Raw genomic sequence first — 72,089 nt, 5'->3', positions numbered from 1 at the left:
GCTATCTGGTAGAATGGAGATAAATGCCCTGACACACAAACTGGAAAACAACATTATCTGTCCCCTGTGAAAGCCCATCATAAAGCTGCTGGAAGTCTGGATTGAAATAAATCTTGCAGTCCTGGACAGCAGAGCAGCTCCTCAGGAGCTTCTGTGCCCTGCACAAGCCTGGCTCCAGCAAATGAGCACCTGGGGAACCTTGCTGGGGTAACTTAAGGTGGTGCTATCTGCCCTTCCCCTCAGTGGGAGGGATGCATTGGACAGGTGACAATGCCAAAGAGGCCACCACATGAGTCACAAGCATCTCAGTCTGCACCAGAGGTAAAAAAAAAAAAAAAGATATTCAAACAGAAGCAACAAATTTTGCATGGCAGTAGCAGATGAAAACACAGACGTATTTCAGTAACTGTCTGCTACTCTGCACTGGGGCCAATAGCTCTGACAGGAGGCAGAGGGGCAGAAGAAACTTATACTGCTATTGCCAGATACACAATGTCCATAAAAGGTTTAAAGAAGCCCTGGGCAAGATTTTGGTCTTCTATGGCTCCCCAGACACTTGATCTTCCAAATTCACTAGACATCACTGTGACTCAATTAGCAATTTAGCCCATAAAATGCAAGAGATCTTTCTACCTGCAGCATGACTGTGCAGGGCAATAGATCTACTCCTTCTGACTCCAAGCAATGGTAATAAAATTAAGATTTTTATTTGCTTTTTTTCTTTTTTCCCCTTTATGAGGAAAAGAGAAAAAGGGAAAAAGCAGTGATTAGCATCAGAGAGTACATCAGATCATGCAGCTTCTGAGAAAGACAGAATGACAGCTGAGATTATTCCCTCACTTTACACTGTTCTCACAGTGTTTCATGTTTATTTTCATACATTCAGGAAATGCAGACCTCTACAGTTGACATGAATTTTAGTTATGGAAGAAATCCTATTTTTGAAAAGACAACAACACAGCCTGTACTGTTCACAGGGTTTGGGCACTTAAAAGGAAACTGTACTCCTCAGGCATGTTAAGTAGTAGGGCTGGGCAAAAAAACACAACAAAGTGATGGGTTTATAAGACTCTGGCAAGTCGAAGTACTAGCAAGCAAAGGGAGCCTGTGGGAAAATCTTCTGACGGGTACTTTTGAAAGCTGGTTACAAGCCAAAAGGGATCATACTATATATGGAGTTAAGATGGAGTTAGCTTGATTAATATCTTGCCAAACCAATTTAAAATTAACCAGTTATTATTAGCTATTAGGACAACTGCAATAATACTGACACTCATAGCCCACAATAATTCGGGAAAACATCATATATTTCAAATTGTTACATACACAAGAAATCCTCTTAGTGATACCTATTATCTGCATCTTTTCTATGGTATTGTATTCACCTTTCCAGTGTCCTTCTGCTTCATGGCTTCATTTTTTCTCAAGCAGAGTGAGGGTACAGCTGACAAATCATCTGCATCCTGAGGCCTTCACTAGAAGGAGCTCAGTGTTCATGGTGCCAATCCCTTCTTCCTCCTCAGTCCTCAAATCCACTAAGGGTCATTTTCATGTTTTCTTGATAGAGTTGGTTTATATAATCTTTCTTTCCTTTGATTCCCAAGTATTTGTTGGTTGGGTTGTTTTGTTGTTCTCCGTTAACCTCTACTCTGGCTTTACCCAATGACAAGGCAGCTCTCCTGCAGTGACTCCTAAGTCACCGGCACCTCCAACACCAGCAACTTGCATTTTCACTCTGCCACACAATATTTTATTTGTACAGATGGTTGCTTGCTACTACTATGAAATAAAGCTAAACTGAAGCCAAGCAATGCCACAATCACCTGACTGCTGGACAATCACAGCTGAAATCAGCCTGGCTGAGGCAAGCCCAGAGAGGCCTTTGCACCATTGTGCCAGTGACTAAAATCCTATTCACAGGGCCGTGACTGTTCTGATCTGTTGGATGTAAAGCTTTACAAGCTGGGAGACAACAGGTTCTTTTACAAAAAGTGCCAAAATATGTTACAGTCTATGCTTTAATGGACTTTAGGGTAGGTGGGCCTATCTGCTCTGCAGTAGCAGCTGCTGTTCTCAGTGGGTTATTAAGATAACCTCACTGAAAGACAAGCTCTCAGATAACTTACTGCAGATCAAACTTAATTTTTAGCATCTACTCAGGGCAGCTGTAGACAAGTGACGTGTACCAGGGTGAAGGTCTGGATTAAGGCCACCTTTGCAATCCCAAATTCCACTCACATCCTGAGGGGAGGAAGAGTTTTCCCCTACTTTGCCACTTCATACTGATTGGGCAACCCACCAGCAAACTGTAGGAAAAAGTACTTCTGCTTACTGGAAAGTATAAGAGACTTCCCCAGGATATGGAACAAGTTGGTCCTACCTAAAGGAATTAGTAACAGCTGGAGAGCAGATGAGGAGACCTGGCTCCAGTTAGAATATGTAGTCACTTCTATTTATCAGCATGGCTTGGTACAGTACACCTTTGTGTCCTAGGCATTAAAGATTTTCTGAAGTGATCAGAACTCCCCCCTCACCCCAGTAAGTGCGAGGCTAGGATTTAAGCACTATGAAGTTTGAACATTGTACTTTCACAGAGAACGTGGTTTGCTGTTGGACAAATGCCCCATCTTGGCATCCCTGTACTGTGTCTTTATATCCCATTCTCTTTTAATTAAGCTATAAAAGCTTGTTGAAAGCTTAGATCTAGGTGAATCACAGTTTCCAGGGTAAACTTGGGTTGAAAAAATCCCAGTTGCCAGGCTGTAAATTGATCTCCAGTGATAGGAACGACTGTGACCCAAGTTCTCCCAGGTAATTCTGAGCCTCACTCAGATTTTAAGCCTTCCTGTTCCCCACCAGCTTTTGCAGATAATTATAAGGCCCTGTTATAGTCATAGCATTTTTTTTTTACTTTGCTAATCCACAATAAAGGAGAAAGAAAAGGTTGTATTTTTTTAAAGTGTTCAACACATAGAATTAAGTGCACAGTTAATTTAACAATGTCCTTCTAAGTTCCCCTGATAAAACATGACTGAAATCTAACAAAAAATTTACTCTTTATTAAGGAAATGTCCCTTGTCCTTCACCACAGGATTAGTCTAACTCATCTGTCTCCTCAGGATCTTACAGCTGTCTCTGATACAGAGACCTTTTAACTTGGTAGGCACTGTAATATCTAAACCTCTTTCCTAGAAAATGGCCTAAATAATTCTATTCTGTAAGTTATGAAAGCCTAACTCATCTGCTTACAACTTTAAAGTGTTTGAAACCTTAATAAATAAGCCTTCTCTGATTCCCCTGCATGCACTACATTAACACGAGTGCCTCAATGATCAGGTCTGCAGTGAGCTCCCACAGTCTCAGAAGGGATGCACATTCACTCTATTTTCCTGCTCTTGCTGCAGCACTGAAGGTATCAAAGCAACATCCTTCACTGCTCATAAGCACCCTGACTGCAAGACCTTGAAAAAGGGAAAACCTACATCACTTCCAAGTGAAATAACTAGGGACCTTTCTCTGTCATATCAGCTCAGTGTCACCTCCCTGGAAAGTCCAACATCTCAACAAAATTTCTTTCTTAGTTTAGTGTTACGTATTTCATTTTGAAAGTTTTTTAGTTTGAAGTTTTTCTAAATTATCTTTACTGGATGATATGCATTGGGATCCTACAGCATATCCAAAGGTAAAAACAACAAAGAGATCAAGGTTTAAGTGTGTGTCGATAGAAGGCACCTCGTTATTTTTAAAATAACTGTTGTCCTTCTTGATGAGGACTTCTGGCAGTACTGTTTCTCTGAGCATTTACACAGAACAGCAAAACTAACCCAAATCCTTTTGCTCTGCGATAATCTAGCTCCCATTCAGTTCCAAAAAATGGAGGATCAAACCTGCATTATCTCCTTTCTCCTCAGAGTAGGTAATACACCCTGAAATTCTTTCGGAAGTATCAGTCTTCACTGCCTGAAAGAACTAAAATCTCCTATAGCGAGGGAGTTGGTGGCAGGCACTATCCAACACAGAATGAACTAACAGAGCCATTCCTCAGGCTTACCTCCTTCAGGTGCATCATCTGCTCCCCATGAAAATGGAACACATCTGGCACAACAATTTATTGGCCTTTCATATCCTACAGAGTCAGCAAAACCTTCTCCAAAACGTAAGGAAAAATCATGCAATGCAATTAAGAAAAAATCCCAAATGAATCCCAGAAGGAACTGAATACATTCATTTCCACTCATCTACTGATAAATCATAGTAATATTGAAGAGGCACAGCATACAGATATTTTATTTAAGCCATTATTTGAACTGGAAGTTATAGTGATTATTTTGTTTCCAAGGATTAGTGACTGGCTTACAGACCAAATTGCCATACTGACAGCTTCGGCAGCCTAAAAATTTAACCTGTGTTGGAATGGTGATTTTCAGAAGCCAAAAAGCTAAATTTACTGCTAAATTACCTGCTAGTTACAACAGCAAGGAATGCAGCACCAAAACTCAATGAACACAATTTGGCTTGAGGCACAAGGCTGACAGCCTCGGTCTCTCAAATCACCTTTCAGCAGATCAGTGTAAAGGCAATGACAGGGCCCAGCAGTGTCCCAGCTCTCCTGTGCCAGAAGGGAAGGAGCACCAAGAAGGAAATGAGGATATGAAAACCTCTCAGAGCTGACCTTTCCAGAGAGCCACAAGAAATAAAGCTCGGCCTCATGTGTTTGGCATCACAGATGTCTTATTATTTGATAAATCAGAAATAGGTACTTGCTCTTGATCACCAGTCCACTTGCATGATCACCATGATTGTCTCCTCCCTATCTCAGAATTAGACAAAGTCAAGCTGCTTCTTACAAAGCAAGAAAAACCATAAAATCTTATTTATTTCCACAGTATAATTGTCAGGGGGCAGCTCCCTAAGAAGGTGGTGAGCCAAGAGCTAGCAGTGGCCACAACACAGGCTGGGCAGTGAGGCCACTGACAGGGTTCAGCACCACAGCACCAGAGCTGGGCAAGCAGAGTGGGGTGGTGATAGAAGCATGTCCTATCAATTGTCCAGTGATCATCAGGCAGATGTAAAGGACCAAGTCAGGTCCAAGGTCAGTTCAGGAAACCTGAACAATGATCCAGGAAATGGTACTCTACAATATAGTAAAAGACTGGGTCTCTAAGGCTGAGTTTAAATGAAGCCCCTAGACCCACAGGCCAGGAGTCCCAGATGCAGAGGGGCAGAGCCATTAAGGCCTCTTGGTGACCAGGTATGAGGGCCAACAGGAATTCCAGGAACACGTTTTCAGCAAAGCAAAACTTTTCCCACAAGAACTCTGGGCTTCTTTCACATGACTCCAGTCCGGACAGTGTTATGCGGGAAAGGCTTATCTTGCAGAGGCAAAAGGATGCTGGGGCAGGAATTAGCTGGGCTCATTTGGAGAGCTTTAAACTAGGCTCGAAGGGGGATGGGGTTGTAGTTGGGCTTGCCCCAGTGGGGCAGCGTTCTAAAAGAGATGAGGACCGGGTGGCCTCCTGTGCCCCTAGGGAGAAATTGGTGTGCTCTGCTCGCTCCCTGAAATGCCTGTACACCAATGCGCGCAGCATGGGGAATAAGCAGGAGGAGTTAGAATCCTATGTTCGGTCAGGAGATTATGATCTGGTGGCAATTACAGAAGCGTGGTGGGACAGTTCACATGACTGGAATGTGGTCATGGATGGCTACACCCTTTTCAGGAAAGACAGGCCAGCCAGGCGTGGTGGTGGAGTTGCTCTCTATGTGAGAGAGCAACTGCAATGTACTAAATTCTGCCCAGGAGCGGATGAGGAACGAGTTGAGAGTGTATGGGTCAGGATCAAGGGACAGGCTGGCAGGGGTGATACGGTTGTAGGTGTCTATTACAGGCCACCAGATCAGACTGAGGAAGTTGATGAGGCCTTCTATGCGCAGCTGAGAGTGGCCTCACAGTCACAGGCCCTGGTTGTTGTGGGTGATTTTAACTTCCCTGATGTTTGCTGGAAGGACCATTCAGCCAGCCAGCCACAGTCCAGGAGGTTCCTCCAGTGCATTGATGATAACTTCCTCATGCAGATGGTGGAGGAGCCGACTAGGAGAGGTACACTGCTGGATCTCATCCTCACTAACAAAGAGGGTCTGGTCGAAGCAGTAAAGGTTGAGGGCTGCCTGGGTTGCAGTGACCACGAGATGGTGGAGTTCAGCATCTCGTGTGGCAGGAACAGAATAGCAAGTAGAATTGCAGCCCTGGACTTTGGCAGGGCTAATTTCGGCCTTTTCAAGCAATTGCTGGGGGAAATCCCATGGGCAAGACTGCTTGAAGGAAAAGGGGCCCAAGAGAGCTGGGTTGCATTCAGAGATTGTTTCTTCCATGCTCAGGATCAGAGCATCCCCACACGTAGGAAGTCGAGGAAGGGAGCCAGAAGGCCTGCGTGGTTGAATAGGGATCTGTTGGATATGCTCAAGCAGAAGAGGCGAGTTTACAGGTCATGGAAGCAGGGACTGGCCAGTTGGGAGGAATATAAGGCTGCTGTTAGAGGATGTAGGAAGGCAGCTAGGGTAGCCAAGGCCTCCTTAGAATTACAGCTGGCGAGAGGGGTCAAGGACAGCAAGAAGAACTTTTTCAAATACATAGCAGATAAAACTAATACCAGAGGCAATGTAGGCCCACTGATGAATGAGGTGGGTGCCCTGGTGGCAGAAGACACAGAGAAGGCAGAATTGCTGAATGCCGCCTTTGTCTCTGTCTACTCCGCTGGAGGCTGTCCTGGGGAACCCTGTACCCCTGAGACCCCGGATGAAGCCAGGTTAATGGAGGAGTTTGCTTTAGTCGATGAGGACTGGGTTAGGGAACAATTAAATAGTCTGGACATCCATAAATCCATGGGTCCAGATGGGATGCATCCGCGGGTGCTGAGGGAGCTGGCTGAAGTCATTGCTGGACCGCTCTCCATCATTTTTGCCAAGTCTTGGGAAACGGGAGAGGTGCCCGAGGACTGGAGGAAAGCAAATGTCACTCCAGTCTTCAAAAAGGGCAAGAAGGAGGACCCGGGTAATTATAGACCGGTCAGCCTCACCTCTGTCCCTGGGAAAGTAATGGAACAGCTTATCCTTGGTGTCATCTCAAGGCACATCAGGGATAAGAGGGTCATTAGGGGCAGTCAGCATGGCTTTACCAAGGGTAAGTCATGCTTGACCAACCTCATAGCCTTTTATGAGAATGTAACAAGGTGGATGGATGATGGCAGGGCGGTGGATGTGGTCTACCTTGACTTCAGTAAAGCCTTTGACACAGTCCCTCACAGCATCCTCACAGCTAAATTGAGGAGGTGTGGTCTAGACAATAGAGTAGTGAGGTGGGTTGCAAACTGGCTTAAAGAGAGAAGCCAGAGAGTGGTGGTCAATGGTGCGGAGTCCAGTTGGAGGCCAGTATCTAGTGGAGTGCCTCAGGGGTCAGTACTGGGGCCAATATTATTCAATATATTCATTAACGATTTAGACGAGGGAATTGAGTGTACTATCAGCAAGTTTGCTGATGACACTAAGCTGGGAGGAGTGGCTGACATGCCAGAAGGCTGTGCTGCCATCCAGCGGGACCTGGACAGGCTGGAGAGTTGGGCGGGGGATAACCTGATGGAATTTAACAAGGGAAAGTGTAGAGTCCTGCATCTGGGCAGGAACAACCCCAGGTTCCAGTATAGGTTGGGGAATGACCTATTAGAGAGCAGTGTAGGGGAAAGGGACCTGGGGGTCCTGGTGGACAACAGGATGACCATGAGCCAGCACTGTGCCCTTGTGGCCAGGAAGGCCAATTGCATCCTTGGGTGTATTAGAATGGGGGTGGTCAGTAGATCGAGAGAGGTCCTCCTTCCCCTCTACTCCGCCCTGGTGAGACCCCATCTGGAATATTGTGTCCAGTTCTGGGCCCCTCAGTTCAAGAAGGACAGGGAACTGCTGGAGAGGGTCCAGCGCAGGGCAACAAAGATGATTAAGGGAGTGGAGCATCTCCCTTATGAAGAAAGGCTGAGGGAGCTGGATCTCTTTAGTTTGGAGAAGAGGAGACTGAGGGGTAACCTTATTAATGTTTATAAATATATAAAGGGTGAGTGCCACGAGGATGGAGTCAGGCTCTTCTCAGTGGCAAACAATGATAGGACAAGGGGCAATGGGATCAAGCTGGAACACAAGAGGTTCCACTTAAATTTGATAAAGAACTTATTCTCAGTGAGGGTAACAGAGCACTGGAACAGGCTACCCAGGGAGGTTGTGGAGTCTCCTTCCCTGGAGACATTCAAAGCCCGCCTGGACACATTCCTGTGCGACCTCACCTAGGCGTTCCTGCTCCAGCAGGGGGATTGGACTAGATGATCTTTTGAGATGATCTTTTTCCAATCCGAAACATACTGTGATACTGTGATACTGTGACCAAGCTGAAACAAATTGCCAATTGATACAGAAATTCCTGAGAAAAGTTTTCTGTTTAAAGTTTGATTCTTGCAGGTGTTATCAACTAAGAAAGGACTGAACTCAATTATTCGGTGCAAATTGCAGACCAGACAAGTCTATATTGGTATGCTGCTCATGAAGCCAGTCGGCCATTGCAGTCCTGCTCATATAGATTGACTAGATCTGGTTCCAGGATCTTCAGGATGGACCTGCACATCCTAGAGACAGAAGCACAGGGTCAGCACCAACGTGGAGCAGCATTGCCCCTGAGAGAGCAGGAGGAGCCATATTTGGCCCTCCAGCCTGCAGGAAAATTTCACATAAATATTGCAGAATATCCCCAGGCTGTACAGTTTTCTCCATCACCTCTGCCAATCCACAAAAATAATCAGTGCAACAGACACATCTTTGCCTCTCACAAATGTCATTTGCAGTGTATTGTGCTCCAGAGCAGATGAGAAGAATGTCACAGTGTTAACCTCAGCTCAGGCTGGGGTCATTACTGCTCAGCTATTCCACTTTTCATTCAAAGGATAATTAAGATGTCCACCTGCCACCAGTGACTGCACCTTCACTATGCACCACCAAGGAGTTAGAGACTGTTACCACCTGCACCATTGCTGGGGTAAATCGCATGAGTTCTCCCTCCTCTGCATTAGGCAAAATTCTAAAATACCAGCCCAAATCCTTCAGACTGTTTGAAATAACTTGAAAAACTCTGCCTGCAATGATTTAGGGAACACTTGCACAACGTGCTCTGCTGGCTGGACTCTGGAGACAGTAACCTCTGATGGAAAGAGGCTTATAAACAGTAGGGGCACAAATCTAAACTTGCTTCCCGCAAACTTCAGAAGAAGCTCTTTGCCTCTAAGCTCTGAAAGGAGAGATGAATTTCATTTCTGATTGAAGACTGCCGTTATGCTTTAGCACCTAGTGATCTCTGAGCAAGACAAAAAACTGATTAGACATCAAGAGTTGGGCATTGCCTTGAAGTTAATGAAGTTAATTTATCATAGATCCTGCTTCAAGTAAAAATAACAGACTGCGTCTCATGAAAGTCTGGGATAATGGTTGCTCTGGCCCCAGTCAGCACTTCTAGAGAGAACAGCAAAATTAGTGGTCAAATAAATGAAATGTACATTGTGATTTATATACAGCCCTGGGTAATATCATTGAAATTAGCTCCAGATATTATTTCTGCTCCTTAGGTAAATTATTTGAAATAAATTTCAGGCAAAACCTAATTCTTATATTAACTGAAATTGACCTGAGTGAGAATTCATTTCCGTGGCTGTAAACCTGGTAGGAGAAAAAAAAAAAAAAAGGACTGCAAAGAGAGGTTAATGCATCATAATGCACAAGGTAAGGGAAAAACTCGAAACAACACAAAAGTTATCATCGTTAAGAATTTGAAGAATTTGTAAGGGAATAAACTAGATGGCTTACTGACCACATTAAAGTGCCAGAGCCTACTGAGGGTGGAGTTTTGCTCTATCAAAGTCAATGCGACACTCACTGATCCATTTCCCCCAAAACACACATTATGAATGTCCACATCCTGTCACAATGCACTACAGAAAGAATCCAAATGTACGAATTCAAAACGAAGTCAAGAAAATATTTAAGGTTCCAATGTTTCTTTGGATGTGAAAGTAAGACTTGGAGTATCTACTAAAATAGGCAGATAAGCAGTTTGTGTGGTTTATTAATATTCATTAGCTTGTCTACATAATAAAACAATGTCTCCAAAGTGAAAGTAACCAACAAATTATACTTTTTACTTTGCTAATCTAACAGAACAATAAGGGGAATGATGGTAAGAGATCATACTGAGCCCACAGGGAGATGTTATCTAATATTTAGCTCTCAGAGATATTAAGAACTGAAGCAAGAACACAAAGGATGTTGACATTTTGAAGCTTAACTTTGAGCTAATGTAAAACAATCAAGGAAGTACAATTCTGCCTCACTAATATATTGAAAAGCCCACTACAGAAAGAAGAAATACTTAAGAGACAGAGGGTGTATAACTGAAATAAATCCTGGGCAAGTTTAAGGGCAGCAAAAGTTGTTGCAGTTTAATAGAAATGTAAAATCTACAAGCAAACATCTTCTAACAATACAACTACTCTCATAGGTAGGATTGAGAGCTCTCAAATAAAAATAAGAAAAATAATTATGAAGTGAAACATGGAATTTCAAATTACAGGAATTGATCCAATTAACTGTTGAGGTATCTTAAGAACTACAGTCACCTCAGACAAAAGAGAGTACAAAAAATTAAATCCCTGAAGGAAACAGTGTAGTACTGAAGTGGAGCAAGGAAAAAATAAAATACAAAGAATGCATATAGAGATGATAAAAACCTCTAAGCCAGACAAGTGACTTGCAAGTGCTATACAGAAGTGGCTTTACTCTTTTCCAGGTGGAAGTAGTTGTGAGTAGAATATGGTTAATCAATGTGGGGCAGTGGAGAAAAACAGGAGTGGGGAGCATCAACTGAGTTAACTTCTTTCTGTTATTTTCCCATACCAACCTTTATTTTGTTTTGATTCTCATCCAGCCATGGTTCCAAACAATCATCCTAAACAAGTTTGCTTTCTAAGACATTTAAGCACTAAAACCATAGCCATTTACTCCAATAGCAGTAGGATGTCTTCAGCGGCAGCTGTACAACTGAATGCTCTGCATCCAGTTGCTGCATTAAGGATGAATTTTTGTATTTCATAAGTAACAACAGAATGTCCTGGCCCTCACATCTCAAAAGTGCTGCTCTATTAAAAACAAGATTGTCCTCCTAACTCCTTGGATGAGTCATGAAAATTGCACTCTGTATGAACCAGAAAAGTATACTTAGAGATTTTGACATTCATATACATTCTGACATGAGGACTTAGACCTTGTCTTAGTCAGCTGTGAGAAACTCCTTGGTTTTTCCTTTTGTGCCTTACTCAAAGCAAAGCGCTCATCATCATGGCTCATCATCATGCAAAACCCAAACGTTTTTATGCCAAGAAGCACCACATATCAGTACTGCTGGCTGTGTTCTGGAGGTTCACAACAACTTGCATAAGGCAGACAAAGGGTGGCGAGATCGCTAGGAACAGGCTGACAGCACGCTCAGCATTCCCAGCTGGTTCTGGAGCCACCAGGTACATGTCTGTCCATTAAAATGAAGGCTTCCTAAACAGAATCAAACTTTATTTCAATGGCAGAGACCCTTGTGCAGCAAGTCTGAGAAACAGCACAGCTCGCCACAGACTGATATTCCTGATAGGCAAGAGTGTGTGATGACTGTCATGGGCTCCAGTCATGCTGGAAAAGGAAAACTAAACTCAGGAGCTCCAGCTCTGATGAGACAAAACAGCCTCTTGTAACAAGAATCAGCAGGCACCTGTGAGAGCCACTCACACATCCTTTCTTATGCCTCATGTCAAGCAAAAGGCTAGGCAGAGCACCATCAGTGAAAAGAAGGAAAATAATATATATATTAAAAAAATCTAATTTCACTGGCTTAGATGATTGAAACAAGCTTCCTGTATGGGAAGGAGAGCAAACAAAATGAAGGGGCTGAAGAGGAAGACAAGCCATATTGTTTATTTTGCCCTCATACTTGTTCTATCACATGCTTCTTCATTGCTTCTGTCATGATATTACCCACCAGAACTCAGACGAATGAAAGATCCAGCAAGAAGCTTAGGAAAAAGAGCATAGAGTAGTCAATGGCAGAGGTAAAGCAAGCAGATGACAAGGAGCTCCCTGAACTTTGGATAAGAGTCTGTTCACAGGAGAGGTCTCCAACATGAAAACGATTCAGATAAAGGAGGGGGGACAGTACTTCGTCTCTAATAGTAAAGTATAAAAAGCAAAAGCATGCTATTTTTTCAGAGTTTAAAGATTGGTTGTAAAATAAAAGGTCATTAAAAAAAAAAAAAATCAACAGCCAGAAAGCAGACTTCTCCTTGCTCTACAGAGATATTAGGGCTGGAATTCAAAGTCAATACTCAAGTTGATAGCATCTGCTCAGACCCCTGCATCCAGTATATTGGTGAAAGGTTCTTGCTGACGCTTACACAGCTCTAGCCCAGGGTTGTTCCTGCTGCAATACTGCCTCTCTCCAGCAATCAATTTTCTACTCATCACCTTGTCTTTCCTGCCTTGTGGGCCTGGACTGTACTCTGTGCATTTGAACATCTCTTCCAAGGTCCATCACAGATCACATTTTGTGACAGATGGTCCACGTTAACACTCCTCTCCCAGTACTCCTTTGGAAAGACTGACTCGTTTTGGAAGATTGTCAGATTTTTTGTATTATCTAGCTTGTCTTTCCCACAACTGCATCATTGCCTCTGGAAGTAACACTTTCAATACCTCTAAGCCTTCCCCTTCTGTCGCACAACAGCTTTTTATAGAAGTCCAAAAACACCACTTCCCCATAACTCATACTGCAATAGCTACTTTCTATAGATATGGACAATATCCGAAAGAAACCACATTGTCACAAATTTACTTGTATTTTGCTGTGGTATAAATAATCACTCTGGCATCACTTGCAGCACTAAGAATCTAATTTTCAAGTCTGAAACACTTCAGTTTAGCAATGTAAGGCTCAAGAATATGTAGTCATTCTGCAGAACTGCAGTTTCAAATGGCTTTCTGTGAATACAGCAAAGTCACTAATATTCAGTGTCATTTGCTGAAAGTGTAAGGCAACTGAAGCATGGCCATCGGTAATTATAAAGATTGTCCTGTCAGTGAGAAGAAAAACATTTGATTCATACATCACCAGCTTCTTACAAAAATTATAACCCATTCATCCATGAATGAAATGGGAATTTTGCCTCAGCCAATAGTCCCCAATTCATAAGCCAGAAAGTACTTCCTATCTCTCTACCATTTAAAAGTGCATCCTTCAGGACATGCTGTATCCACTTGTAGAAATATGTTCTTATCTGTACAGTATTAAACCTCCAATACTAGTGTGCGGATGTATCGTAAAGGAATAGCTACCTAATAGCTGCTTCTCCTCTGTCTGGAACAAAAATTTCAACTTGCTCGTATCATGGAAACTTATGGACAACAGAACACCAAGGTCCTATTCCAAGTAGACAAAATTGTCTGAATTTGTAAAACCCCTTCTACAGGAAGGAACATTGTTTCCTAGAAGCTGTTTATAACCATCTGGGTTATCAACATATCTGAGCACTCAAGTTTTGTGTGCTACAGGGCCAAACGCCACAGCCATCCTGGCAGTGCTCATTTATCAAGGCTCTAGAAAAATATGCTCAGTGTTCCTGTGTCCACACCCCTATGATTCCTAATTTAAGATACTTACCAGTGTGATATTTTTGGACCCTTTTTCAAATGTGAATTTTTGGGGCAAATCTTGAATGGTACATTTCTAGGAAACAAATTATTCAGGTTGAGAGTCCTTTTTGGGGAACAAGGTTATCAGCATGAGGCAGAAAAGTAGTTGCACTCCACTGGAATAGGAGCTAAAAAAGCTTAAGGTTGGACTATTTGGACTATTTGGGGCAGGCAATTCTCAGCTTGTAACTCGAGATATAATATGTTACCAGAAAGGCTGAAATGAGTGAAATAATGTCCCCTCTAAAAATACGTTATGCCAGTGTCCAGGATTTTGAGCTGGAACAATGCAGCACAGATGACACCCACATGTTCATAAAATATTCCCCCATTGGAGCACATTGTCACCAGCAGCATGCAAAGAAAAGTCTTTCTGAGAAAAATACAGAACCATGGAGAGCTGAAGCCAGAAAAAAAGCATAGACCACCAACTCAAAAGAAGCAGATGATAAATGCCTTGCATTTCACATAAACACTGGAGGAAATAGTAACCAATGAAAAGGAACCAGGAGATTATGTTAATGTATTGCCACAGTTCCTACAGTGCACAGAGATTCCTACTCTGAAATTTCAGGTTTGAACATTGTTTGCTTCTCCACCTCAAAACACACACACACATTTCCCAAGTTTCTGACCTTCTTCAAGCCATTTCCAGAGAGTGGTTGAACCAACAGCTCTAATCAACGTTTAGATGCACAATCCTGCACTCTTGAGCTTCAGAAGCTTCCTAACTGCTCAGGAGATACTGTCCTCTGTCCCCACTCAAACTAATGTTACATCCAGTGCTTCCAAAGGAAACTTTCACTTTAGGTTCCAACATATCTCTGGCACAGATTAAAGCCTGCAAATCCATTCAGCAGATCTGAGTGTAGCAAGAGAATGAATTGGTTGAAAACTTATTACCTTGCTTCTAGAATACAAGCAAGCTTACAGAAGCAAGGAGCAGGATGCTGCATCCTCCCTGGAACACCAAATCCCACAGCATCAACAGAAGTGTTCATTACTGCAAGTTCAGAAGAAATGAGGACCACAAGGTAGAGGAGAACAGTTCAACCAAACTTCATGTCCCCTTACCACATGAGTAAAGCTCTTCTCACCTCTGCTACAAAAACACAGTTAATATCCATTTCTTTGCCACTTGGATAATAATTAGGCAAAGGGAATGCCTGTTGGTCCAAGAGCTCTCACACTTTTGTGCCTCCTGCATTTCTTTTTAAGACAGACTGGCTCATCTGTTAATACTAAAGACTGACAAGGGTTCCTGAGTGATGGTGGATAGAGGCAATTTTTCCTTTAATTAAAAGATACCTCTACTGGAGTATCATTCCAAAGAGGCATTCGTGGTTGTGGATCCATTTGCATTAGTAAAAAAATCAAAATGGCAAAGATTGCATTTCAGATACTAAATCCCTCCCCTTCTGTCCTGACTAATTTAAAACCATAATAGCAAAATAAAACAGAATAATAAGAAGATAAGTGTGTGTGTACTGAGCAATGAAGCAAAAAAGTAGCTCAGAAAGGACTCACCAGAATCTTATCTGCCCTTCAAGATGGGTATAAAACTTTGACACCAAGGTGTGCAATTTCTGTATGACACATATTGCAGCTTAAAGATATCTTACGAAAGTGTGCACTGTGGCAGAGGCTTCATTGTACAAGAGACAGGATCTCAGACTCAAAAAGCAGTAACTCTTCAAATTGAAATCACAGCTCTTTGTTCCACTTTCATTGACACAAATAGAAAATAAAGTTGCTGCACTTTTGTTAAACCTACCAAAAGAATGTGGTGTCTTTCTGTCAACAATGCTCTGTCCTGAAAGGCAAAGACAATCAGGGCTTTTCCTCCCTGAAAAAAAAATAGAACCAGAAACAGCTCTCTTTCTTTTACTCATTCATGAACTGTGTCTGATCATCCAAACCTTTTGACTTCTCATTTTCAAGATTCTCGAAATCACAATACTTTGGTAAAAATCACCATCAGGTTCTGTCTTCTCCAGGATGGAGGATTGTGTTTATATGTTTATAATTTGCTCCTCAACTCTTCAATACTTCTATTGCATTTCAAAGCAGTGAGTCTTTACACGTAGCTATACCTCATGCCCTGTTTGATTATTTACTAATAATGCCCTGTTTGATTATTTACTAATACTTCTCATTTAACTCCATTGTTGGATTAGTCAAGACTGAGTTAAGGCAAAACATTCTCAGTTAAAGGCCCTGATTATGAAATTCCGGCAAAGAGCACAGTACGCAGTCCCTGGGACTTGCCTCAGCAAGTTATTTTTGAAAGCTTTATTCTTAATGGTTTTATGGGAGATATTCACTCTTCTCTTTATTTCATTTTACAGGTTGTGAGTTTCTCATAGGGGTCTTCCAAATGTTTTTGAAAATACCTTGTCCCCATACTTTTATTTAGTTATAGCACAGTTTGCTAATTTGTCTGTTCTTTTTTGGAAGTTAGTTCTTCGTTGTGGGAGCAGTTGATTCTGGAATTAATCCTATGTGTCTATGGCACTGAATGACACACTGACACCTACAAACCAGGGACATACTATGTAAACAATGTATATTAATCAAAGGTGATAGCAAGATAGAGGAAGCTGAAGGTAGAAGGGATCTGCGTCACTATTGTGTGACTTAGGAAAAGATTCCACAAACCACCATTAATTCAACAGGGTGGAAAAAGAATAGAGACAGATACGTGCATAAAGACAAAATGTTCTGATACGGAGGTCTAAGGTTTGTCTAATAAAAGTGGGTGTACATACACAGGCACACACACATATACAGACATTCTAGGAAATCAGTTTTGACTGTAAAAAAATGTAAATGGCAAACATGCTAGTGTGGATACATGGCTGCTTGATGTACATTGGCTCCTACAGTGCTATAAGCACCTCTGTTTTAATATCTCCAGACAACTCTGAATCTAGCCTCATATGAAGGTGGAAAGTGGATTTGATTTGGAACATGAACAGAAAGCTTGAGTTTTTTGGCTGCAGAATTTTCTTCACCACAGACAGAAGTGATCTGTTCAATTCCCATTTTCCCTCACAACATCTTAGCTAAACTTATTTTTTTTTCAGCTGGTTGTATAGAGCTTCTTACAAATCAGTGCCTTCCAGAAATAGATATACATATCTCCTGGAAAATAAAATACACACACATATATATATATATATATGCCATTTTTATGAAGAGAGAGAAGTGCAAGAGAAAGAACTGTGCTTAGGTAATTTAAAATGCTTGGAAATATGACCTGAAATCTCAGTAGTTACAAATATATACTCCATTAACCCAATCACTATTAAAGATTTCAAGTCCATATCATAAGTCACTAAGCATGTCTCCTTCTTTTAAATTACACTAAAGTGGAAGTTTACTAGGGATGAAACTCTTATCTCTCTTGCCTCTTCTTCAGTAATACCTTGGCCAAGCTTTTCTTATTTACACAGAACTAAATAGTTTCTTCTCAGCTAAACTGTCATGGGAGTAGCTGACAACTTCAGAGGGGTTTTCCTCAGTTCCTACTTGGTCAGAGCTTCATCAAGTTTATTTTGAGGAGTAGGGGGACTGTGCAAAATGTGGCTGATTGCCAACCAGCCAAAGGGATCTCCTCTGGAAAGCTAGGGTAGCCTTGTGGCAAACAGTCACTTACTGCTCCAGGTCTCTTGCCACCTGCCAACTCTGACATTACTGCTGCAGAAACTCCAGCTTTGTCTCCAGCCACCTCAGAGACTTCCTGGGCTGCCCAGAAGACCTGGCAAGCCTTTGTAAGGACAGAAGGTAAAATGAGCTTGCCTTGGCTAAAATCAGGAGTGACTGATTGTGGCTTTCTCTAACTCGTACCACTGTGAGATCGAATGGCTTGCAGGCTCTCCCCAGAATGAGGAAAACAGAAGAAACCGCAAGAGGAGAAAGGCCTGGGAAGAGGAGAGTGAGAGCCACACAGAAAAGGAGGAAGGGAAGCAGTGTTTTGGGGGATAAAAATACTGAAAAGATGCGAGAAGGTCCAGAGGGTCAGGAAGTTCAGATTTGTACTAGACTCTGCTGCCCATCTTTCCCAACTCTCAGCGCTGCTCCAAGTCAGTCCAACTCACTGGCAAGGGACAGCGAGGGATGGTGCTGCATGCGGTTGTGAAATAGCTGTGTGGCAGCTCCCTAAGGGGTCCGGATGGAGCCCTGCTGTGTGGCACAGGGGCACTGGGCATCTCTGCACAGGCACAGGTCTCTCAGATCACCACCCATGGGGATAAGGCGCCAGGGCCATTCCAGAGCCAATGCCAGCCATAGCTCTCTCTTCTGGGTTATCAACAATTTCTTGTAAAAGCTGTTCCCCAAAGAAAGGGGAACCAAGTCATGCCTATTGCTGCCTTTGTGGGCTTACCAGAGCTTTCTGACTCTCTCGTTGCAGGTGCTGTTTTCCTGTTACAAGCTGAACCCCTGTGACTCTTGGGCACCCCCACACAGTTGATGTTAATAATAACATGGGGTTTTTTCTGACTATGTCTGCTGCATATTTTGGACTGTGGAGATGTTATTTCATGATGAATCCTTGCGGAGGAGTATGGGATCACCCCTTGTCCCAGGATCCTTGCCAGGGGACATCAGGACTGAGTTCAAGTGCTTTAGTAGTTAAACCATAACACAGTCACACAGGAGAGGAGAGGCCAGACAGGACCTCCAGACATGAGTGTACACTCAGCTTCTGCTGGAATTTTGGTCAACACACAGCTCCTGCTAAGTCCTGATGTGTGCTGGGAGCCCCAGGCACGAGGAAAGCCACACACACTCCTGACCCAGGCACGGTGGCTTAGAGACCTGCTTGATAAGCAGATGGCAACACTGCATTCCTGCTCATTGGAAACCTAGGTCATGAGTGCTTCCCCATGAAATCGCTGACCAGGATCACTGCCAAGACCAACACTGTTGAGCACCGGAAGGCAGGACCAAGCACAGGACAAGAAAACAGTCACAATGCCCGGTTCCCCATAGCCACAAGTACTCATCGCATGGTCACATGTTGGGACTGATTTTTCTCCCTCTTCAAGCTCTCCTGGCCTCCACAAGGCTGTGCCAATACATCAGGTTGGTCTAGGTTCTGCCACTCCCCCTGCGGCATCATAGTCCTAGCAAGGCCAGCCTTCAGCCATCCCAGGCCCTGGAGACCTGTGGAGAGGCTGGAGTGAAGTATAGATACCCTTAGTGCAAGGCAATCTGGTCAGATCAGGTGGAAGAGGGTGAGATCAGAGAAAACCAAAATGGAGATGCACAAGTCCCTTATGGGCCCTGCTGGGGTGCACGCTCAAGTGCTGAGGGAGCTGGCAGATGGGCTTGCGAGGCCACTGCAGAAAGGGAGATGTGCCTGCAGACTAGAAGAAAGCAAACACCACATGGGCTGATGAGCAGTGCAAAGGACTGAAAACTGTCAGAGTGGCTGGGCACAGAGTGTGGTGATCAGTGGCACCCTGTGTAACTGGAGGTCAGGGATGAGCAGTGAACCCCAAGACAAGGGGCACTGGCAGCAGGTGGAGGGAGTTGGTCCTTCCCTTGTAACACTGAGAATCTCATGGGCTGGAAAATGGATGCTCTGCACAGAGTGAATCTCTGGAGAAGACCTTCTCCTCCCACCTCTGCCAGGGCCTTTCTCAGCTCTGGGGCCCTTCCCAAGGACAGCCCCAGCAGGTGGGTGCAGGCAACATCACAGGACAGAACAGGCAGCAGCCACAACAGGCAGCACTGCAGGAAAGCTGGGACCCTGGAGACCGTCCCAGGCTCTCCAGTCCCAGCCTGACCCAATGCATGGGACTTGCTGCCCAGAAGAGTGGTTTTAGGTTCCTTTTCCCAAAGGATTAAGAGAATCAAACACTGGACCTCACACTGTTGCTCCCTGGAGTGTAAAATAGCCAGAAGATACTTTTGGAAATGTCCCTGATTTTCCTGTATTTTTCCTGAAAAGGGTGGGGTTTTAATTCTCTTAATGGCTTCTGTTTGAATCAAGGCATTGCTCAGTATATACGGTGTAACCAGACACATGCCATCCACGTTGGATCCTTTCTTTGCCATCAGGAGGGCCTTGCACACAGATTTCTCTCTGGCTGTGTCAGCTACTTGCTGGGTGAAGGTCACAGGTACCAGGGCAGGACTCTTCTCTAGTGCTCCTCCAGCCACCTACACCAAGGATCAGGCCTTTACACCCAAGCATGATAAAGCCTTAACACCCAAGTATGTTGTTCCACGGACATGAGTATTCCTCCCTCAGCTCACCACACGTTTCATATCCACGTGGCTCTCAGCAGGATGCAAAGGGCTCTTCAGCACTGGAGGTTCCTCCCTTCTTTAAGGAAAAATGGCAGATTTTCTTCCTGTTGGACCACTCTTAATTCCAGCACCTTGGGGATTAAAAAACTGGCACAGCATGCGTGCCAGAGACACTCCCCCGACTTGGCTGGTGTCTACCAAAAGGTGTGTGTCTTTCGCTACAATGGCCATTTCCAAGGAAAACAGCTTATTTATTGATCAGGACCATACAGGGAGAACAGAAGTGCAGGGATGCAGACCACATTTGCCACAAGGCCAGCAGAGCAGCTTGCTGATTCTGCAAACTGTCAATCCAGGACACGGAAAGCTTTCAGCAACTGTGACTCTTCTGGAACAGACTGTGCCTTGCACATCCATGTCTATGAACAACCCTTCTCCTAGAGCTGAAAAGGACTTTGAGATCTTGCTCATGGCTAAAGGAGGGTGGTGGCCTCGGGTGTTGGCTAAGGCTTGGGGTTGCATTATCTATGAGCAGTTATGCTCACAGGGTGACAGAGGGAGGACTTCCCTAAGGAAGAGGCAGCAGTGACTGGTTGAGATGGAGGACAACTTCACCACAGCTTTGGCTATAGGTGGAAAGTTCTGGGTCAGAGAGGAATTCTACATCTTCCATAGCACAAGACAGGTAAATGGCAGTACAGCAAAGTTTTTTCTTAGTTTAATTTTTCCTGGAAGAATCTTATGTTGGTAGAGAGTGGAGGCAGAATGTCAAAGTGAGTCATTGAATGGGAATGATACAGGGAAATTCGCTTGGTTATTAAAAGCCTGACTGTTCTAGAAGTTGCATCTTTTTTTCTCTAGTCATTTATGGCTCTTTTTCTTTTTCTTTAAGGAAGGGGTCATGGGGAGGGGTATCGGTGATTTATCTTCATAGGTCCTAAAACATACATTGTAGCAGTCAAGATCGAATATGCCTTTCTCAGGTACCTTTTCATTTTTGAACATGGTGAATTCAATTGCTGATCCATAGCCCACAGAGTTCAATAGACACCTTTGACTTTTCTCCTTCGGCTCAAGAGCCAGATGCAACCTCCTGTCACTGGTGTTAGCACATTTAATACAGATAATCTGCTCTCTACCATCTAATAATCTAGGCTTGCCAACTATTTAATGATCTATGCGAGAGTACAACCCAATCACATGTTACACAGAACATCAGCACAATGAAGAGATATGATGTTCAAATGAAAAATGAGACAGTTTGAATGTCTTTTAATAGCTTGGAGGAATAAAAAGAGGAAGCACTGTCTATATGACACAGAAAATAATATGGAATTTCCCCTTAGATTTCTGAACTTCCATGGCAATTCATGTCACATCAAAGCACACATCTGTAATGTCCTGCGCTGCACTCTGCGGGTCCTGTTCACATTCAGTGGGCTGGATGCTGGGGCAAAGTGTCCCCTCATACAGCTGGCAGGTGGCACGCAAGTGGGAGAAGAGGGTCGTGCTGCCAAGCAGAAGGACCTGGACAGGCTGGAGAAAGGGGCTGACAGGAATGTCCTGCAGTTCAACAAGAGGAAGAGCAAAGCTCTGCACCCAGGGAGAAAAAGCCCTTGTCCCAGGATATGGTAGAAAGCAGCTGTGCAGAGAGCTGGGGTCATAGTGGACTACCAGTTGACCAGTTTGGAGCTGGAAAAGTGCCCTTGGGGCAAATAAGGCTACTGAAGTGCAGTAGGCAAAGCATGGGCAGCAGGTGGAGGAAGGTGGTCCTTCCCCTGGGCTGTGTCCTGCTCTGGGCTCCCCAGTGCAAGGCAGACATGGCCATACTGGAGAAAACCCCCAGCTCAGTGCCCCCCGAGGCCCCTCCCACTTTCCACTGGGCTGGGACTGTTGGTCAGTTGGAGTCACCAGAGACAGCAGGATGGAGCTGTGCTGGCACCCAGCAGAGCCAGGAGGAGGCAGGATCTAGCCCAGCAGCACTACCGCAGCACTGGCACCAGCACCAGTGTCCCATCCTCTCTGTGGCGAGCTGTGAGGTACGCAGCAAGGGTCCTCCTGTCCTGGGGAGGGTGGGCCAGGCCAACTGCTGCTGTGGCCTCAGGTGGGCTCCCCCCGCAGCTCGGGGACATATGGGCACAGCTGGGCCCTGCAGCAGCAGCATTTCTCATGCCTGCTGCTCTGTGGTCTGCAGGGAGGCTCTCACCAATGCAAGCCCATGCTGCACATGGACATGTGGCTGACCTGAGGCTGCAAGAGGAGTGAGAGCCACCTTCTTCTCCTCTAGGAGGAACTGGTCATTGCCAAGTTGCAGTAAGAGCCTCAGAGCCCAACTGTCTCTGCTCCATCCCTGGCCATGGGACCCAGATAGGGACAGCCTGGCACCAGCCACAGACCCTAGGACCTTGTTGCTGGATGCACCAATATCCATGCCAAGGACAGGTGGGGGACAGGGTTCTGCCTGGGGGGACCCCAGCTCACTGCCTGCATCTCCTCTCTGCAGACGTGGCACCACCCTGTGCTCACAGCTCTGCCTGGCCCTGGACCAGCTGTGGGTGCCGAGTGAAGGGAAGGAGGTGGTGAAGGTGTTAGAAGAGGAGGAAGAGGATGACAGCAGCAATGAGGATGGGACCTGCCTCATTTTCAGCTGGCCCACCAGCTCCTGCATTGCCCATTTCAGGTGAGTCATGGTGCCCATGCCAGCCTGGGAATGGCCTCTGCCCTCTGCATCAGTCACAGTCTTTTGGGGAAGTACTCTTGCTCAGTTACCACACCAGAATGACTTGGACAAATTCACACAGTTCTTTTACCAGCTGTGCGGAAGTATCTTTTGAAGACATTTTACACATAGCTTAGATGCACAAAGACATACTAAAACCTTTTTGTTTCAATCCCAGTGCTCTGGTGCCAGAAGCACCTATACCATTAGCAAACTAAGTGGCTTCAAGATCAGCTGTAGGACAAGAAGCATTTAATCCTAAATTTATTATTTTTATATGCATTTATGGATAAACTGAACTGTGCTTGGTTGAACTGTAATTTTTTAAACTATAACACCTAATTTTTCTAGCACCATAATGATATATCATTCTACTCTAACAACTTGTATTAGACAAAAAGCTTATGTCTACATAATTCATTTAATAATGCAGAAATTTGACTGCATACATAGTAAGCCAGTGTAATGAATAACTGTATTTTTCTAATACTTCTTACAATCTAAACCTCAAAGTATTCTATAAAACTTCTAGAGTCTCTCAACATCTATACAATGAAGACAACTAAAATACATAGGAGTTAAGGGATTCACATGATCTCACAGTAAAATAGCTGGGCCTGGTGCCCAATTCAAATGGAGACTAGTTAGCAAACCACAGAGGCACTCAGCATTAACTCCACCTGGCATGCGTCAGCAAGAAGGACAGACAGGCACAGCTGGGGTCTCTGCACTCCTGCCATCAGCAAGGGGAAAACTGTGCCATTGGTGTTAGTATTACCTGCCCCTTCTCTAATTTCTGAGACTTCTTTCCCACCCAAATGTTCTAAACACATGTACTATTGCTGCTTCCAAATGCAACCACTGGTAACAAACAGAAGAAAACCCTTTTAGAACCAATTCACTTCACTTCTGCACGTCATCTTGGCATCAGAAGCCCACATACACAAGTACATTATTCCAAACTCTTCATTATTTAGTTTAGCTCTATATTTTGCATTTTGGGTTTACTCTTCCCTCTCCCCCCTCTTCTCTCTTTCTTTTTGTTTCATCCCACTCCTGCGTATCCTGGATCAAGAATCCTCACATCTACATGCAGATCTGCCTTCCTCCTGTTCATTATTCTTTAACAGCACACATTACTGTGCCTTTTGACTCCTAGGTTTTGAGTTTCTTTTTTTTGAAGCCCTGTTTTGTGAAACACAAAGTCTAGAATGAAAAGGATTCATCAAAGTCACCATTATTCTACATTTATCTTCATTGAACTATCTTTCTCATGTATTATCCCTCAAATGATGTAAAGCCTCCTATCTGCTGTGTTCCCCTTTATTATCTGCAGTTCCCCTCTCATTCATTTCTCACCAGAACTGTCTTTCTTCTCTGCCTTTAAATTTCTGCACCACATATCAATACTGCTTGCTGTGATCTAGAGGTTCACAACAAGGAGTCACACAAACAATTTAAGTATGATGCAGATCACAAAAAAGAAAAAAAAAAAAAAAAAGAACACACACCAAAAAAACACCACCATTTCATGCTGTGCATTTGGATACTGTTGTTATTCAAACTGAGCCCTGCTCTGTGGTAAATGCCCTGGCTGCTTCCTTAGCTTCCAAGGTTTTTCTCCAGAAGCACTTGGGAAATGGCACAGCTAAACTACAACTAACAACAGAGAGAGACTTTCATATATCCCCACCTTCCTCTTTCTCCTTAATACTTACTGCTACACACACTTGACTTCGTGACACTTTTTAATTTCCCATGTTGAACCGCATACATATGTTAGACTGATACACATTTCTCTGCACCCCTGACATCATTTATCAGCAGTGGCTCAATTACCCTTGTCATGCATTTATTGGCCTTTTAGAACATGTCTTTCTGTGAATGCATATGCTAGCTGTATTCTTCATCAGCGTTCAGCAAAATTACCACTGTGGTAAGTGGGAAGTGACTGAACTAATCAAGTTGAGCATGCTACACAATTTTCTGCTGTTTCATAGCAGGGACTTAATGCAGTTGATAACTCATCATCTGGCTACAGGCTTTCAGACACCAAACAGAGCTAACCTGTCTCTCAACAACTCTGAAACATGAATTTCTAGCTCAGAGGTTGCTAATAGGATTGAAGGATTGCAGTGCTCCCTTCTACTCCTTTTCTGTACAGCTATGGATGAAAAATATATGTATGAAATATGGCCCGATGCACAGAAGAAAAAGCATCAAGAATATGTTATAGGACAGACTGTTCTAGAGAGGATAAAATGCATTTAAATGCCTTCAGAGTCCATTGGTCCCATTCAGTCATACACAAGTGAGATAAGTATTTGGAAGATGGCAAACAAAGACCTATGCTGTTTGTTCACACTGTCAGGGAAAGACACAGCCCAGGTATTACTCTATCTGGATTTGCAGACCAGAAACCTTGGTGTTTTTGCTTGCCCTTGTGTTTTTCATTCTCTCTAGTTTATGACTTCTGTACCTTTCTGAAAATGTCATGCCAGCTACATCAGTAGAGTCTTAATGTCACATAACAAACAGAACAATTGTGCTTGAGGAAATTATCACATGGCCTTCACATGACTCAGCCAAATTGACTGAAATGGAAGAACTCTGCACCCAGTCCCACCTTGCTCGCAACCCCCTCAATGATTGCTAGGCAGAGGTGAAGCACTCTCACTGGTATGACCAGACAGTGCTGGTCTGGTGGCCTTTTGCTTTGTGATTAGACACAATGACTTCAGTACAATTTTCTTGGAAAATAATCTAGAGCTTAGACTGAAATCTGCTTGCTGTCTGATTTGATTTTAAAGCTTACAAGGAGGGGGTCAGCACAGAGAAGGACAAAAATTAAACAGCCTTATATTCACTGCAGAGCTGCTGCAAACAAGTGATGTGGATTACTAGAATCAACTAGCTAATGAACTTTGCTTAAATCATTCTCACCTTAAAGTTCAGCAGGGCAAAAAATGAAGATAAGTTTGACTGGGGGTGGGACAGGCAATAAGATAGAGAAAATGTGCATCACTAGAAAATGTGTTCTATCAGATAACTTTGCATCAAAATTTTAAATTATCAAACTAAATCAGTACAGGCATTGAAATAGTGGGATGTAAGGAAAGGAAATCGAAAAGGAAAAATCCCACCTCTTTAATTATCTCATGTAGGAAGGAAGACTTCAATGTGAATTCAGCTTCATACTCAAAAATGTCATCCTATTCTTCCTGCCTTATAGTGGAGCTTATGATAGTTTTATCTCTTTCTTTTGACCCTCTGGTCCCATTGCAAATACAATAGTTGTTTTCCTGTCTGTACTTGCTGAGTAAAGAGACTGAAATTGGGTCATGGTCCTACACAGGAGAAAAACCAATAAAACCCCATTTTTTGGCTATACATTTACACTCAAAATACTCCCAAGTAGTCAATCCTGGCTCCACCTCACCCATTTGTCTAATGCTGTCTTTCTGCCATTCAAAAACAACCTGAGATACAGATTCCTCCTGTGTGTGAACATTTTCAGAACGCCAGAATGTGATGCGTCTTGAAACATCAGGAGCACAGGACACACAAAGGACATCAAGTTCTTTCTGCAAGACAGGGACATTTGAGAGTGCTGTATTTGACAGCACAATTTTCTCACACAGAAAGGTGGCAGCTTTGAACACTTCTGAGAATTTTTAAATGCAAGCAGCATATGTTGCCATTGACACACAAATGATACTATGTTTTGTTTTTTGAAGAATAAGCTCTTGATAGCCATTGTCAAGGGATGGGGTAATCTATTTAGCAAAAGACAATGAGTCCAGATTTCAGCTGCTGTAGATCCCTGCTGCAACGCCCTTGATAACAATAGGGCTATCTTGGCTTAGAGCAGTCCAAGATTATTGAATGTGCCCTGATAAATTTAAAATAAATCAGAACATTGCAATACTCAATGAGAAGCCTAGCACAGCTCAACCTTATTGTCTGAAATGACCTGAACAGTTGGAACAGCATTTTTCCTCTCTTCTTTTGAAGTTCATGGGCTGAAGAATGGAACTGAGGTATGAAAACAAACCATTGTTCTAGAAAATCCAAAACAATACAAAATAAACGGATTTATTCATTAGAAGAACTGAGGATTTTTCAGTTGGAGCTGGCTTGTTTTATAGGGACAAAGCTGCATCATTTTAGTCATCTTTTTTTAAATACTGTTAGTAAACGGGAGGGATTAGCACATGTGAGAGTGAATTAGATCGGAAAAATCTTCTCTGAGCACCTGTTGTTGTCCTACTTTGAAGGTTACAACTACAGGTAGTATTGCTAGGTACACTGCATGAGTTTATCTTAAAGGACACAAAGGGTTTATCTGTTCAGTCTGTTTATCTCTGTTCAACTGGACCAGAAATCAGTCTGGTTCCTCTAAATCTGGCTCTAAAAATCCAGTCAGAAAGAAAAAAAAAAAGTATATCTATATGGCTCACACTTTTCCATGTACTTTTCTTAGCCTTGAAAATGTTGCACTACCTTTTACCTATTTTTCAATAACTACTTTAATATTTCACACTTGAAGAAACAAACATGACATCAAATTGCTTACTACATTAACACAAGAAACCTCTTTTCTAGGAAGAAAAAAGTCTCTTGATTCCCTCATCTCCTTTTAGAAACCATAAGAATTATTTATTTATGCTTTACTATGAGGGTGGTCAAACATAGGAACAGGTTTCCAAGAGACCTTACAGATTATCCATATGTGGAGCTGCTCTAAACTAAATGAGATACAGTCCTGGCCAACCTACTGCAGCTGACCTTTTCAACCTGAACAATTCTGTGATTCTGAGATAAACAAGCAGAGTCTTAAGCTCACTTTCCTTTTTTTTTCCTTTTTTTTTTTTTTTTGTGGATAAGCAGTGAACCAGTGCAGATGTTTGCCAGGTACATTTAAGATACTGTATCCCATTTGTATCCTAAATACACTACTATATCTTTATGACAAACTGTTTTAATATTTACATCTGGCAACCAAGGACAAATCATAGCAGTTACTGTAAATGAAGCTACAGTTCACTTTTTTAGTAAAGAAAAACTAAGCAAAGATGGTTTTCCTTTGATCTGTCTGATAAGATGGAAGTTCAAAAAAAAATGTATTCACCTTAAGGGGTTACAGCCCTGTGGGGCTGTAGGCTCTGTATCTGTAGACTTAACAGCACAAACTCTTCCTGTGAACAGCTAACAAAATTGCACATCAGAGGAAATAAAGAAAGGCTTACTGACTTCAGTACCTTTTGTTCATCTAAGAATCCATCAAGAATATTTGAAGGCAATATTTTATCTCAGTGTTCACCTCTGCACTTTTTTCACATCAGAAAGCATACACATATTGTAATGTGAGGTTTTTGTGAGGACAAACCTCAGTGTTCGAAGTTTCCGAGTAATGATACTATTCAAAGACAAGAATTATCACCCCCTCCCTGTTTTTTTAAGCTACTTTGATAGTCATTAATTAACCATATCATGTAGACTTCCATTAATTTAACAGAAAAGAAGAAGAGCACAATATACAATCACTTGGAAGTTGCCCTTTTCCATTCTCCGAACACCGGTTATTTGGCTGTATGTCCTCCTACATTTAGTCACTTCCTTCATCTAGATTTGAGCTTGGTAGAATAGACTTGAGTTGTCAGGTCTCAGGCTTTGGTAACTGAGCCCAACGGCTGCAGAAAGTGTACAGGAAAAAAAAACAAAACAAAACAAAACAAATATATATATATATATAAGGATGATGGAGAGATGGGGAAGTTACAGACAAACAAAACCCATTTTCCATCCAGAGCAGAAAGAGATGTAGAAGTGGAAAGAAGCAGCAACAGCAAAAACAATTTGTCAAAAAAGTAATGCTGCCTATGAGCCAGCAATGCATCCTCATGGCAAATGCAGCCAAGAGCATCCTGAGCTGTACTAGGACTGCTCCCAGCAGATCAAGGCAGTTGATCTTTTCTCTCCATCCAGGGGCTGGTGGGGCCACACCTGGAATGGTGGCACCAGTTCTGTGCTCCCCAATACAAGACATGCCCTTATTGGAATAAGTCCACCAAAGGACCACAAAGATGAGGAGAGGACTGGAGTATCTCCCACACAAGGAGATACTGAGAGATGTGGGACTTTTCAGCTTGGAAAAGAGAAGGCTCAGGGGGGATCTTAGTCATATTTATAAATACCCGATAGGTGGGAGCAAAGACGAGGGAACCAGGTTCTTCTCAGTTGTGTACACCAACAGGAGAAGACAAAAGGTGCATAAATTAAAACCCATGAAATTCCATCTAAACACACAAGTCACCTTTTCACTGTGAGAATGGTTGAACAGTGAAGCAGGTTGCCTAGAGATGCTGTGGAGTCCCCATCCTCAGAGATATTCAAGGCAAAAAGAGAAAGAAAAAACTGTATGGCAATTTGCAATATAGATAATTACCAACAACATCAAACCCAGTTTTAGTTGCATGTAAATGAAAAAGCAATCCCACTTGTAAGGAAGCAAGAAGAGAAGTAGCACAAACAATCCTCATGTAACAGAAACTGCCTGTGAAAATTCATCCCCCTAGCTTAGAATTATAATTCACCTGTGCTCATGAGGCATCAATCAGGGATAAGGCAACTAGAACACTGATTTTACTGAGTACTGTTTCATTGTCTGCATCCATGCGTTATCTGAAAAAGGCTGAGTTAAATGCCTGCAAATTAGATTGAAGGGGCCAGAAGAAGCAAAGTAGCATTTTATAGCCTATAATTAATGAGTCACTCAGCTTGTAGACAAACATTTTGAATACTGATTGCAGAAACCACCATTCCTACACCCATCATTTACACCAACGATAGCGTCACAGCAGCACAAGCTCTGGCAGTCCTCCAAAGCCTGAACTCCCAGCCTTGCAGAGACAACTTAAAATTGCTGGAGATGAAAAGCAAGTTAAAGGACATGGCCATCACCTTGGTGGGCAGGAATGGATATTAAGGGGGTCACCTAACGCACTCCTCCTGCCTTGAGCATATTAATTTTTTAGTAGGATATCAAGGTTACCCCTAATGATTACAGTCATCTACAGCAGAGCTGTTCATTGTCCTTCATTGCCAAGTCAGAACCTGAAGGGCCCGATTCAATGTGAAACAAGTATTTTTGCTGCTGGCAAGCAGAGTTCAGATCCACACAGTTTAATTTCAGGCTTTATCATTTTCTATATAATCGATGCTACTTCTATTCTTCATTTACACGCAGAACCTGGCACATGAAGGGAGTCTGTTGTACCACCAGTTTGGAATCATGCTCAGTCTGAATCAGGAGACAGGCACACACTCTTCTAGCAGTTTGTTTATAGTTATTTAAAACCAAGTAGCTGTTTTGCTCCACAGCAATGTTTCGCTGCTCTGCCCTCCTACCTGCCACCTTATAGAAAAAGTCTGGCAGTCAGGATGTGACACACATCTGGCTGGCACTACACAGGTGTCTAATACTGATCATGTAATGACAAATGATGCCATTAATATGTAATAGCACTTCAATATACAAGCTGCATCATCTCCATGAAGCTCTTCACAACCATTTGCCTGCAATGTGAGAAATCTCATGCATTTTACAAGAAGCCTAACAGAAAAGACCAGCAGCTGTATGTTGTTTAACACCTGTTTGAAAGACAACTTATATTACTATTAAAAAAAACAAACCAACCCAAACCAGATGTATGAGAAGACCATGTGTTTGTTTTATTTAGCACACTTCTTCAAAGTTTCTCAGAATGTCATAGCCCTGTTGCGTGCAATATTGCAAACACTTCTCATGGCAATCGAAAATAGTGTGCTGCTTTACTGATTGACCACTTACCTCTTATCTGAATTACCCACCTCATTAGGTAGAATTATTGCTTAAGACATACTGATCTGCTCTAGAATGGCAGCCACTGAGGATTCAACATGAAATGCTGATGTCAGAGTGAAGTGCAACCTAAAGCAAATACATCTTAATGTATCGACCCTGTTGTTTTTCCAGTTTAATTAAAAATTGACTTTTTAGGTCATTTTACATTAGTAACAGATGGGGATGAAATAAGGATAAGTCAATATTTGCTTCTCGTACCTAGAAGACCTAACATTGCAGCCATTTAGAGAAAGGGGCTTGAAATATGTGCATGTGCCTGCCAACTGCCCTCCATAACACAATAGCTAACAAAGTGACAGCATCAGCCATAGGATGGGAAAGAGTGCTGGTTAAATTCAAATTCACAGTAGCCCAAGTGATTGGATTTCTGACAAGTACTGGTATGTTTCAAACCCAAAGGAATGCACATGCAAAACTAATAATAGCAGCATTACCAGCTACCCTAATTTTAACCATGAGTCTCGTGATATTTTATATCTTCCTTAGTGGCCTACCATCAACAAATTTCAATTTTTCTTCTTTTAAGAAGAAGTAGATTTCTAGCCCTCAATATAGAAGAAAGGTTAAAAATTTAAAACTAACCACTTTTTGTGAGATAGTTGTTCGGGGGAGGGTTGGAGGATATATTGACTTTTAAGCAAGTCCTGTGATTTGGGAAAGCCTAAGGTTGGTAGTTCTATACTAACATTGATGTAATCTGTTTGGATTCCTTTAGTACACTTCAGGGAGAGGCAAGCAGAGTATGGTTTTATCTTGCATTAATCTATTGCATATACATGCTCACACTTTGTGCTCAGATATAATACTCCTCTTGGATAGGTAGCATTTCTGCAGCCCCAAATTCCTCTTAAATTAGAATAAATTGTTCTGATTTACAATACTGCCACCCTCCTCCACCTTTAGTGGAATGAAATCAAGCATAATACACTTGCAAAAATTTATTACAGGAATATCACATTACATGTGCATATTATGCAAATTGTATAACCTGTCCACAAAAACCTCATGTGAAAATGGCATCACCTATTTATTACAAAGTATTACATAACAGGAGAAGGGAAAAAAAAAAAAAAAACAGTCAAAAATTTCCAAAGGATTAGTTGTTTCTTCCCTAACATAAATAGGCCAAAAATCACAGATGAAAAAGAAAAAAAAAATAAAAATAAAAAAATAAAAAGAGAAAGAAAAAGAAAAAAACAAATACATTTAAGACAACCTACACTCCACTTACAAGCACAGGGCAAGGGGAACCCCTGTGTGTGCACAGACACATGACCACCATCAGCACTTGGCCATTCTGCAGCCTGCCAAGACCAGGTGCAGAACAGGTCTCGCTAGGCAGGTAGACAACCTTGCTTTAAGTGGACAGGTTGTTTGGGTACACTCTCCAAAACCACACAGCAACAGTAAAAACGAGCATACAAAAATAGATGTATTTGTGATGTTATAAGCTCTAAATAAGCAAAGAATCTGGTTCAAAAATCCACAAGATTGACTTTATATAATTATGAGGAATTATCTTATCTCTGAGTTCCTACATTGCACCTATTTGTGTTTTGAGCTTTCTTCTGCACTGTCAAGCAGTAGAAAATTTTCACACATGCACACAAAAAATATCCTAGAAGCTTTGCAAGCATTTTAATTTCAGTTTTAAGAAAAGAAAGAGGCACAAATACTAAAACACAGAGTGTAATCACACTGTGGATAACGGGTTGGATTTAGTTTTCTATCTGTGCATGTGTCACTATCTCCCTAATTAAATATATCAGGATTCAAAGAGGCCTGTATTTCTGGATCACAGCCATTGGCAGCCCTGCAAAACACTAGATACCTCTTTGCTCCAGCTGTGCCCACTCAATAATAATATAATTCACAGAACCACAATGTCACAGCTACGAACACAGCACTCTGCCGAGTTGCAGCAGTGCCAGCCTTGCCTCAGCCAACAGCATACAAATGTGAGCCCTTCTGGGAGCATTAATAATGCAAGGTAGGCAAAGTACAAGGCTTGGCACAGCCTCATGTGTGCATTAGCTGAGACGACCAGGACGAACAAAGTTAAAAATTGCTGGATGAGTCAACAGTCTGCGTGGATTCCTGGTACCCTTTTCCATCACCCTCAAGGGCTTCATGAATAAAGATAAGCCACACAAACACTGTCCATTTATTTTTTTCCCCCTCAACATCATTGTATGTACACACTTAATAAACTTCCTTATCTCTTTTGGTAGCAGTGACCCGAAAGATTCAACAAACTCACATCTGGATAATTTAAAAATAACCAAACAAATAGCTGAGAAAAGTGATAAGGGAATGCTTAGCTGACAATGGTGGATAAACAAAAACTTACCTTTAGTTGACAATGTGGTCAGTGTGTGATGTCAACACTACAAAAATTTCATCAGGTAAACAACAGACAAAAGTTACCTTGACCTTTCTGATTGTCATTTGGTGATTTCAAGTTAAATGTCTGCAGCAATAAAAGACAAAAAAATAAGGGGGAAAAACATTGAAACATTTTACGGCTTTGTACTATGAGGTTTGGATTTTGAAAACATATGGATTGGGTATTAGATTAAATGCAAAATCCTAAGCTTCTTCCATTGTGGTTTCAGGGCTTGTGAACAATTTCTGCACATCTCCCGTGCTGTAGCAAGACCAACATGCCATTGTCCATAAGAAAAGATGCTATGCTTTTCTACAGGTAGCACCCCAAGGCATTTGCTTTTGACAGTCCTATCTACTGAGATGCTCAGATTTTACAAATCCTGCTAAAATTAGTGCAGCCTAAAAGCTTTTGGTGTCACTGAGCACTAAGCGGTGAGCAACTGAGTTTCATTCCAAACTACAGTGAATTTCTTCCCGGAAAGTGTCATCAGGTGATGGAACAGGCTGCCCATGGAAGTGGTGGAGTCACGATCCCTAGAGGTGTTTAAAAGATTCACCGATTAGGTCCTTAGTAACATGGTTTAGTGTCAGTGTTAGGTTAACAGTTGGACTTGATGATGTTGAGGATCACTTCCAAACAAAATGATTCTGTGATTTTAGTATTTTGCAGACTTATGCCTCTGTGTCAAAAGCAAGTTCTCACCTTGGTTAGCACTTGTCACACCAGAAAAAAACTTTGTATTGGGGAGGCAGCTCCATCAAAAAAGGATTCAATTTTTTTGTTAAAAAATCCTGTATTCATAACTCTACCATCAGCAAAATATGCTCTGGATAAGGTTCAAGTCAGATTGGAGACAGAGGTACTTGCAAAATCACCGAATCACAGAATGGCTGGGGCTGGAAGGGACCTCTGGAGATCATCTAGTCCAACCCACCTGCTAAAGCAGATACACCTAGAGTAGATCACACAGGAATGTGCCCAGGCAGGTCTTGAATGCCTCCAGAGAAGGAGACTCCACAACCTCTCTGGGCAACCTGTTCCAGGGCTCTGTCACCCTCAGAGTAAAGAAGTTCTTCTTCATATTCAGATGGAACCTCCTGTGCTTCAGTCCGTGCCCATTGCCAATCATCTTACTGTTGGGCACCGCTGAAAGGAGTCTGGTCCCGTCCTCTTGACACCCACCCTTGAGATATTTATAAATATTGATGAGATCCCCTCTCAGCCTTCACTTCTCCAGGCTAAACAGACTCAGCTCTCTCAGTCTCTCCTCATAAGACCATCACCTTTCTGGGGATGGAGGTGAGGCTGACTGGCCTGTAGTTTCCTCAGTTGTCCTTCTTGCCCTTTTTGAACACTAGAGTGATGTTGGCTTTCCTCCAGTCCTCAGGCACCTCTCCTGTTCTCCAAGATCTTTCAAAGATGATGGAGAGTAGCTTAGCAATAACATCTACCAACTCTCTCAGCACTTGTAGGTACATCCTATCAGGGCCCACAGATTTGTGGATGTCCAGGTTTCCTAAATGACCTCTAACCTGATCCTCCTCAACCAAGGGAAAGTCCTCCTTTCTCTGGACTTTCTTTCCTACCTCCAGGGCCAGGGATTCCTGAAGGTCAGACTTCACAGTAAAGACAGAAGCAAAGAAGGCATTCAGTATCTCTGCCTTCTCTGTATCACCCATCACCAGGGCACTCTCCTCATTCAGCAACAGAACATTTTGCTTAACCTTCCTTCTGTTGTTGATATACTTGAAGAAGCCATTCTTGTTGTCTTGAACATCCCTGGCCAGCTCTGCTTCCAAGTGGAGCTTACCCTTCCTTATCGCAGCCCTGCATACTCTAACAGCCTTCTTATATTCCTCCCAGGTGGTCTGTCCGTTTTTCTACATTACATAAACATCCTTCTTCCATCTGAGTTTTGACTGGAGTTCCCTACTCATCTATGCTGGCCTCTCACTCCCTTTACTTGATTTCTTCCTCATAGGAATACATTGATCTTGAGCTTGGAGGAAGTGATACTTGAATATTAGTCAGCTCTTTTGGACCCTCCTACCTTCTAGAGCCCTAACTCATGCAATTCTTCCAAGCAGGACCTTGAAAAGGCCAAAGTTCACCCTGCTGAAATCCGTGGTTTTAGTCCTACTTATTGTCCTGCTTCCTACACGCAAGATCCTGAATTCCAGCATCTCATGGTCACTGCAGCCAAGGCTGCCCCCAGCTGTGATATCTCCAACCAGTTCTTCTTAGTATGTTAGGACAATGTCCAGCAGCATGCCTCTTCTCTTTGGTTCCTCCACTATCTGTGTCAAAAAGTTGTCACTAATGATCTGTAGGAACCTCCTGGACTGTGCATGCTTAGCTGTGCTGCCCACCCAGCAGATGTCAGGGTGACTGAAGTCTCCCATGAGAATCAGGGCATGTGATCATGAGGCTTCTTCCCGGGCTCATTGTGCCCTGCTAGGCAGAGTTCAAGACATTTGAGTTGCTTTCTCACATAAAGTGAGCAACTCCTCTACCTCACCTTGACGTCTTTTCTGAAAAGTACATAGCCCTCCATGACAACATTCCAGTCATGCGAGCTGTCCTGCCACGTCTCCATAATAGTGATAAGATCATGGCCTTGTGAATGCACATAGATCTCTAATTCTTCCTGTTTATTCCCCATGCAACGCAAGTTGGTGTACAGACACTTCAGGGAAGTACTGAAGCATGTGGTTTTCTCATGAGGGGTGCAGAAAGATCTACTGCAGCCGTGTGTAGCCTTGAGGTGGCTGGCCCTCTTGGTTCTCATCTTGGGAGGCTCTTATTGGTCTGGCATGGCCCGCAGTTGGATGTGATTGTGTGAACATCACCACTTTGGACTCCATGCCCCAAACTCATCAGTTTAGAGCCTGTTTCATCTCGCCCCTCTATGCTTTCCCTTGACCTACTGTCTTCAGTCAGTCAGGGGGAGGGTAATGGACTCCCTTGGTCTTGGTTACTTAGTGATGGCCTTTCATTATCTCAGGGAGGCTAGAGCTTGATCCCACAAGTCTATCTGCCTCCCTGATACTGAACACAACCCTTTTAGGCAAAAAGAAATTCCAGTTAAAGTGATAGCAAATCTGACTGAAAAGGATCTTTGAGATTTAATTCATCACTTGTTTCACAACTCAGGATATCCTGAACTTCATTTGTTCTCTGAGTCACCTCTTATAAACACACTATGTAGTTTTTAATTCTCCAAAAGCTACTGGGTGGCTGAAAAATCGCATCTGTTACTTAGAAGTGTCACTTCAGTAGCTTCAAAAAAAAAAAAAAGAAAAAGAGTCCCAGACTGTTTCCTATCTCCAAAGTTATTACAGTATATGTAGGCTCTTTTGTCAATTTATTTACTTTATTGAAAATGGTGAGGGGAGCCACAAGACAGGACAGGCATTGCCATTTTACATGAAACACACAACTAACTTTTGTTGAAGCACAATGCATGTTTGAGGGCAATTTTAATTATTACTTCCTGTCCACTTCAACAGACGTAGAATCTTCTATCCTTTCATGTTTTTACAGTTGAGGTAGAATCACAGAACATCCTGAGTTGGAAGGGACCCACAAGGATTATCAAGTCCAACTGGTGTCCCTGCACAGGACAACCCCACAGTTCACACCATGTGTCGGAGGGTGTTGTCCAGTCTCTTCTTGAACATTGTCAGGCTTGGGGCCATGACACCTCCCTGGGGAGCCTGTTCCAGTGCTCCAACACCCTCTGGCTGAAGAACATTCCCCTAATGTCCAACCTAAACCTCCCCTGGCACATCTTCCTGCCATTCGCTCAGGTTCTATCATTGATTGCCAGAGAGAAGAGATCAGAGCCCAGTCTGTATGTACAGCCATGGTTGCCATGTCCCAGGTGCAAAATCCAGCACTTGCCCTTGTTGAACTTCATGTGTTTGGTGATTGCCCAGTTCTCCATTTTGTCCAGATCCCTCTGCAGGGCCTCTCTGCCCTTGAGAGCGTCAACAGTTCCTCCCGATTTTGTGTCATTGGTGAACTTACTAAGTATTTCCTCAAGCCCTGTGTTCAAGTAATTTATGAAGACATTGAAGACTACTGTCTGTAAGATGGATCCTTGCAGAACCCCGCTAGTGACTGGTTGTCAGCCCAACATAACCCCAGTTACTAGAACCCTTTGAGCCCGGCCCATCAGCCAATTGCTCACCCACTGCATTGTGTTTACCCAGCTGTGTGCTGGACATCTTGTCCAGGAGGATAGTGTGAGAGACAATATCAAAGGCTTTCCTGAAATCCATAAAGATGACATCGACGGCCTTCCCTTGGTCAACTAGGAGGCTAATCTTGTCATAAAAGGAAATTAGTTTGTTAAGCAGCTTTTAACCTCACAAACCCATGCTGGCTGGGATCAATGACTGCGTTGTCATTCAGGTGTTCTTCAGTAACTCCCAGGATAATCTTCTCCACTATTTTGCCGGGCACAGAAGTGAGGCTGACAGGTCTGTAGTTGCCAGGGTCATCCCTGTTGCCCTTCTTGTAGGTTGAGACAACGTTTGCCAGCTTCCAGTCAACTGGGATCTCTCCAGATTCCCAGGAGCATTGAAAAAAATCACATAGAGCTCTTTAAGCACCTTTAGATGAATCCTATCAGGCCTCATTGATTGTAGGGATTTATCTAGAGTAGCAAATCCCATACAAGTTCCGGATTGACTGGGAGTTTATTGTTCACGCAGCCATGTTCTCTAACCAAGGGCTATAGGCCAACCCCCAAGTCCATCTTTGGTGTTGAAGACTGAGGCAAAGAAAGCATTAAATATCTCAGCTTTGTTTACATCCTTGTTAATAAGGTGACCACACTCATCAAGTAATGAGGCAATATCATTTCTAGTTTGCCTTTTGCTAGTAACATATTTTAGAAACCCTTTTTTATTGTCCTTCACAGTACTGGCCAGCTTCAATTCTAATAATAAGACAAGGGTTATTCCCAGGAAACAAATACAAGCATTGATTGAAAGCAGATGTCTAGAGAGCAAAAGGAACACTCCTTGAAAACAAAAGGTAGGGGAATATTCCCAGAAAACAAGAATTGGAAAACATTCCCAAGAAGCAGAAAGGAACTATTTGTAGAAAGTAGATGAGGTAATAGCTTCTGAAAAGCAGAAGGAATTTTCTTAGAAAGCAGAGAAACATTGTTCTGAGACAGGTGAGACAGATAATTGCTAGAAATCTGAATGCTGGATGTTCCTAGCAAGTAGCTAGGAGATATTTCTGGAAACACAAAGGGGACATTGATAGAAAGTAGAGGTGAGATATTCATAGAAAGCCGAGGTGTGATATTCATAGAAAAGCAAATTAGTTGCAGAAAGACAGGGAATACAGGCAGAAAACAGAGGGACTTTACTCCTGGTAAACAGTGACGAAGTGATAGCTAGATCATAAACAGGAGATTCTTCAAAGAAACCAGAGGGGGGAATGTTCCTTGAAAACTGAGAAGAGATGGTCACGGAAAGCAAAGGCAGACTACTCCTACACCGCCCTAGGGTGGAGATATCCCTAGAAAGCAGAGGGAGAATATATCTAGAAAGTAAATGGGAGGACAGACTGTATTCCTGGAGAACAGAAGAGAGATTTTTTGAGAGAAGAAGAAAAATAATGCTAGGAAGTAATGGGAAATTAAACTAAGAAAACAGAAACAGATTATTTCAAGAGCACGGAGAGACTTTTTTTTTTTTTTTAAGAAGTGAAGGACCATTATTTCTAGAGAGCAAAAGGACACATAATCCTAAAGAACAAAGTGAAGTTATGCACCAGAGCAAATGCAGGATATTCCCAGAAGCAAAATGCAGGAAGCAGGATATTCCTAGAAAACACATAGGAGGTTATTAGTCCTATGAGGCATTCCAGGAAGGAGATGGGGAAATATTCCGAAAAAGTGATGCCTAGAAATTAGAGAAATATCTATTTCTAAAAATAGTTGTTTCTGAAAAGCGCATGGGTTTGTTCCTAGAAAGCAAAGGGGAGAACAGCCTTGAAAAGGAAAAGAGAGGATATTCCCAGAAAGAAGAGGGTTAACATACCTAGAGGGCAGATAAGGCACACTATTCGAAAGCAGAAGGGGTATATTCCTGGGAAAAAAAGTTCCTTGAAACTAAAATCAAGCAATATTCCAAAACAGCAAATGGGACATTTTGCTAGCAAACAAAGCCACTTGTGGTAGAGAAGGAACATTGCTAGTGAGCTGAGGAGGTAAACCTTTCAGTACTTAAAACTGCCTATAAGCATAATATGGACAAAGTTCTTAATGAGGTCTGCTATGACAGGACAAGGGGTGATGGTTTTAAACTAAAGGAGGAGAGGTTCAGGCCAGACATGAGGAAGAAATGTTTTACAATGAGGGTGTTGAAACACTGACTCAGGTTGCCCAGAGACGTGGTAGGTGCCCCATCCCTGGAGACATTGAAGGCCAGGCTGGACGGGGCTCTGAGGAACCTGATCTGGTTGAAGATGTTCCAGCTCATTGCAGAGGGGTTGGACTAGATGACCTTTGAAGGTCCCTACTGACCTAAACTATTCTATGATAAAAGCATAACTATTAAATGTCTAGAAAACAAGAAGGGGAGGTGGGGGTATATTCCCAGAAATCAAGAGGCAGGGGACTTGCCCAGAGAACAAATAGAGGATAGATCTCAAAAGCCAAAAGGGAATGTTCCCAGGAATCAAAAGGGGACATATTCAGGGAAAGGAGAGACTACAGTGCTCTTTGAAAGCAGAAGGTAGCCATTCCCAGAAAGCAACTGTTGGGAAAGTAATATTAGAAAGCAGGAGGATATTGAAAAAAAAAAAAAAAACCAACACACACAAAAAGGAACACCCTCAAAAATCCTCTAGAAAGTAAAAAATTGGAAGGAGGATTCCTAGAAAACAGACGATTTCTAGAAAAACTCTAAGATGGCATTCCTAAAAAACATGCACAATTTATACAATTCCAAAAGGGAGTATTGCCAGAAAGTGTGCAGTATTCAGAGACTGCATTAAGTAAAAACATTCATAGAAACCACAGAAAATTCCTAGGAAGCATTCCAAGGGGGTCTCTAAATGTTAGGGAGAAGTTCCTTATAAAAACGTGGACATTTCCTAGGAAACGTACACACACATACTTTGGGTGCCAGAGCTCCCAGAAAGTGTGTGTGTGGGAAGGATGCTACAAAATGTTGGGGATTCCTAGAAAGCAAACGGGAGAGAATCCTAGAAAGCATTAAGAGATTCTCAGAAAACTTGGAAAGACCCAAGGAAGCATTAAGGGGAAATCCTGGAAAGCTTTTGGCGGCAGTTCCTAGAAAATGTAGGATTAATAGAAAACCTTGAGAAGGGGATTCCTTGGAAAGATATATACCAGAAAAAGTACCAATTCCTAGGAAGGGATCTGGAGGATTCTTAGGAAACTTTTGGGAAACATTCCTACCAAGTGTAGAAAAGTCCCAGGAAGTGTTAAGGGGCAAATTCTAGAAAGTGAAAGAGATGTTTTCTAGAAAACAAAACAGGTGCATCCACAAAAATTATGGAAAGTTCCTAGAAAGCAAGAGACATGCAACATCTCGGAAATTAAACTGTCAGAGTCAATGTCAATGATTCCTACAGGCACATCACAGAAGCCCTAGAAAACATGAAATATTCCTAGAAAGCATCAAGAAGCAGTGCTAAAGCACCAGAGGAGGATTCTGAGAAAGAAAAAGCAAGAGTTCCTACAAATTGTGAAAAATTCCTAGAAATCAAAAAAGCAGGGGGAGAATCCTGGGGAAAAAAACAAAACAGATAGGAGTCCTAGAAAGCATTAAAGGGTGAATCCTAAAAAAAAAAAAAAAAAAAAAAAAAAAAAAAAAACCCAAGCAGTTCCTAGAAAGCAAATATGGGAGGGTTTTGGGAGGGTTTGTAGAGTAGAAAATGGAAGGGGTTGTGGTCTTAAAAGAGAGCACAATCAGGGCAAGCCTCCCTTAATGCTTTCTAGAAGGTATTATGAGAAACCATTCTTGATTTTGAAGGCAAGGCAAACAATCAAGCTGCAGGACAGGGGGGTTTTTTCACACTAGATGTGTCTCTCGGCTGGACTCATCCCAGAGAGATGACTTCTGAAGAGTGTATTTGAAAAAATAATGAACAGAAAACAGCTCAAGCTTAATCTTTGACCTGTGAAAATCACTGAGCCTTGGAGAAGTTGAGGGTTGAACAGAAAGTTCAGCGCTTGAATCCAGCTCTAAAGATAAAAAGTCACACATAGCAGAATATGAGAAGTTCACCATAAGACATTTTACCTTCGCCAACAATTTCATCTTGAACAATTGTGTGGGCTTATCTCCAGAAAATGGTAGCACACATACAAACTCTGGGGAAATTAAAAAAAGAGCAGATTTTTATCAGAAAGTCAGAATGTATACACAGAGGGTTGCCCATGTTATTTTTGAAGTCTTATCTGTGTGCCTGTAAGGGATTACTCAGCAGTCCTCTGTTTTAACATGAGGTAATTTCTTCTTAGAGCCTGTTCCATCTATTAATCTTTATATTTTATGTAAACCACTACTCCAAGATGAAACAGAGCAAAGTAGCTACGACCACTTTTATCACTAAATGGAAAACAGATAGAAGAAGAATATGTGATTCCTCACTGTCTGGGGAGAAGTTATTAATCAAATAGCCAAACCTTCCAACCTTTGATGTGAGTAAGGCAACACCCCCAGTTTCCAAAGCATCACAAGGCTTTGGTGCTAGTCTAGTACACTGATATACCTCCCATGAACATGAACTACAGTTTTGTCACAAAACCTCCATTTTCTGTTTCATTACCTGCCTTTGCCTCTATTTACACAGTGGCTGACTTCTTTCCAAAGGAAATGAACTCTTCTGAGCCAGGATTTGACTCTCCCATCTTCTTCCTCCTACACTTCTGCTTTATTTCAGGAATCAGTTCCATGTTCTATATTCAAAGAAGACTACATATAAACGCCACATGTTTATTCATCACCATACCCTGTCAATCTTTCAGACATTATGACAGACTGACAAGGCAAAAAAGTGCATTTCTGAATCCAGCTGAATGCTCCTGCCTCAGGCAGCACATGGGGAATTGGTCACAGCCTTTGCTAGAGCACGAGGACATCAGGAATGAAAATTTTTTAAATTGCCTAATTTTCATTCGCATCTTCGGTTTGCAGCACTGGAAAGCAAAATGGCTTGTAAGAAAGCACAGTTTTAGATGGGATTTAGCAAATAGATATGATATCACAGCATAGCATCATATTAACTATCTCAGTCTGAGAAATTCAAGCAGCACATCTTAAAGTGAGGTTAGTGCTGGTGAATATGAAGTAACTGAGTCTACCTCAGGCAGGAGAGGCCTGCCAAGAATCCAAAAAAAGCTACATTACGTGCTGAGTGCAAAGAGGGTATGTTGTTCCACGGCAGATCAGCATTTTAAAAACCAAATTTTTGCAATAGCTGCAAACAGGTAACTGAGCAATTGCATCCTTTACAGCACCAAACCCCCAACATCCCGAATTGAAGTGAAAATTAAAAAGCCCACTATATCTCATGCTAGACATATAACACAAGCAGGGAAAATGTGGATTAGCCTTGTTTGGCAACACTAGATATTAAGGTTCACCTTTGTCACGGAGGCACCCCAAGGCTAGTTTAAGGGACAACAGGGTCCAAAACAACTTTTGTTAAACTGGTGAGAAACAGGGTTTTAGCACTCCAAAAGTGACTTAAATACAGGTTTGGCTATCAGTTGAGAAAAATTATTAAGGGGCAGCAACTAATACAACAGGCGGTCCACGGAGTGCATGCACGTGGCTTCACCAAAACAATGCCGGAGTCGTCTCTGAGTCCCGGAGGAGTACACACTTGCCTCAACACGGTGCGGGATTATTCTTAAAGAGATAGACATAGTCGTAGTGAGTACAGGAAGTGTACACTCGTGATTCTGCGAGGGTTAAGTTACTTACATGTGCAAATGTGCACAGAATATTACACGTGCTTATGTAGAAGCACGGGAGGAAAACACACTCGCGACTGTGCGAGGAAATAATTTATACACGTGCTCATATTGAGCACGGACAGTTACATGTGCAAATGTGCACGGAAAGTACTCATGCTTGTATTAAGCATGGACAGTTACACGTGCAAATGTGCACGGAAAGTACTCGTGCTTGTATTAAGCACGGAAAGTTACACGTGCTTATGTGGAAGCACGGGAGGAAAATACACCCGCGATTATGCGAGGATTAATTTTACACGTGCTCGTATTGAGCACGAAAAGTATAAATATACTCGCAATCCTGCGAGAAGTTTTACTCACACACGTGGCGGCAAGACAAGCGGAGTCTCCATCCCGGGGAGAGGGGCTCTTGGCGGCAGCATCTCGCTCGTGCTCCAAGAGACCGGCGACAATGGGCGGAGTCTCGACGAGAGTCCCGTTTTTTATGTTGGCTGATGAGATCTGACTGTAAGCATTCCAGAAGCTTCTCTGCACCCCCACACTGGCTGTGAAGTGCCCCTGAAGCCTCCAAACATCCCCCACACTGGCCGCAGGTGCCCAGCGGCTCACTGGCTTGGCACTCCCTTCTCCTAATGGCCCTGGCCAGGGTGCTCTGAGGCCAAACAAAAAAAGCTGTTAGCCTCAAGTAGCAGAGAGAGAGGGAGATGTGCCTACTCCTTCCATACTGAAGGAGGGAGGGGGAGAGAGGGGGGTTTGCATCCTGCCACAACCTTGAACACCTTCTCCCAGCCCTTACATTGCTCCTTCCCAGGTTGCACCTCAGCAAGAGATGTCTTCTCATCCATCTTCTTTTCCCTTGCTCAGGCAGGTTACTGGCATGCAGAGAGCCTAATCCCTGCCAACACCTCCCTGCCTGGTAGCTGTCTACCCAGAAATATCTCTGTACCTCATTGCACACAGTCCTTTGATACTTGCCCTTATGTCCTTTGATCCTTACCTTTATGGAGAAATCCTATTAACTTGGTCATTCATTTCTGATGTCACTGGTTCACTTCAATACAAAAGCCTAAACTGTGATGGTTGATTGGTTTGCCATTAGAGGTGCCTGACAGTGGTTTGGATGAGGCAGTCAGGGCTCCTCTGCGCCTGCCCTGGCAGTGTTTTCTCCAGGTGATAAAGTGGTTCAACATGTTGGGGTAGGCAACAATATGTGCCAAAGCCAGAGGACACTGGCACAGAGTTTCAGGTTATGTAATAAAACTGTGATGTACAGCTTGTTTGCACTTTGCACGCTATGTACGTAGGAGTATCCTTTGGGAAATTATAATTAAAAAAATAAAACCACAAAAACACCACACCACACACACAAACAAAAAATCCCAAAACATACCCAAACAAGCAAAGGAGTGGTAGAGAGAAGACCACCAAGCAAGCAGGCCACTCACCAGAGCAGCAGCTTTAGTCCATCGTATGTAAAACACTGTCATAGCTAAAAACGGGTTCAAATTCAGGGGAGCCTATACTAAAATATTTTTTCAGCTGATTGGTGATCCTGTGATACTGACCACCCGTGGATCTTTATCCCAGCATGTGCTTGGGAAGGAGCCTGTTCTCATCATTAAATCTACACACAGGGCAAAATACACATTATTCACTTTAAAGGAGAAGAAACCCACTTACCTGCTCCCCTTACAAACCGAACTTGATCAGTCATTTAAGGAACTGCCTTACCTCTCTGGTACCGTTTTCCATTTTTCAGCATTCATGCCTCTCCTAGAACCTCCAAGCAAAGGTGCAGTGTTAGGATCAACTGTATCTGTGCTAGGGGTGTCTTCTGACACTAACAGTATGAGGCAGCATCTTTTCAGGAGTTCCCTGAGAAATGCTGCGGGGTAGCGTGCGGGAGGTAGCACAATGTGTAGCATGGCTATTCCATACCTGACACTGCGCTGCTGCTGCTCACGCTGGCTTCAGGCTCAGCACGACAGCCCAATGCCCAAATCCTGTCTGGTGTGGGTCACACAGAGATCAACTAACTGCCCATGTTTATTTACTTGCTAAAAATGACTTTTTGCTGGCTTTTGTTATATCACTGTCATAAATAGTACCAGAGGAAAAAACCTGTAAATTCTAACAAATATGTGACGCACTTTAGCTAAAGGCAGTTCCATATGCATCTTTACAATTCGCTGCTGTGACAACAAACCCCGTTTTTTTACGCAGACATTCAGTTTAACACTGTGTAACTCCTGCTGCTGCAATAAAGGAGTCATTTAGAGAAAGATTAAAGCAATCTGGTTTTAAAAAACAGAAAGAAAACTGGCAAGAAGGGGGTGGGGGGTACACCTTAAAGACATCCATTAATTATCCCAAAAGCCTCCCATTAGCAGAACAGAAAATAATATATTTGGTCAGCATCTGTCTTTCAGGTGTTGCACACTTTCCATGAAAGAGGGCTCCTGTAGCTTTTCTTGTTCACTTCTTTACTGACTCACTAATAAATTACCCTATGACAGCCTAGGCGGGCTTCACTGCCTGCTCCCCTTGTTTGTATAACCTCTCTACCTTGGAGACAGAATACAGAATATTGGCAGTTCTACTCTTTGTGCAAGAGAACTATAATTTACTTATATTTTCAAAGTAAATATTGCAATTATGAATGGTGTTTTAGAGGAGTAAACATGAGCGGTATGCTTAAGTGTTTACACTAGATCATGCTTTATGGTTTTTCTCGTGGATAAACTGGTAGCACACTGGTAGCACTGCTAAAGTGATAATGGGAATAGTGGTTACTCAAGCAAAAAGGGAAAAAAAAGGAAATTATTGTGCTGCAAACTGCTGGATCAGTACAGTATCACTTACCAAAGTGGCTACAGATTAACCCATAATTGTCCTTTGTCACAGGACTTAGTTTGAGAGAAAATGCAAAGGCTGCACTATTTGGTGATGAAGAAGCTGATCTGTAATAGCCCAGCAACACTCAGCTTCTTCTACACATCTACCACTTTCCACAGCTTGCATAAGCGCTGAATGTGCCAGTTAAGCTCCTAAGCTAAAGTCAGCACAAAGCAGGTTCTAGGTATTTACGCATTACGAGGACTCTTCAAGAGATTCTGTAAAGGCCACCTGGATATCTTTTAAAAATACTTGTTGTTTTTATTCTTTGTTGTAGGTGGAATGATTAAACATCAGTTTAACCTCAGAAAGCATCTTTTGTGGTACTTACTTCACCTACCCCAGCTGCTCCATTTCAAAACCAGAAATAGTTGGCTTTAACAGGCAATATATTGGCTAACATCACCTTCACAATAGCTAGCATAGGAGATTTGAGTTCTCACCACACAGGACGTGAGACCTTGGTTGTGAGAGAGGGCCTAAATCCTATTACATTTAAATGAAATTTTGAAAATAAGTATTATGAAACCAATATGAAATTATTGCATGTAGTAGACAAATTGGTTTTATCTGCAAAGACCAAATTCCTGCTTGATTTTTTTTTTTTTAATCTCCATTTCTACTTCAGCCAGAGCAGAAGTATAGGAATATTCTCATAAAAGTGATAACCTCTTCAACCCTGAACAAGAGAAGTACAACAAAGGACCTTTCACAAAGTTGTTGGTTTGGGTTTAGTTGCTGTTGGGTTTGTTTTGTTTTGGTTTTTTGTTGTTTTTGTTTGTGTTTTGTTCTGCTTTTAAAGGATAATGAAGTATGACATTTGTTTCTACAGCTGTAGAATTAGTGCTTTAAAGAAAATGTTTCCTCAGAAAGCCACAAACTCTACATACCACATTCATTTTTAAGTATATTGTAGCCAGATTTCAGAAAGGACAGACTACCAAGTAACTATAAACTGAAAAGACAAGCTGGTATCAAGCTGAATAGTTCAAACAAAATTTGTAACTTGAGAAATGCAAGAATTATTTCAACAAAATAATTACCTTTAACACACCACATTGAATAGGCGATCTCTAGAAAAAAATTTCAGCAAAAGATGCTGAAAACTGAAAATTGTCATATGCTAATTTCTCACTGGTAATAGGCCATCCTTGAAAGATAAATAAATTCAGTTCCACTCAAATAAGAACCTTATCAGCTTCAAGCAAAGATCTGCAGCTTTTTCAGCTGTATATGGCCGTGGACAGTGATGGCAGTGACACAAGCAACAGGATGACACCCCAACTCTTCCGATGAGTATCAGGAATGAGTAAGGGAAGACTTTTTTATTTGTGTTCCCTGAGACTACTGTACCTAAAAACTAAAGCTACAGGCATTCAGGAAAACAAAACAACTTAATCAACAGCAGTTCTCCAGTGCAATAATGCAAGTGCAGGGAAAATCCATCCAAAAACCATCATCATAGCCATGCAGCACAGTGTTCAGCATGAGCTGCAAAAAACATTCAAGGTAAATATCCAACCAGCCTGCCCAGAGCTTCATGTTGCCAAGTCCAGACTGCAATGAGCACTTCAAAAGCTAGCTTAAAACCATGCTACATACATCTGAGTTGTCATGAAGCTTTAGAGGTCTCCACATGCTTTCTAGTTACCAAATGGTTCGTTCAGGGTGGGATCACTGGTTCCATAGAAACGGGGAGCTAGAACAGCAGAAGAGGAAGAATGTTATGTGTGTTTTGCTCACAGTTTGTATTAGGCTGGAACTTTCTTCTTGGGCTGGGTAGCATAGATATTTCCAAGATTAATTCATCAAACACCCTCCACCAGCAGTGAGGCGTCAGCAAGAGGTTTGGGAAAGGCAGTAGACAAGAAAATAAAGCAGTGGGCACCTTATTGAACATCACAATTTTACACTGATTTTTATTGCCACATGGCTCAGATCAGGACGGATGCCTTTCAGACTTACAGAAGAAACCACTCACACCACCTCACCTACTAAACTACAGGTTCACACCCTGGCTCTGAACAGCATATCAATCACTCTTTCCCTGCAGTGCAACAGGGAATGGGAGAAAAAGTGTCCATTCATACAGACCTCTGGATGAGGAGCTTTAAATAAAGCCATCTTGTAAGGCTAAAACCAAAGAACAAGCCCAAAGACCATAACTTCTGTGTGCATGCTTATACATTCTATATACTATATAATATTACATACTATCTAATTATATTAATATTATACTATGTAAATAATATTATACACTATATAATTAGTATGCAGAAGCTATAAGCATGTATACAAAGACGTTATGTCCTTAGAGGCTCATCAAAAATAGCAATATAGCTCAGTTTTGGAGGGTGAGTGAACAAAGTGCTGATGTGAGAGGAATAAGGAAATAAAAAAAAAAAAAAGAACAATGCAGAGTGAGGCAGAATCTCAGTAAATGGCTCTCACAGTGACCAAAAGATGGGAAGCCAACAAAATCTCAGCAGGAGTTAAGGAACCATCAAGCCCAGGATAGACCTGAAAAATGCCCTGGAAAGACTATGAGCAGTCAAAATGATGAGCTCCTGATGGCTGTCTCTTTATTTGTCTGTCTCTGAAGACCAGCCAAGCCCACAACAAGCTCCATGCAGCTGTGGGAGACCCAGAGGGGTCATCCTTCTCCCTGAGGTAGCTGGAATAATGTCTCCAGCTCCTAAGATGATGCTAAGTGACATCCATCTCAAATGTTTACTGCAAAAAGTGCAAGGTATAGGAGGTGTCAACTCAATGTAGAATGTTGAGGAGGCTGTTCCATGCAAAGAACAATTATAAGGAATCGTTGAGGGAAAAAATGTTCAGCAGTTTTTTCCCAAATTTTCTCTATTTTACTTTCTAGCAATTTAGAGGAGGTATCTTGTTCTCTGCTATACAGCAGGCTCCATTTCCCCCGAGAGACTCTCCCCAGTGATTTCATCCATGCTACAATCAAAGTGAACCATTTACACCCTGGATATAACAAGATGGGCAGCTTGTGAAAGCAAGAGACTCCATAGGTTTGGTGGAATTTCTCTGGCTAAATGAACAAGCTGCACAAGAAGTCAGCCAGCTAGGAATATAAAGCAACACTTCAATAATTGCTTCAAGTACTGTAATAATTAGTAATTCGCAAGGAAAAAGTTTGCAAAGAAAAATACAGTGCTGAGAGAATGACACTATCTGCTTTTCTAACAATTACATGTTCTTTGAAAATATCAGATATATGCAATGAATGTGCCTGAAATAAAGGAATAGTAGTTTCAGAGTCAAGAAATTACTCCAAAACTGATGGCTCGGTGAGATAAAATGATTGTTCAAAAAGAATAAATAGGTAAATAGAATACTCATGACTATCTAATAGCTATAGACTTCTAGGCAGGCCTGTAAGTAGTTTGCTCTTGTTTTTATGCTTAAAAGACAAAAAAGTATGAATGTTTTAACATGTAAGTGAACAAAGCAGAATTTTGTGCTCTTCTGTTACATATTGCTTTCCAGTAATGAATGACAAATTAGCCTGCCAAGTATAAAAATCACCTGTTTTCAGCAAGAAACCTCTGCCTCTGTCATACAGAGCAGTATGCTGTGGCTCTTTGAGAAGGAAGTAGAGCTGATGTGCAGCAGTGAGGAAAAATGCTGAGAGCCACAACCAAACCACCCTCACAAGCACTACCATCTTTATTACGTGCGTCAGCTATCTGTAAGAGAGAAGACTGAACACAGAGTTATGAAAACAGTAAATAGGCCTATTAAGGATTTATTTAAAAGGCATATCCTGCTGGGACAGATGCAAGAGCTGCACAGCCCAACCATCCTGGCTCAGCTGGCTTCCCAAGACCAGTTCCCTGGTAAAAGCCATTGTGCAGAAAGTGCTGAGATACGCCCCAGCTGGGTTTCTGCCCCTTTTGCTTGGGAGCTGCTCTAACACTGAGGCTCATCTCCTTGATACCCACCTGAGCACTGCTGCAGCTGTGGTGCAACCACCCCTGTGCCCAAGCAGGTACGCTACTGAACTGGTCTCCATCCTGTGGACCTGGCTTCCCAGCTTGGGCTTGCCTCATCACCAGTGATTTCCCCAGCAATCTGGACTTTCGATGGCTGCTCCTAGGTCTGCCCTGTTTGGTTTGCAGCCTGCACTGGACTTCCAGGTCACCTGCCCTTGCAGACCAGCCCATCCTTGCTGCTCTCAGGCACAAGACGCTGCCGAGACACACCAAAGAATATGCTTCCCCTGCTTACCCCGGGGTTTTGCATGATGTGACTGTACAGTAGCAGCAGCGATCACTCCCCACAGCAACCAAAACAGCTTCAATATCCCAGCTGCAGCCCTGCAAACATCCTGCCCCACACATTCAGTACACAAAGAAATCCAAGAAGCAAGTGGCTTGCTCCAATAGAAGAGCACCCTCCTTGCACATAGAGATACAGTCAGATGATGACATTTTTCTTTGTCCTCTGCTCAGGCAGGATCAAACCCTAAATCTGCTAAAAAGAAAATAACCAAATACAAGCTCCACAGATAAGCCTATTACATTCTTAGGCAGCAGCTGGGAGAGTTAACCTCTGAAATCACCTTCATCTCTTTGATAGAGAGGTGACATATAGGCTGCCAAGTCATCACAAACATCGTAACTGCAGAAGTATTGCATGCAAAGAGACAGCATTTCTGAGTTAAACAGGTTTGCAGTGAGCCCAACTACAAATACAGAGTATGCGTGGCATCATTTAAAATTCCTTCCCCTACAGCTGTTCCAGTTCGGTTCTTTTCTACTGTTATTTCTTTCCTCCTGTATTCATTTGTTAGTGCAGATGAAGGTCAGGGGAGACCAATTCAACACAAGCTGACCAGAATTTCAGAGCTACAGATACAACCAAGACATCAGACCTGAAGGACATCATCCACTTTCCACTTGGAATATGTGTTAGACCCCAAAAAACAAACCAGATGGTGGTCTACTCCTTTCTGAACACATTTTGTTCATCACAGAGTCTATTTCAAGCAACACTGTATGTCACCTGTCAGACTAAATGCAGATGAGTCTTCCCAGATTTCAAATTCAAATTGATTGTGTCCACTCATCTAAACTTCACACAGCAGCAGCCTACCAAGGATGAACAGGCAAATGAATCCTATATCTCCCTGTCCCTTTTCTGCTTGCCTGCTACCCACCTCTCCCCTGTTCCTCTCAGCTCTTTGATCTGCCACAGGGTATAAGTTTTCCACTGCTTATAACTGCTTGGTGAGCGGGGAGTTGCATCTCTGGGCTCTTAGTGGGGAAAAAAAGACACAAGGAGCAGCTGGTTTTGGGAGCAGGAGCTCACATCAGCAGGCAAGAGATGCAGCTTATCAGGCACCCTGCCATGTTTTGCTCAGCACATCACACACACTGAACTCAACACAGGGCTTCCCACTGAGCTCAGCAAGCTCTGGGCAAGACCATGCTTCCCATCTCCCAGCCCAGGAAACCTTCTCCACCTCTTCCATAGAGAACAGATCAAGTGAGCAATAAGAAATAGCCCAAAGTAGCTGCATCAACAGAATATTATATTGATGCTTTTAAAAAACAAACAAACAAAACACAAACAAATCACTACATATCACTTAGACCAGCCTAAATGAGTTTAAGCATTCTTGCTCAGAATCAGACTTCTTTAAGGACTCTTTTTTCCCCCTACAGAGAGTCTAATATCTTGCAAATTATGAGGGAAAGCAGATACAGCCCTAGTAGACATTTGTTTTTCTTTCCCTGTGAGGACTTTTTTTTTTTCTTTTTGCAGACTGCAGCTAAGGTTCCCAGATGAAAGAAAACCTTTTCTCCACCTGCTCTACAATGCCCTGACGGTATCAGTCATTCACTTGAAATGTGCACCTGGCAACCAGGGGTTCCCATCAGCCCAGGAAACATATCCCACAGTGCACAGGTCTCCAAGGGAGGCATCACATTGAAGCAGATGCTGTATTTAGAAGCTACATCCTTGGCAGCTGGTATTGTGAATATTCCTTAGCAATTCAGACAATGTATCTACCTGCTCACCTGTGACAGGCTGACCTAAAAGCAACTCAAATATTGATCCAGCTGGGACAGAGATGTGTCACCTTATTTAACACCCTCATAATCCTCTGCTAGAGGGGTCAGAGTTGAAAAACTTTCTGCAGGAAGTTGCAGTATTTGTGGCAACCTGCAGCAGTCACGGAAGGAAGAACAACACCGCCAAAGTGGGAAGTTTGGTCAGGAGGCTGTTTGTGTTTATGTGGCTGCAGTGATGTTGAAAAATGGCACCTCTGGACATAGTGCCCTTACAACAGCTCGTTTGGTCTGAGAGGGTCAGAGACCTCTGTGTTGGCATGCAGCACACAAGGGCATCAGAAAGGCTATACCATAGACTGTATCGACTAGGAGTTCAAACATTGCAAGGGGACCAGCGAGATTACAAAAGAAGGTTGCCCAAATAAGACAAAGCAACTGCTTCTTATAATCTGTTCTCAGTATTTAGTTCACAGTTCTTTGATATGAAAGGTTTCCCAGGAGCCTCAGAATATCCCGTAGGGGTGGAAAATGTGGTAGCCACACATAGCATTTAAGCACCTCTTAAGCTGATCTGGAATTCAGTTTGGCACTTAAGTACCTAGTTAAACCCGAACCTGAATATCATCCACGCTTCTGCAACTTTCCCAAACTATTCCCTGTGTCCACCACTTCATTCCTTCACCAGCTGTTTCACAGTTTTTCAACATCACTCCCCAAAAGCCATGTAAACACAGAAAAAGGTAAACCTGGTCAGCTCTTTCCACCCAACACCTGGCAGCTCAGGCTCCCAAATCCATCTTGTTGTTTGACCCAGAGCCCTCACTCCTCTCTCCAGGACGTTTCCTACCTACTGCCTCTGACCCAGCTCCAGACGCTTTAGCCATCATCTCCCACCTTCTACCCAAACTTTTGACCAGAGCAAAGCTGCCTCTCACCTGTGAAATAGCTATCATGAGCTAGGCTTCCACCTTGCCTCGTCAATTTATCTAAAATTCTGTGCACCTGCCATTCAGATAGTGTTCCTCCTTTTGCAAAGCTCCTTCAGCGTCCCAAAGCCCTGCAAAAACACAGGTGTCAGCGAATCAGGAAATGTGGTGTTATGACACAGGAAGAAAAAAAAACTGCTGGACAATCACAGACACATGAGATGCCATTCTGTGTACTCCACATCATCTGAAAAACTGCCATCATTTCCTGTTGTGCTGTCACCAGGACACAGACTGGTGTCCTAGCACAGTTTGTGTATAAATAGTGGATACACAAAAGTTTGTCCCTTTAGATCATTTTAAATCCTACATTTAGATCTCTGGCAAATGCCGGCCTCCCACTGCCATTAACATCTGTGTGGCTTACCCCCATTTCCCTCTACCCTTCCCTCCAAAAAAAAAAAAAAATCAACCTTTGGAGGGCTTGGACTATCTGATCTTGAAAATTATCTGAATTAGCTTGAATTATTCTGCATTGAATTACATTTTGAAACATCAGAACAGCAATAATATTTCTGAGCACATTGCTCCCATCAGTTTACTTGAATACATTAGTTTTGAAAATACGATTCACAATAGGTTCACTTAGCTTTCATGAGGGACCATAAAGCAAAGGCTGAGGTATACCAAGGGCAACATGTGTACATCCTTAAAATCAAAGATTTTTTTATGTCAAAGAAACCTTTAGTTAATCTGTTTCTCTACAAGCAAAGCAACTTGAGTTATTGCCTGACTTCTTTCAAGAAGAAAAGATAATTGACAGAATTATATAAATGACAAGCTGAATTACTAATCAGAGCTGGCATAAGAACAGATAAAACTGCAGTTGGAAGCCCAGGTTAAGGTTAAATAAAACTTATAATTAATTACAAATTTCACACATGACAGACATGTATTTAGCTCCATTTGGGGTTTGATAGTTTCGGTTATAAATGTAGACAAACTACATTAAATTAATATTATTAAAATACAGAGCTGTCGATGTCTATACCATTAACAAGAACAGATCTACGAATGAAGTTTCAGCCCGAATGAACCTGAAATTCAGGACATTTCCATCTCTATATTTGCTTCTACCTAGTCTGATTTACAAGAGGCTACATGGCCTAGCACCTACTATGATATGAAACAATAACATTAAATAGCATGAAAAAAAACTAACACCCTCCTGTTGCCTCCTCTGCAATTACTCAATGGCACAGAGAAACACCTCCAGTAGGACTCACTCATCACTTTAACCCCTCTGTACCTACCTAGATGAGAAGATATCCTTGATGGTCCCTATTAACACTTTTCAGAAGTATGGAGAACATGGCGATTCTGCACCTTCCAAAGTTGCTAGGAGAGACTCAAGAGTTTGAGAGCACAGGGAATGTGCAGCTTTGGTGAGCATTGTCAGGGAGGGAGGACAGGGAAAGGTTAAGTCACAGAGGATGGAGAAGGGCACCTCTGAGTGCAGGCTGAATTAACTCTAAATCTAAGAGGGAAGATTTTATTCAAGAAAAATTGACAGTAATTACCAGCTTAATCCTCATATCCAGCTGTACATCCAGTAAGGTGGGTCCTTCAGCCTGGTGTTTCTGCTGGAAGACTGATTAAAAAGGCTAATACTGGTATCTCTATCAGTATCATTAGTGCACAGAGTTAAAATAAACAGAACCTGCCTGAAGTACTAGAAATAGGGTGTTGCCTTGTTTCACATTTATTTCACAATCTGAAGAGCTATTTTTTATAAAAAGCCACTCAAATCCAGGAGCACAGTATAAGCAACCAGACAGTCACATTACATGCAGAGCATGCGATCAAGTAATGTGATGTTTTAAAGTAAGAATTAGATAAGCTATTTCACCATTGCAATCTGCCTCAAAGCTGGGGTTCATGAGGAGCTGAAGCCATGTCAACACCACAGACATACAGCTGTGGCACCTGACCAAGAACTCACAACCAGAGCATCGCTACCTCCATATTCTCGGTGTGCTCTTCCCTCATTAGCCAGAGTGAGGCATCAGATGCATTCGCCCACCTCGTGGTTCAGCGCCTAATTGCTTCAGCACATGCCATGGCATGTCATCCCCTCTGCTGAGACTCAGAAGACCACAGAACTGTTTTGGTAGCTGTTTAGTACATTACTTGACAGCTACACAGTTAAGCAACTGTTTTTCTTGCTCATGAGCAAAAGAGTTGTCAGAGTGAGATTTGCCCTGTTTTTTAACTGGCACTGGCTTAAATTTTACTCTTTTCCTGTGTTATGTCTCTAATTCACATCTCCTTCACAGGGGTAGCAAACCCCACATAAACATTATCCATGGTGAATGTGGAGTCATACTGATCATCAAAAATATGTTTCAAGAATTCAGCGTGGCGTGAGGCAGCTCAGGGTTCCCAGTCTGTGAAAGCTTGCCACCACATCTCGTACAAGAACAACCTCTCACAGTGTTGTGCTCTGAGAAACCAGAGTGCGAGCTGCTGTGCCAACAACAACAAGGCTCATTAAAGGCAATTCTGATGGCTATTTTAGTATAATTGCATCCTGGAAGAGAGAGTACCTTTGGAGTCTCCTGACTGGATGCTGACACAGCCTTAAGCAGGAACAGCAAGATTTACTGCAATTTGTCTGATCATGTCAATAGAGGGAATAAGCAAAGATATGACTAATTAAAATGGTAGAAATTAGTACCTACTAATTTTGGTAAACATTTGCTGATTCCTTACCTGTCATCACCTGCTAACGTTGGATGCCTTAGCCATAGGTTGACTATACCTTTTCATTTTGAACTGAATTTTTCTCTTTGCAAACCAAGCAATGAAACAGCCCACAGAGCATTTCCTTTTATCTCTCACATGCATGCAACACTTGAAAAGCAATACATTGTGTAAAGCAGAGTCATTCAAAGGAACAGTCATCTATGGCATTGGCTGCCAGCCCTCATTCTAGTCCCATCACAATCAGTCCAAAAGGAGTTTAACCAACAAAAAAGAATAGATGCAGAAAAATAAACAAATGAAAGTAGCTGAGAGGGACAAGCACAAGCAAGCTCTGAAATTAGTAGCTGGGTGAAGAAGTCTCAAGGAACTTGGGCTAAATGAAAACAATTTAGTTCAACCAAAAATTGTTAAGCATTTGCCAGGCAACTTCTTGCAAAACCAGGACAAAACTGGAGCTTTCCAAAGTTATTTGACAGAAAAAACAAAGCCCTTTTCTATAGATAATAGGGATGAATAGTGAGGGATGGGACAGGGTAAATGACACCACATACCAGGACTATTCTGATTTCCCTTATTCTCCCATTCTCTGACATAAACCCACACACAAACAAAACAAACAAAAAACCCAAACAAACAAACAAACAAACAAAGCTATATTCATAGAGGGCTTGTCAACATTTTCTTCCAAGGAAATGATTACCCAGGCATATTTACTTCTCTCTCCCTCAGCAAAGAGGCTCTGATTCAATGGACTAAACATCTAAGGAGCATCTCGTGTATGACTATGCTGACTCTAGGGCAAAACAGATCAGGCAATCTGTCATTCAAAATTACTTCTTGTGCTGGTTTGACTGAAAAGGAGCTAATTTTCCTTCATACAGTTAGAAACCTTTCTTTTTCATAGCTAGCATGGTCATTGTCTGAATTTAGTTTGAGAACAAGAGACAACACCCCAGGACAGCATTAATATTTTCAATTGCTCTGTTCTGAGAGCCAAAGATGTTCTGAGTGCTCTGCCCACAGGTGTGAGGCATCAAGGAAGGGGGGCATGGATGGGGCAGAGCTTGACTGACATCCAGACTGATCAATAAGAGTATTCCATTTCATTAACATCATGCTTTGTATTTAAGAAGAGCCAGGATCTTCCGGTTTCTCTCTTCTCTCATGCTCTCTTTGTCGGAGCTGGGACAGAGACCTGTTCAGGGGAGTTCTATTCAGAACTTGCTTTAGTTTGGCTTTTCCCATCCTGTTGTTTTGCAGAGGCCTGTCGGCCTTTCTGCCTTTTTCCTCTTTTCTCTTTCCAAGATCAGCTGCTAGGACCAGGTGCTGCTTCCTGGGACTGGCTGGTTTGTGCAAACAGAGTTCATGAGGAATTGCACTGAGTATCTTTTATTTTATATTCTATTTTATATATTTATTTACTAGTAGTGTATTAGCATTTTGTTATTCTTTTTAAACTGTGCTTATGTCAATCCAAGTTTCTCCCTTTCGATTCTCTCCCCTACTAGGGGCAAGGGGATGGACTGAGCAAGCAGCTATTATGGTTATATTGCTAGCTTGGGTTAAACCACAACATTCGTGTTAGATTATTTCAGTCTATTAATATTAGCACTGTCTGTCTTCAAGCTAAGCCAGAAATCAAACTAAAATATACTATATCCAGTGGTCTAGGTGTCTTGAAAGCATTAGAGTTACAGTCTAAGTAAACAGTATGCAGACTGATCAAATACATATAGAGCACACACCAAAATAAAGGACATATTAACTTGGGTGAATAGTACTTTTGTCAAAATAACTTCTACAAATTTACACAAGTCTAAGTGGTGTTTATCCAAGAGGCCAAAATAGCTCCCAAGTTACCACCGTACTCTACCATTTCCCAGATTAATTTAAATTAAAGCACGTACAACTGTTGATCAATGTCGGTGGTACATTACCAATTCCAAACAGAGCCCTTCATGACTATGGAGGTATTGTTGAATTCTTAGGGACTATTTACCCCGCATGTCAAGTATGGATGTGACACTGAATCAGAGTGCCCCATGCATCCCTGCATCCCAAAACCCACAGCATAACCATGCTGCTGAGAGTTTCATGATAGCATCAGCTAAGACTAGTTTATTTTATACCATGTGCTCATCTTTGGATCTTTGCTGCTTCTGCTGCACATTTTTTCTGCTCCCTGTTTTTGCAGCATACATCTCCCCTTCAACAGCAACATTGGCACTTATTTCCTGCTTCACAAATTGGGAATGCCCTTGTAAAATTTTAGAATGTCACAAAGATTCAGCAGATATTTACTGGGGAGCTGAAAATAAGCAGTAACCCGTCTGGCAGGACTATGTATAAAGGACAGCAAGAAGCAACACTTTACCAGTTGCTGAAAATAGCTGACAAACCAAAAAAATAAGCTAGCAATAATCTGCAAGAGCCATTCGAGAACTGACCAAAACCACTCATGTTCATTGTTTGTGGGAACAGCATCCCAAAATTCCTTTCTTTTCATTGCCTTTGAGTTTTCTTCTTAATCCTTCCCTCCAGAACCACCTGCACAAGCTCTAGCCTTTTGAACTCAGCCTGCAACCTGCTAACACAGCAATTAGTTTAAACCCCAAGAGCAGTAGGCGGAAACCAGTAACTATTTGTAGAAGAGATTATATTGTACTGATGATAAACAAAATGTCTTTGTTCCATCCTTGCCTGTGCTTTTTTCTTTGGAATATGGATGACCCAAATAATTATCTATTCCATTAGACTCCACAAAGGCGAATCCATTGCTCTGGTTCGAAACATGCATGCAAAATAACCTAGAATTGTTAACTGCAGCTTGTAATTGCAAACAATAAATCAAAGAGCAAGAAGCAGTACAAAATATACCCACTGTAATCACTAGCCAAATTAACACTTCTACAATGAGTACACCCCGCTTTTTCCACTCGACTTCAAACACTATTTCCTCTCCTACCCATATCCCTAGATTCCGAGATTCACTTTGCTCATAATCCAATTTCTTTCACACAGCTTCATGTGGAGTCTCTTTTCCTACCTAATCTCAGCGCTTACCATGCTGATACTGTGACAGCCATGGAATTAGGTGGCTGCAGTCAGCACCTGACCCATGGGAGGTAGGTGAGGTGGTACCTGGGACTCAACCAGCAAGACCTACATGGACCCCATGCAAGAAGAGTTTGTGTCTATTTAGCTATTTTTAAATAATTGTCTTTTCTTAAATGCAATCAGAAAATCAATCACAAATAATTGACCTAATGAAAACATTTCCCTACACACATGTATATATACACACACTGTGTAACTAAACAGTGTCAGAGCCCAGAGTCTACAAGCAGGCCCCAAATCACCCTGATCATCCCCACCTGGGAACCCAAATCAAACCTTTGCCCACAGTACACAAGCTCTGGATAAGCTCAGGCTGCAGCCCTAGTCCTCACCTGAGCTATGTTGTTTTCTGTCTTCATCCCTGTCTCCTGCATAGACCTCAGACCTACAATGTAGTCATCCATCTCCTCCTCCCTACCCCGTCCCTGTCCCTACCTCCTGCTGCCAGTGCCCTGAATGGACCACAATGTGGCTCATCTCCTTGCCTTGTCCAGGGCTGCTGGACCCTACTACCAGCTCCCTTCTCTACCCATGCTGCTCAGATCCTGTGGGGTTGCACCCTGGCCAGGGCAGGTGCTGGGGTCTCCTTTGACTCCCAGCTTATCTGCTGCCTAAGGTAGCAGCTCCCTCACAGGCAGAGCCACAGAGGAGTGCCTCAAAGTCAGAGATTAACTTTCCAGAAAGTTGTATTGCCTTTGCAGAAGAAAAACATCCTCAGATTTCACAGCTCCTACAGAGATTATAACCACCTGCTTTAAAAATCTTAGTTCAACTCTTTTAGATACTCAGGACTATTCACCTGCACTTAAATCTAAGCCTAACTTCAGAAAGTAAATTAATCTCTCCCTGGCAAAAGATAGGAAGCCAAAATGATAATTTTTGCCCCTTAATTTAAATTTAAAAAATATTTATTTCAATTACCCAATCACCTGAGCTTAACCATAGTTTTTTGCAGATTTAATTGGGCAAAGTCAGAAGGAGGCTAAATGAGGCACAGCTATTAGCAAGACATCTCCCACAAGCACAAAGGAAAAGACATGGTCAGCCATTGAAAATGTAAGTGGTGAGAACTTAACACATCAGTGACCAAAACACGACTCAGTTTCTCCGTTTTCTATGAGGTATAAGTATCTACAAAGCTCATGATGAGAACTGGTCTGTTGGAAGGCTGATCTTTGCGTAAGCACAAGTTCAGGTGTATTTGGGTTGCTACCTACTACAGTTCTGACAGGAAAACTAATTATGGAAGACAGGGATAAAAGGCAAAAGTGGGTGGATCTTGCATTGTAGGTGACACACAGCACCTGCTTTCCAAGCAGGAACTATGGGTGCATCACTGCACTGAGCACCAGCCCTCACCACCCACATTCCAGTCCCATCCTTGAATCTCAGGCCAGTAACATCCCATAGCCACCAGTTTCAAAACAGTTGCTCCCAAGGATAACACTAGGTATCAAGAGCTTTTTTTTCCTCCTAGAAGAGATAAATACAACAAAAGCCAACAGATCAAATTAACTCAGATTTTTCAGATTACAGATAAAGTCTTTTTCATAGTGAGAGTAATTATCTACTGGAAAAGGCTTGTCCCAAGAAGGGTCCAAATTAAGACCAGTACCAGAAAGCAGTGTGCTTTCTGAATGACACTTTTTAGTTAAATTAAGTTCATGAGTCCCGTATGTGACAGGTAGAAATTGATAGTAGTGAAGAGTAAATGAGGTGAATCAACAGTTCTGTTTAAACAAAACCTATTCCACCATTGCAAAAATTAAATGTAGCAGCTATAGCACAGAAAACAAAAGTTATTTCCTAGAGCATCACAGGTAATTGTAACAAGTGAGCACTGCAGAAGTTATGTAAAGAAAACTAGGTAATTATATTAGTGCATAAAAAAGGTGCACTGCTACATTATAATTATATATCTCATCTATTTTTATATATTATATAATAGATAGTATATATTCTAATTATATAGTACATATATGTCACATTTATATATTAATGTGTATAAATATATATTTTATATAAGATGTTATATTATATATAATACCTTATATATTGTATAATTTATAAATATATATAAAATAATTTTATATATATATATATATATATAAAAAATGGAATATTTCTGGTCGACAACAGGTTGACCATGAGTCTGAAGTGTGCCCTTGTGGCCAAGAAGGCCAACAGTATCCTGGAGTGCGTTAAGAAGAGTGTGACCAGCAGGTTGAGGGAGGTTATCCTCCCCCTCTACTCTGCCCTGGTGAGGCAACATCTGGAGTACTGCGTCCAGTTCTGGGCTCCCCACTTTAAGAAAGACAAGGAATTACTGGAGGCAGTCCAGTGGCAGGCTATGAAGATGATTAGTGGCCCAGAGGACCTTTCTTATGAGGAGAGACTGAGAGAGCTGAGTCTGTTCAACCTGGAAAAGAGAAGGCCAAGAGGGGATCTCATCAATGTTTACAAATATCTCAAGGGTGGATGTCAAGAGGATGGGACCAGACTCCTTTCAGTGGTGCCCAACAATAGAATGAGCGGCAATGGGCACAGACTGAAGCATAGCAGGTTCCATCTGAATATGAGGAGAAACTTCTTTACTTGAAGGTGACAGAGCACTGGAACAGGCTGCCCAAAAAGGTTGTGAAGTCTCCTTCTCTGGCATTTAAAACTCACCTGGACACACTCCTGTGCAATCTGGTCTAGGCAAACCTATTTAGCAGGTGATGATCTACAGAAGTCCCTTCCAGCCCCAACCATTCTGTGATTCTGCGATTCTGTAATATAGCCCCTGGAAACATGAAATACAAGAGAAAGAAAATTCAGAGACTACAGTTTGGGAATTTGGGAGCTATTAGACCTCATTGCTAACCAAAAACAACTGTGGCCCCATCTCACTTATGGTCTTTTGGGACCATAAAGTTTCAGGGACAGAAGAGCTGTGCCAGATCTTTCTGGAGATCAAAGGTAATTATAGGAACCGTTTTTATTCACTGTTTGCAACTCCATTGCTCACCCAAATAAAATACTTACTATAACATCATTAAAGACATCACAGCATAGCCAGGCCAGAGACTGACACAGAAACCATCCTGCCTCTACTTGCCTCCAGACCTCCAGCACAACTTGCCATAGGAGACACCTACTCATGCAGTCTGCCCAGCCTTCCAGGGGAGCAATTCTTCCTTGATTCATTCCTTGTTTCTTCTTCCATTTCCCTCTTTTAAACTTCACCGAAGACCAGCATGGTTGACCAAGGCTCCTCTCCCACCCTGGATGGGACTGCCCGTCATCACAGGGCAGGCAAGAGCAGTGATTCCAGCAGACCATCACCACTGCTGCGATGTTCTGGGTGAGCTGGGAAGAGCACAAGCAACACTGGGCCCCCCACCAGTGGGCAGGCTGTGACAGCCCACACCCCAGAGAGAAGCTCCACTTTCTGCCTCTGGCTTATCCTTTCATTCCCTTTCCTTCCGTGGGTTTCTCTTGCTTTGGTCTCAGAAAAGCAAGTTGAGATTTTAGCAACAAGCACTTCATAGAATCATAGAATCATTTCAGTTGGAAGAGACCCCCAAGATCATCAAGTCCCACCATAACCTAACCTAACTCTAGCACTAAACCATGTCCCTAAAAACCTTGTCTAAATGCCTTTTAAATCCCTGCAGTGATGGTTACTCCAACACTTCCCTGGGCAGTCTGTTCCACTGCTTCACAACCCTTTCCATGAATAATTTTTTCCAAAGATCCAGTCTAAATCTCCCCTGGTGTAACTTGAGGCCAGTTCCTCTTGTCCTGTCACTTGCTACTTGGGAGAAGAGACCAACACCCTCCATGCTACAACCTCCTTGCAGGTAGTTGTAGAGAACTATAAGGTCTCCCCTCAGCCTCCTTTTCTCCAGGCTAAACAGCCCCAGCTCCCTCAGCCACTCCTCATCAGACCAGTGGCTCCAGGCCACTCACCAGCTTCGTTGCCCTTCTCTAAACTCTCTACAGCACCTCACTGTCTTTCTTATGATGAGGGGCTCAATACTGAACACAGCATTCAAGGTGAGGCCTCACCAGTGACACAATCACTTCACTGGTTACACTATTCCTGATCCAAGCCAGGATGCTGGTGGCCTTTTTGGCCACCTGGGCACACTGCTGCTTCATGTTCAGCCACTGTCCATCAACACCCCCAGATCCTTTTCCACCAGGCAGCTTTCCAGCCACTCCTCCTCAAGCCTGTAGCGCTGCCTTGGGGTTGTTGTGACCCAAGTGCAGGACCTGGCACTTGGCCTTGTTAAAGTTCTGTATGGCCTTCCTGCCCTCCAGCAGGTCAACACTTCCACCCAATTTGGTGTCATCTGCAAACTTACTAAGGGTGCACTCAATCTCCTCATCCAGATCATTGATAGAGAGATTAAACAGAACCAGCCCCAATACTGAGCCCTGGGGAACACCACTCATGACCAGCTGCAAACTGGATTGGGCTCTGTTCATGACAACTCTGTCAAACAGATTTCTCCTCCTCCCCTCCCCGAGTATAATATAAATTCTCTTCTGCTTTCAAGCACTTCTTTTTTTTTTTTTTTTTCCTTTTTCTACAGCTAGTAAAAGGTTAAAAAGGCTTTTCATGCAACCAGAAACAATGGGGCCAGGCAAGCAAACATGGCCTCTTTGAATCTCAAGTTGTGCTTTACTGCTTAGTGCCACTCAATAACCTGTCTGCACCCAAGCATGGGGACAAATGCTGCAGTCTTCAGAGTCTTCAGAGGTGCCACAAGTTACATCCACCCACTTCTTGAAAGAGCTCGTAAATAAATTACTCCCTACCTGGACATTCATTTCCTAGCAGCACTCACTCTGTAGTTTACCCTTAGATTTGGGAAAAAAAAAAAAAAAAAAAAAGGTTTAAAGGCATCAAAAGGTATTTGATAGAGCTAAGCAAAGTGACAAGTACAGCAATACCTATCCATATTTACAAGCACGCCTTTTATTCTTTCAAGTCGTAATTCCTGATACTTCTTTTCATTAAATTACTGCAATAAGTGTGAATATATATGACAAATGCATTTTTATGCTCAGGTATTTACCAAAAGCACATTTTGATGGTGGTTCACAACTCACATGGTCAGTGACAGAAATCATTCAGTGAGGCAAACTCTTCTGCTCTCCAAATACAGAAGTCCTAGCTAGTCAGTATAAATTTCAAACTCAAAGCCTAGGCAGTTAACCCTTATCATGCAATAGAGAAAGTGAGACATAATCTGAGGAGGTCAAGAACACTTTCAAACCAACTCAAGTAACACATATCAAATAAGTTTCAGAGCTTGGGAGCAGAAAGAAAATGTGATCATTTTGAAACACACTAAAATATTAAAACAACACATCTGAGATTTTTAAGGTAGCAACTTTAGCACCTGCTTTCAAATACATTTGGGGGACCTGAATTTCAGCAGGTTATTGCTGATCAGCTTCTGGAAAAACAGTTTCCGACAGAGCATGCTCCCAGCTTAGCACTCTCAAACACCACTTGAGAGTCACTCAAAGTCCTCGGGTTGAATAGCAAAGCCTCATGCATCTCTCCCAAGGCTATATACATCAGCTTGCCATCACATACTGGGGGCTGAAATACACATTTTGCATTAGTAGCTCACTTCTGTTTCTGAAGATTAGACCATGATTGATGGCCTTAAACACACACAGTAAATCCTTTCAAAATGAGAGGTGAAAGTGAACCAACAGCCATATGCTAGTACTGAAGTGAAAGCTGTCATATTTTGGGCTTCTATAGCCTATGATATCCATAAAGAGAGTCTTGACAACATTGCGTTACTAATTTGCTGTCACTGACAATGAGTCATAGCTGCTCCAAAACGTGCATTGCACTGTCACTTGTGACAGACTTGCAGCTGGATGTTGCTGTGTTCAGGCTGCATGTCCACCTATAATTTCAATCTTTTTTCTTCATTCTACAGATGAACATAAGTTTTCTAGGCTGTTTTCTTCCACAGTCAGATGTTATTATAGTATAATTTATTATTTTACTACCTGCAACAGGCATTGCATCAGCCAGGGTCAGACCTGTGTTGTTTGGGCAGAAGGTCTCAGTAGAGGAGCAAAGCCCACTGGAACCAACTTTGTAAATAGCCTGAGCTATTTTAAATTTCCAGTTTGAAGATGTGAAAAGCCTTTTAAGATAAATCAGCTTACATCCAGTAACTTGGAAAGACAATCTGATCTAAGGGGTGGAAGAGATCAGCAAGACAAAGCAGATGGCAACTCTAGAGGGATAACACTCATCATGATTCAAGAATAGTGTGGCCAGCAGGACTAGGGAAGTGATTGTCCCCCTGTATTTGGCACTGATGAGGCTGTACCTGAAATACTGTGTTCAATTTTGGGGTCCTCAGTACAGGAAAGACATTGAGGTGCTGGAGAGAGTTCAGAGAAGGGCAATGAGGCTGATGAGGGACATGGAGCACAACTGTTATGAGAGGCAGCTGTGGGAACTGGGTTTGTTTAGCCTGAAGAAAAGGAGGCTGAGGGGAGACAACTACCTGAAAGGAGGTTGGAGCTTGAAGGGTGTTGGTCTCTCCCACCAAGTAACAAGTGATAGGACAAGAGGAAATGGACTCAAGTTGCACCAAGGAAGATTCAGATTGGATATTAGGAAACATTTCTTCCCCAAAAGGGTTGTCAAGCATTGCAACACGCCACCCAAGGAACTGCTGGAGTCACCATCCCTGGAGGTATTTAAAGGACGTATAGATGAGGTCCCTAGGGACATGGTTTAGTGCCAGTGTTATGTTACGGTTGGACCCAATGACCTTGAAGGGTCTCTTCCAACCAAAATGATTTTATGATTCTATGACTCCAAGAGAAACTGGAAGGCTCATCTTCAGAGGATCAGAGTTTGCATTAATCTCCATCTTCATTTGCCAACAAAGACAACAGCCAGGAGCATCTTCATAGGCAGGGGAGGACAGAAGGAAACTCTGCCTAAGCACAGGACACCAAGCAGGGTTTTTAAAAGAGGTGGCAAGCTCTGTTAACTCTCCAAGCCCCAGCATCTGGGGCTGGCAGGGAGCTGCCTCTGCAGCCTCTCCAGCCCTTCTGCTACCTGCTAAGCACCTCACTGCTGGGCTTAAAGCACCACCTGGTGTCTGCAGCATATCAGAGGGTTCCTGAGTTTTTTACACAAAGGTGAGGCTCCTGAGTACAGAGCAACACAAACTCCCAGTTCCAGGGGAAAGAGAAATATTCAAGGCCCAGTTCTTTGTTCCACTGTGACCATATAGCCACTTTCTCCACTGCAACACTGACCAACATTTACACTGGCAGTATTATTCTATACCAAAAATCAAAGCAGTGAAATTCAGATCCCAGGGAGCACACAATCAAACTGTATGTGTTTAATTAGTGGCAGATTCAAAGGTTGCCCCCAGGCTACTCAGCAGGAATTCCAGTACCACTGTATACTATAATTTTAATAATCTAACTAAATCTGTTTTGAGCCTGGTAGAAATAAGTGAAATTGATCAGAGAATATAAAATTATCTTGTTATGTAATCTTACATCCTTCAGCACTTTATTATCAGAGAATAGTTATAAATACCATACCTTCCTTCTAAGGATTGCACCTATTAAATATTTATTAACCTACTGGGGACTGGGGGGGCTGCCCTAGTCAAAAAGCGGACATAAATGTTTTCAGTAATAAGTTTCAGAGTGCTTCTGATTTACTGACAACAGCCAACATTCATGTCATGAACTATTCTTCAACCTGAAAATGGAATTTAAAAAGGTTTAAATAGGTGGGATGTTACATACCCCAGCAACAAGCACAATCTGGCTCAGCCATTTAATCTCTGTTACTGTGAAATGCGTATCCTTGTCCAACTTGATACTTCCTGTCATTTAGATGTTGAGATACATTGAACTGTACTAGAGCTCTGCTTCTTAGGAACCTATGGGTTTCTTGACCTGTCACTGTTTTCCTGTAAAGTAATGTCCAAATGGCATCTCTGACATTTCAAAGCAACAGCAAACAGGCTGAGTAAGCACATTCACTGAAGGAAAAAGAAAGAAATCAATAATAGAGAAAGAAGGCATTTGTGTACAGTGGGGTAATGAATCCTCAGAGCGAGGCTAAGCAGACATACTGTCACAATAAGAATCAGAGTTCTCACTTTGATTTTTGACTTCCAAAAAGCAGTAGAGGGGGGTCCCATGAGGTCATTTTGTGGAAGGACAGAAGGAGTGAGAACTACAAAAATCCATCTGGGAAGCATATCTACCTCTTATAGTGAACATTACTAGCAAGTTTTCCGGTTAAGACTGGAGTGTATTTGCCATAAAAGTCTGCTATCTATTTATAAATGAAAATAAGTGCATGAAGTAAAGCAGTCCCTATACCAATAAACTTCCCAGATGCTGAAAACCTACAGAACCCATCAAGCCAAACCCAAAATAATTTCCTACATTCTGATACCTCATTTCAATAGTACATAAATTAATGACAACAGAGAAATATGGTAAGCACAAGAATGATATTTTCCTGCACAGCAGAAATGACTGAAGATCTTGAAGAGCAGCAGTGTCTGGTCTATTTATTTGACAGACAAGGTTGTGGAAGGCAGTTTCACATTCAGTGATACAAGTGATTTCTGAACTAAAAAATGGTATAGTTCTGCGTAAGGCTGATAGCCACAGCAATCCATGTGCATTAAAATGAAGTGCATATAATGGATTTCATAGTGGGAACAAGAGTACAGCACCACAGAATCACAGGTAACCCCAAATAAAGCTGCTATGAAAAGTCACTAGTAAACAGAGCACTTCAGCAGTCTTCATAATCCTATATCATTTTAGGAAAAAGACTCACCTTCTGTCTGCCCATAAGAGTCTCTCTTTTAACTTGACATGGTAACAAGGAATGGAGGCACTGGCAAGCAGTGTTCACTTTAAACATCTAGGCAAGGATCTAGTCTGCTTTTGTCCTGACAGAAATGGGGAATACATCCACTGAAAACAGCCAGCACTAAGAAAACTGGAGATACGGCAATTCCATTTCTTGTATATTTCAAGAGCACCAAGTGCAGGCCCCCTGGAAATAAAAACAGATGTTTTACCTCACTAGAGCTTCAGGAAGCAGGTTGAGAAATTGCCTTTCTTCCAATTTACTAATTCGTAATAAAATCATCCTATCTCCTGGAGCTCCACATATTGCTGTATCAGCAGGCAGAGATTGCAAGGCTCGACTCTGGAGGCACCTTGAATCCATGCATGACTGTACACAGTACCTGCCAACAGCAGATATCCTTGCTATTGGTCTTAGACAGACATCATTTTCATTTCAGGGCTGCTAAGGCATGGAAGTTGCACTATTAACCTAATATTTTTAACAAATGCTTGACCAGAGGAATTAAAAAAAAAAAAAAAAGACAGCATTTTCCACTGAGACAGGCTATGAGCATTCAAGAGGGAAAAATGACATCTTCTTTGGGTGCCTAGAACAAGTTAGCATGATTGTGGGATCTCTCTACCACCTACTCCTCTTGCAGCATGAGAAAGGCACCATAATTCCCAATACCCCCAAACCTGCCCAGCATTGCAGGCACTTCAAGGAGTTATTAACTTGGACCTCCATTTGGAAAATGTGTGTCTTTGACAGCAATAGCAGCCAAATCTGTCAGATCCCCTTGATTTTATTTAAAATAGAGAAACAAATAAATCCCCAAGAACTTGATTTGAGCAAAGCAGAGAGGAAAGTTCTTGAGTAGGAAGCAATAAAACAAAAGAGAGATAGGAAAAAACAAACAAACTGTAAAAAGAATTTTAAAATATACCTCATATATAGTCTCTTTTTCCAACAGTAGATGAGGAAGTTATGAAGATACAAAGCATGAAAGCCCATCTCCAGAATGTCTCTCCTTCCCTCTCCTCCAGTCAAAAGAATTCTCTTCTAATTTAGCAGTCTGGTATTTGTAAGATTACAAAGGGAGCACTGGCAAGCATATTTAGCAACGACATTTCACAGGTGAGGAGATTTGCTGAAATGCTAACTGCTCACTCAAGTTTGCCTTTTCCTCCCCAGTACAAATAGCAACCACACATCAGTACACTGACTGCATCTGCTTTTACATGCCTTCAAGTAATTCAGCTTCAACTCTCCACTGAGAGCTATGAATTTGTTTCTAAAGCCTCACATTTTATATTGTACAAGTCCAATCAAGTGACAGGTACTGGATGCTCTAGAGTTGATGATGCAACCCCCTTACTTCTCAAACCTCCACAATGAACTGCTGAAAATGACTTATCTCTTAAAAGAAGGTAAGATATGTAAGTATATGCAAGTAATTTTAGGATTAAAGTGTCCCTGTAGGAAAATAATAACAAAAAAAATCAGATACCAAAATTGTTCTACTGATTTACTTTCTGAAGCGCAGATTCGATCAGATCCCTTCACTGGTTGTGCTCGCTTTGGGCTGCCAGCCAGCAGTAGAGTGCAGTGCTTGCCCATGAGGAACCAAGCAGCACCAGCACTCGGCCTCAGCAATTTCCACACAATCACAGCATGGGTCAGGGAAGCTCCTACTCAGGACTTCCACCCTGGCTACATTTCACACCTCACAGGGTGCTCTGTGGAGCACAGTTCTACACTCTGCAGTGCCAGCATCATGTTTACAGGTAGGGAGAGTAGAAGCAATGGGATGAAACCTGCAGAGACCGAGGGATTGCTCTGTGTGGCCAGAAGGCATTTGAAGGCTCTTCAAGTTCAGGAGGACTCTAAACCGTCATGTAGCCATTGTCACATTTTATAAATAGCCCATCATAAAGGGATTTTTATGCAGTTTCTTTCACAGGCTTTTCCCCAGAAATCAAGCTTATGCAGGATGTTGCAACCAGGAATAGTTCTCTATGTGGTCAGTCATTGTGGATCTGCATCACATCACTAATTTCAACCACTTTTTTGTAAAGATTGGGCCTAAGTAATACACAGCAAGAGTCAAACAATGTCCATACTAGTTTGAGGACTGGAATCCAGGTCTGCAATAGCTACAAGACAATCCTTTCCCAAAGTAATACCCACTCTTGGATACACTAGAAGTTATTAGTCTGTGTCATTAAATCCATGTTATTACAGTTCTAATTTTATTTTTGTTCTAAGAGACAATTCTGCATCAATAACATATCAGTGAGAACCCATGATATAACATAAGGGTGAAACTGTTATTTGCAAAGTATTTTAAGTTACAGGGAAGAAGGTTTTCTGTATTATTAGCTTTAAGTAACAAGGGATTTACATCTGGTTTGTTTTGGGCTTTTGTGTGTGTATTTTTAAATTTGTTTGGGTAGGTGTTTTTGTTTTTTCAGCTCGCTTTCTTGTAAAATGCACATATTATTCGCTCACAAATACCCAAAGTTATGCTGAAAGTAAAAAGTGACCAATGTAGATTCTTCCTTTGTTTCGGACCTTGAAGGGGATGCAGTGATTAGATTTTATAATTTATTCATTCTGAACACAACCATATAAACATACATGGTTATAAATGTAAGTTAGCATTGGTTAAATTTGCATTATTTGAGTTATGGAAGAACTCTACTCAATTACATCTGTCGATTCCATGCTATTTATGAGACCAGAGTCTTGCAAAAGGAACAAACTATATTACAGAAATAAAACTAGCAGGAAAATGTCAAAAAATAATGATAATATGGCATTATATTTTATCTCCCCTAAACACTTCCCTATGTTTTTTCTAAAGACATTTATGGTTAAGGAAAGTGCCTGGTTTTAAAATAAGTGATGCTAAATCTGAAGCATAAGCTATAAATCGGCCAGGCACAAAGAAGTCACCCGTCTAGAATAAGCACGCAATAAATTCTAGAAAGTGCTTGGGAATTCAAATTGCTGCTAACAGAAGAGGTGCAGTAACTCACTCAGAGAGGCCAAAAGTCCCTATTCCTATAATGGCCATGGAGTTTGGCTTGAAGCTTAGGGTCATAGACCACTTTCAAATTGCAAAGGAGTTTTAGCAGATAGTCACCTGTGGTTTGAGTAGAATAACTGTAGTAACAGAGAACTTTAACGCTTTTATTCTCTTCAGATGCTGGCTCAGTATCTGAGCACCACAGTCAGCAACATCAAACGATGGTAGCACACTCCCAGCTAGGAGAAGTTTCCCTACTGTCATCTTCTTCTCATTCCTGTCCCATTTCTCTGCATCACCTTCCTTTTAATTACCTGCTTCACATAGTCTTCACAACTTCCTGCACTAAAGCTGCTAAAGTGTCAACATACGATGATAGGTAACTGAATAACTGTCAGCAGGAGATAACAGAGGAGACACACAGAAGTCCCACTTCTCAGAATTGATATAAATTATTCCCCACTCCTAACAAGAATGAAGACACTAGGGTCATGATTGGACAGGTCGTGGTGTAACTAATACACAGTTGTTTAGGACAAACACATATTGTAACATGTACCCTATGGCTCAGAATTCACTGAGCTTCCTTCTTAAAAGAAACAGTATAAAGTGACGTAAATCAGGATCTATGGATGAGTTCTCTAGAAGGAAAAGCATCTCAAAAAGGAAGATGAAGAAGTCACTGCCAAGTTCTGAAGAGGAGTGAGCTCTGACTGAAAAGGAGAACAAACATCCTCAGTGATTAAAAAAATAAAAAAATATTGAGATCCTGTGATCCTGTTCAGTTTTATGTTCCACAGATAAATTAAGTGTGGAAAGAAGTTAGAAAGATTGTGGTTGAATGATGAAACCATCAAGAACTTCTACCTTGACTTGGGATCAGGTCTTCTGAGTTTTAAGAACAAAAAGAGGAAGGTACATTCTCACTCATGTGTTTCACACTTGGATATCTACAACCAACATAACTGTTAGTCACATTTGAAGATTTCTTACATCAAGCAAGCACAGGTTGAAGGCTGCGCTAAAAGGGCACTTCAGCATCTGAACCACTGTGAAAATTTGAAGAATCTATCTGATTCCAACAGTGGAAAAGCTGTAGAGGTTAGAGGTTCTACTACCCTCTTGAGGTATCTACCTCCTCTCGTGGGTAATTTCAAGACAACCTGCAGAAAAGCAAAAACAAGAACTAGAGAAAGCAAACACAATCATAGAATCATTTTGGTTGGCAAGAACCCCTGTTGGGGTCCAGTCTGGTAAGCCCCAAGCCAGAGAGATTCTTTAATATTGCCTGCAGTGAGATTAAGATACAAACAAGGTCAGACACCGCTTATATCAGGAACTTCGTTGAACGTTAGTAGAGAAAGTAGCA

The 72,089-nt window shown here is 42.2% G+C and overlaps 1 long non-coding RNA gene across 3 annotated transcripts; it reads right to left on the bottom strand.

Moving 5' to 3' along the window:
* Positions 1 to 36,455: 36,455 nt before the first annotated feature.
* On the bottom strand, positions 36,456 to 44,017 carry LOC139827512 (uncharacterized). Of its 3 annotated transcripts, none has more exons than XR_011738156.1 (5): positions 43,857 to 44,017; positions 43,421 to 43,712; positions 41,908 to 42,992; positions 41,379 to 41,449; positions 36,456 to 37,861 (listed from the first exon to the last, which is right to left on the bottom strand). It is a non-coding gene; the product is annotated as an uncharacterized lncRNA (long non-coding RNA). The 3 variants fall into 3 exon arrangements; XR_011738157.1 differs by having other exon boundaries at positions 41,379 to 42,037; positions 42,725 to 42,992; XR_011738155.1 differs by having other exon boundaries at positions 41,379 to 42,992.
* Between the last annotated feature and the right edge of the window lie 28,072 nt (positions 44,018 to 72,089).

This window comes from Patagioenas fasciata, chromosome 3 (assembly GCF_037038585.1).
Source record: "Patagioenas fasciata isolate bPatFas1 chromosome 3, bPatFas1.hap1, whole genome shotgun sequence".
In the NCBI taxonomy this organism is placed as follows: domain Eukaryota; kingdom Metazoa; phylum Chordata; class Aves; order Columbiformes; family Columbidae; genus Patagioenas; species Patagioenas fasciata.
This window is presented reverse-complemented; position numbering and strand designations above follow the sequence as displayed.